The 72,089-nt window shown below is 36.2% G+C and overlaps 3 protein-coding genes, 1 long non-coding RNA gene and 1 other non-coding gene across 5 annotated transcripts; 2 read left to right on the forward strand and 3 right to left on the reverse strand.

Moving 5' to 3' along the window:
* Nucleotides 1–1,269: 1,269 nt before the first annotated feature.
* Nucleotides 1,270–28,595, reverse strand: LOC103936317 (LRR receptor-like serine/threonine-protein kinase IOS1). The gene is made up of 13 exons (XM_048587170.1): nt 28,407–28,595; nt 26,356–26,893; nt 25,671–26,146; nt 6,040–6,178; nt 5,888–5,959; nt 5,655–5,726; nt 3,967–4,047; nt 3,258–3,430; nt 2,931–3,154; nt 2,706–2,832; nt 2,487–2,549; nt 2,079–2,268; nt 1,270–1,879 (listed from the first exon to the last, which is right to left on the reverse strand). Exons 1-13 carry the CDS (start codon nt 28,540–28,542, stop codon nt 1,492–1,494), a joined length of 2,679 nt encoding a protein of 892 aa, XP_048443127.1. The 5' UTR covers nt 28,543–28,595; the 3' UTR covers nt 1,270–1,491.
* LOC125478716 lies at nt 4,388–5,013 on the forward strand. The gene is made up of 2 exons (XR_007259474.1): nt 4,388–4,644; nt 4,740–5,013. It is a non-coding gene; the product is annotated as an uncharacterized LOC125478716 (long non-coding RNA).
* Nucleotides 7,290–9,026, reverse strand: LOC125478715 (probable LRR receptor-like serine/threonine-protein kinase At1g51810). Its single transcript, XM_048587171.1, has 2 exons — nt 8,742–9,026; nt 7,290–7,875 (listed from the first exon to the last, which is right to left on the reverse strand). Exons 1-2 carry the CDS (start codon nt 8,875–8,877, stop codon nt 7,328–7,330), a joined length of 684 nt encoding a protein of 227 aa, XP_048443128.1. The 5' UTR covers nt 8,878–9,026; the 3' UTR covers nt 7,290–7,327.
* LOC108866333 (probable LRR receptor-like serine/threonine-protein kinase At2g28960) lies at nt 21,051–25,369 on the reverse strand. Its single transcript, XM_048587220.1, has 9 exons — nt 25,281–25,369; nt 25,048–25,119; nt 23,564–23,644; nt 23,051–23,223; nt 22,724–22,947; nt 22,499–22,625; nt 22,276–22,342; nt 21,872–22,084; nt 21,051–21,700 (listed from the first exon to the last, which is right to left on the reverse strand). The coding sequence occupies exons 1-9, from the start codon at nt 25,367–25,369 to the stop codon at nt 21,313–21,315; spliced, it is 1,434 nt and encodes a 477-aa protein (XP_048443177.1). The 3' UTR covers nt 21,051–21,312.
* Nucleotides 28,596–58,174: 29,579 nt separating the features above from the next.
* On the forward strand, nt 58,175–58,276 carry LOC125478755. The gene has a single exon (XR_007259520.1). It is a non-coding gene; the product is annotated as a small nucleolar RNA R71 (small nucleolar RNA).
* The last annotated feature ends 13,813 nt before the right edge of the window (nt 58,277–72,089 follow it).

Here is a 72,089-nt window from a genome sequence, read left to right on the forward strand (position 1 = left end):
CTGAAACAAAGGGGGAGACTTAGGTTGACAGGTAAAAACATTTGTACTTGAAGACTTGGACCGTGGGTTTAGGGGAGTACTGAAACAAAGGGCAAGAGTTAGGTTGACAAAGTTGCATGTGCTACAAACTTACTGACTGGCACTTGAGCTCTAGGAAATCTTTAAATCACATTCAGACTGTCAAGTCACGAAAGTAAAAAAATTTAACTGTTTATGTGGAAAGTTTTGAAGAAAGTATTAGCCTCTAAGTGTTTGGATTTCTCTTGCAAACTAACATACGAAGCTTCAATGCAAAATTAGTAACCTGTTGCATTTTTTCATATGCTGGAGAAGTTTAATAGTTTCATGAACTTCTATGTACTCCATGTTCGAATTTCAAATCATTGGACGAAGATCTTAACAACCGTTAGGCTGTGGATCTGATATTTATAAGTATTTATAGTAGCTACTTGGTAATGATTACCTAACTCGTGTGAACTTATTGATATTGTGTTAAGATAAGGCTTCATGTCCCCCTTGTATGAGTTTGAGACCCTCTTGTTCCACATTGGTCAATAGTATTTTTTTACTAGCCTTTATATAGACTTATTCCTTCTTCTTAGTAATTAGAACTTGGACTATTTGAAAATGGATTGAAGGCTTGGGCTTTATGGTTGTGTGGATTAGGCTTGGGGCCTTGGAATTTAAAATTAATCATTAATTTATTAATTAAAAAAAACGTTTTGATTAAAAGACACAGCTATTAGAAAGAGTTGTGTATGTATTTGAAAGGGTGTAAAACAACCTATATATTTGCAATAACAGTATCCAAGTGAGATCATCTTTTCTTCCTCTTTTGGGTTGTAGAATTAGATAGTTGAATCCTGGTCGAGCAGACGTTGTAGAACCACAAGCATAAGAGTGGGACGAAAATACTGTTTGAAGGACATAGCTTTTACGCTAGCCTTTACCTTCTGTGATCAAGTTAGTATCATTGATATTCTTATATTAGTTTATGTATTTATTGTATAATTTCATTCTGCACATCAAGTATTTTTGGTTAATAAAATATTAGAATTTCAAGTTCTGTTTATTTCTGTTATTTTTTTGTTTATTTCTGAATTGTTCTCCAACACCCCTAAGTTATTGTACCTACAATTTTTGTATCAATGTATTCACAACGTTATCTTTTCATAATAGCAATGCTCAAGTGGATTTGACATTATTGTTTAATTAGAAAAATGAACATCTAAATAAACTCTCTTGATACCAATCATTAACTACTTGAAGTTGATTTAAACTTAATCCTTAATCGCTAGGACCTTCAATGGCAAACAACATAATAGTTGTTTAGATCACATCTTCATTTTCGCCTTTCTCACGAAAAGACGCACGTCATGTGATTATAAAATAGTTGCAGTCCATAAAAAAAACTACGGTATTTATTACAAAGAGGAAAATAATGCATCCCAAACTCTCTCTTTATATATTTGGTTGAGATATTTAGTACTACTACCTAAGTGAGGGTTGTAGCATAGCAATGGAATTTTTTATTTCAGTTTCATGCCTCGGGTTTGCTCGAGCGAGTTCTGTTGCCAAGCACTCCTTTAGATCCACCACTACCTGACTCATGCTTAGCCTTTCGATGGCAGATGGAGATACGCATGCATTTGCTATTTCCACAGCTTTCCAGACTGAGTTAATATTGAATTTTCCTTCTAACCTCGGATCAACAAGACTGTAAATGTCTCCTTTTCGAAGCAGGAAACTGAACCATTCACTGATGTAACTCCGCTCATGCGTTCTAGAAAAAACAGGTCGACTTGTGATAATCTCCAACAGTACAATCCCAAAGCTATAAACATCACTTTCTTTATTCAATCTGTTTGATGCGTAATACCTGCAAGCCAAACCATGTACCTCAAATCGTATCATCCAATATAAAATGTTTTCCAAAATGATTTATAGTTTCTTTCTTCATTCTTCTTGTTGATTATATAATTTAAGTTTGTTTGCATATATAGTAAGGACATAAAGACGATGCCTCAAAAAAAATTAAAAAAACTCTTAGCCTCAAAAAAAATTAAAAAAACTCTTACTCAGGGTCAAGGTACCCGGGAGTGCCAGCGACAGTTGTTGTTATATGCGTTCCATCCTCTGTAGGGAAACTTCTGGATATGCCAAAATCAGAGAGTTTGGCTTCGAATTTTTCATTCAGCAAGATGTTTGTTGATTTCACATCCCTGTGGATTATAGGCGGACTGCAGCCATAGTGCAGATACTCCAGTCCTGTTTTCAAAATCCAGACACAACTTCTCAAAAAGTAGATACCATTTCGTTATCAATAATGATTGGTATTTAAGCTCCTAAAACTCAAGAGTCTCAAAGATTTGCTAACATACTCTCTAATAAAGTTCAGCCTTACGTACCACTGTATGTGGGACGTACCTATATTAGGTGTATCATTTTTGTGTGCCTAAATAATATGATTGGTTAGTTATACAGACCTTGTGCAGCTTCTATTGCTATTTGAAGTCTATCTCCCCAACTCAAGATATTTGATCTGCTACCTGCGTCCATAAAAAAATATAACTATCTTATTTTATAAAGTCGGTGATCCAGGAAAATAGAATTATCAAATTAAGGACTACCAAAAAATTTAAAAGTACTAGTTAATTAAGAAATGAATGGCAAATTTAGTACGGAGTAATTTCATTTGCATCAACCTGAAAGATGTTCTCGCAGGTTTCCATTGGCCATGTACTCGTAGATCAGGCCTATGTTGGTTTCATCATTGCAATATCCAACAAGACTTGTCAAATTTCTATGATGAACTCTCATAAGAAGATCAACCTGTAATTTAGTAGTTCAGAAGCGCTACATGTAATTTAATAAGATTAATATTGATCCTAAAAACTGTGGGATTAGTTTATTTAATATGACAAACATGCCTCTGTGAGAAATTGCTGAAACCCTTGCACTGATGACGGTGAAAGCATCTTGACAGCTACCTGAGTGTCGTCTATGTGGCCGTGATAAACTGTTCCGAAGCCGCCTTTTCCAAGAACCCTCTTGAATTCCTCTGTAATCTGTACTATCTCAGAGTACGTAAACTGTCTCCCTTTTCGCTCAAATGACCCATGCTGAATGGCTACATTTGCATCTGTGCTATTTCCTGCAATCATAACATTTTTCATAAGCATCTTATACAATCAAAACCTTCTGTTTGTGATTATTTATTGCAGAAGAAGATGACATTAACAAATATGGAATCTTACCAAGTCGCCTTTTCCTTTTAGAAGCAGCCCGACACCAGATAGCTGCTGCACTTAGTAAGAGGACTGACAGTGCAACAACCGAAACAATCATCATCGGAACAAAAAAATTGTACTTCCTGTTCTTCTTCTTGTCGCAATAAATATTTCCGGATAGGTTTGGATTTTCGCACAAACTGACATACGAAAATAATATTGTATTGTTTAATCAATTATGGTAAAAGATAATAATATAATTCCCAAATAAAAATTGTAACACATTTTCTTATATCTTTAAGTTTCTGCAGAATGGCACATCATTTTAAATTTCTAGGGAGGAAGAAGTTAAAAAAAGAAAAAAAGACTGGTGGATTATATTTTGGGATGTGCTATCCACACATCTATTTTTACTTTTCACACACTCTTTGTTAATTTATGTTCATTGATATTCTTCAATTCATCTGATCCAATGGCCGAAAACTAAAAAAATGTGGGATAAGTAAAAAGAGGTATGTAAATATCACATCCCTATATTTTAATCTATTGAGCTCTTTTTTTTTTTTTTTTTTTGCTCTCTCTCTCCCCAATTAAGCTATCAAAGTACTTTTGTTCAAAAAAAAACAAAAAAAAAAACTTACAGCTGTCTGGGTATTTATTTTTTCTATTTTAATATATAGTATTCTCTATTTTCTTCAACAAATATCCTCGTTCCGCAGAAAAAAGGGTGGCGCACCTTATTGATATGAAACCATCCTTCCATCTGTCAATGAGTACCGCCGGAATTGAGCCTGTGAGGTTGTTATTCTCCAAATTTCTGCAAAGGTAGATTAAGCAGTACATATATAGTTACCATGCTTTCTAAATGAGGACATATATATAAAAAGATATAGGATTAACGGAAAAATTAACTGGGATTTAAATGTAACATTTTCAATAGGTTGAACTCAGTTTTGCCACATGTACATTTAATAGAAAAATTAACTAGGACTTAATAAATATGACATTTTCAATAAATTGGGTACTTGTTTGGAAAATTAAAAAGAATTTTGGGTACTTAATAGAAAATAAAAGGTCATCATTAGGTACTTTTAACAAATTTGTAATAGCATCCACATTACTTTACTTTACTTTATTTCACAAATGGAATTTTAGTGTTTTTTTTTTGAAAGTAGCATCCACATTACTTTACTTAGTTTAAAGTAGGGGGACGGCACTGTGCAATTTTGGGTGCATTTCACTTTATTTACGAGCTTGCCACCCCCTGTTCATTCTTTGTTCGGTGAGGGTTTCGGGGATGGGAGGCCATGCCACTCGGGGATCGAGATAGAGAGACAGAGGGAGAGGGAGACAGAGCGACAGAAACGCCAATCGAAGACGCCCAGAAAGCCCAAAGATAGCGTTCTCGAACAGAGTTTCTCTCTCTCCTCTCTCTCTCTCTGCCTTCGTTTTCTGTTGGCATGTTTTAGTTTGAATACTCATTAGACATGCTTTCCATTTTTTCTGCAGAATCGCCGGCGGAGTTCTTTGTGGAGAACAAGAACATTGCTGGGTTCGATAATGTATGCTTTTTCTTTTACATTATTGTTTTACCTTTATTTTTTGGACGAAAGTTGGAATCTTATGGTTTTTAATTTAAAGACTAGGAATTTGAATGGTGTAGTGGAGGTTGAAGTTGTTTCCCACAATTTTGTTATGAATTCTCAATGTTTGATGAATTCGGGAAATCACTTTTGTCATCTCTTACTGTTCGTATGAGTTGGAATTTGGATTTTCACACACACATGTAAACTGAAAAAAGAAAATAGATTTTCGTAATTCGAAGTTAGCCGACCCCATATGGTGGGAGAAAAGCTTAAGAAGACCTCATGTTCATTTCAGATTTTTGTATCAATTTTTGTATTATAATGGTATTGCAAATCAAGTATATCTTAGATTCTTAGGTCCATACTCACCTTCCCACAACTATTATATTGTCTCTTAACTGGATGAATTTTTATAATTTCTTGGATCTACGGTTACAATACTTTTTATAATTTCCTATATGTATCATTTTTGTTCATTCATGATTATGTTGAATTTTTTTAAGGTTAAATGTGTCTTATTCATGTAGTTAAGGCTGGTGCATTTAAGTCCCGCAGCAATGCGCGGACCTTTTTTCTAGTAGCATCCATTTGGCAAAAACTGGGTCATATTTGCATCATATCACCAATTTTAACGGATTTTTTAACAGACTTTGATCGCATGTGTAAAGTGAAAAACAAGTTGAGTTTTAGGAAGTTAAGTGACACAATTTAAGTTACATGGTGCAAGACTCATATTGAGTTTCAAATGCGTAAATAAGCCTATAAGACAATAACAAAATACAAACACACACACACACACACACACACACACATACACATTTATAACAAAATAACTTACAAGACATTTAACGTCGGCATTTGTGACAAAAATTCTGGAATTGATCCTCTTAAGTTGTTGTTTGATAAATCCCTGCAATGAGCAGCTCAACTCATTTAACACAACTGGTTATGATGACTGAAATTCTTCCAGTATGATTTGTGTCATTTCTTTTTGGGTATAATTGATCATTTGCCGTATTATTACTGAGACATGTTTTCACACAAAATTACAGATTATTTAGATACACTTACAATGTCTGTATCATTGTTAGATTTGACAGAGAAGGAGAAATCTCCCCTTGTAATCCACTGGAAGACAAGTTCCTGATTGCAAAGTCCATAACGTCAATAAAATTATTACTGAAAATTAATCTGCAATTTGGTGTGAAGATATTTATACTTACAAGGATATAATTCTTGGGGGATCATTTGCATGATAGCTACAGTTTAGACCATCCCATGAGTAAACTTGAGGGTTACAAGGATCTCCTTGCCAGTTCTTTTCAATATTATAGGTTGACTTGATGTTTGTGATAGCCTCAACTAATATTTTCACAAGCAAATAGAGGATCTTAATAAAACTCACATATTAGGTGAGGCAATAAACCAATAGCAAGGAATTTAAGCTTGTTTAAGGAATCAATATGACTCACCATCTTCTTGGTTGGTATCTGATATTAAGAATTCTTTCACTTTATAAATCTCGTAGGCATTGAGGATGGGTGGAAGGGTAGAGTTTCCAGTCTTAATAATTGAGAAGTTATTTTTTACTCCTGATCCACCCAAGGATTCAGCGGTACAGAATATTGTCGTTGTGGACAAATAATCAGGAGCAAGTGTCCCATGGCACAGCTCTCCGTTTGTAGTAATGTTGAACTGTCTAGACTGGTTGGGTTGGAGCTTTTCAACTTCTGCAAAGTGCAAGTAAACATGATGTACTTCAGTGTCGTCAGAAGACCCCCAGAAAATATTAATTTTGTCCAAACCATTTGAACTCTTGGGCGTTGCAGCTGTGCCCATCACGACAGATGGTGGTTGATACTCGAATTCTGAATGGATGGTGGATGAGGTATTTAATTTTGTCCAAGAGCCCTCGTCGTCAATGTATCTCCAGACTCGATCATGGATATCATATGGATACCTGTACAAATAAAGGTATTGTGTTAATACATGCATACACTGTTGATGAATGTTATATTTCCTACCTCGAAGACTAGACAGAATATAAATTGCTGCTTATAAATGATTCTACAACTATGTAACAGTCATTTCGTGAAAAAAAAAAAAAAGATCCTGCCAGACTATGGGCTGGTTTGGTATTGCTGTGCTTTGAAAAAAAGCTGCTTCTGCTGTGCTGTGAAAATAAGCAGCTGTAAAATAAAGCAGCAGAGTGTTTGGTAAACTTTTTTGTAAAAGTGCTTTTGAAAATAAAAAAGCAGTATTAGAGTGTTTGGTAAACTTTTATGTAAAACAAATGTGAAAAAAAACCGCTTTTTCAAAGCTAGGTTTTGCAGCTTCTTGTTTTTGGCTTTTTTTCATCCAAAACTGTGAAAAAAAGCTGAAGCTGAGTGTTTACCAAACACAAAAACAGCTCCCAGCTTTTTTTGATAGCAGCTTTTTTCAGAATCACCTCAGTACCAAACCAGGTCTATATGTGGTTAAATTGGGGACAATAGTAAACATGCAAATCACTCACCTGTACTCCCCAGGGTCAGCTGTTAGACCAGTGTCAAGCCGATCGATAAGTGATAAGGACCCTTTTACTGTTTTGTACGCGGCATCGGTTAAAGGCCTGAGATCTATAGATGATATAAATGGAACCCCGGAGCCTGTCTTCACCAGACAAACATGTACGTAGTTTCGCAGAGGGACATGTATGAGCTCGGCATATTTTGCTTCCGACGAATTGCGCAACCAGTTCACTGTATCCCACAAGTTAGGTCCAATGTGTATCTCAAACTCGGGTAATTCATTTTGTCGATCATAATTCCCATATAAGAAACCTGCTCTGATCAAATACTTGGTTTTACTTGTAACGTTTATTTTGTAGCAGTTTCGGATTCCTTCAGGGAAGCTTCTAAGAGAGTTGTATGAATGGGAGTACTTGTCTTTGTATTCAGGCGACACATGCTTCCGTTCACCAGTGGCTACGAAGTTTTCATCTGAAATATAGTTAATGCCTGTCCCACTTGCATTATACCTGGAATCTTTCCCTAGGCCACAATCTATGCTAATGAAGCCTGGCACAGATATATTACAAATATAAGAAAATAGTTCTTAATTGTTTATTAACTTTTTAGATTTTTATCACAAATGGTCATGAAATTGATCAACATAGTTCATGAAATTGAAAATCGATCAATGTAGTCCTTGAAAATAGATTTCACATATCAATGTGGTCATTCTATTATAATTTCATAAAAAATTATGTCATGTGCTTATGCAGCGCATGATTGGATCCCATAAATCAATTAAATATTGACATGTGAATTGAAAATATTTAAATAATAAAAAACAATTTTTATTTGTACAATTAAAAACTAAAAAAATTATGAACACTACTGTTCATCTTCTACTTCCCCACCATTAATATGTTTTTTCGACTTTTTTTGGGATTTTTGTGGGGTTAATCAAGGGGTAGGTCCCATGGGTCTTTGTCATACGCTTTTCATAGCCAATGAGAGCGCATGGGACCTGGATTTTGTTTCACAGCCACCTCTTCTTCCAGATTTGAGGCCCATAAACAAACTAAAACCAAGAACTCAAAAAGATTCAATCTTGGGAAAAATGGTCGACGGAGCCAACAGAGCTGCATTCTTGGAGATTCAAGGCCGCATGATTGCGCTCACTGCGAAATTGAAGCATGTACAGACGCACATGCAGAACAAGGAGAAAAGAAGAGTGCTTTTCTAATCATGAAGCTGCGAGCTTCATCGGATAATTCAAATACTTACAAATCTATTGGGAGAACGTTTGCATTAGAGCATATCGATGGTGGAGAAGCGGGACGGGGTCAGAGATCATTTTGATGGAATGGGTCAATTTCAGTGATCATTTGTGATAAAAACCCTTAACTTTATTATAATACTGTATTTAGAATTCATACCTGATTGATCTTGGGCATGAACTAGGAGCAAAAGATTGAGAGCAAAACCACCAAGCTGCGCTGCAAAGAGGAAGAGTTGCTTCATTGTCCGTGACATCTTTGGGATACAAGACACCGAATATTGGTTCCGTAGCATCTCATTTTATATAAGAGCAAGGCTGCACAACACGCGGATTGGTTCCAAAGTATGTCATCATTCTCCTTTCGATACGCTAAATATGTTATTAGTTATCTGAACGTGACAAGTGTGGTTGATTAGAAAATGTGATAGGCTCTGTATCCAATTAAGATCTGGTTTGATACTCAGGTGATTCTGAAAAAACCGGTATCAAAAAAGCTGGGAGCTATTTTTGTGTTTGATAAACATTCAGCTTCAGCTTTTTTTCACAGTTTTGGGTGAAAAAAAGCCAAAAACAAGAAGCTGCAAAACCCAACTTTGAAAAATCGGTTTTTTTTTTCACATCTGTTTTACATAAAAGTTTACCAAACACTATAATACTGTTTTTTTTTTCAAAAGCACTTTTACCAAAAAGTTTACCAAACACTCTGCTGTTTTATTTCACAGCCGCTTATTCTCACAGCACAGCAGAATCAGTTTTTTTTCAAAGCACAGCAATACCAAACCAGCCCTAAAACTATTCTGGAAAGTTGACTTCATAAGAATAGTTCAGGGAAGTCGTCTAGCATATGATGTTCCAAAGTATATCATCACTTTCCTTACTCTATGCTCATACACATTATTATTTGTCACGTGTCTTTTCACTTAATCTAGATTAATTTTTTTTTTTAAATTAAAAAAAAACATTTAATGTGAAAACTAATCAGAATTAGATGAAAAAACATGTAACAAATAATGAGGTATATGATGAGCAATGAGCATACACTATATAGTTTAGGCTTTTTAGTCAAAATGATCATTGAGTTTTGCATAACACATAACTTTGGTCTCTGAGATTGAAAATCAATAGAAGTGGTCCATGAGATTGTTCACCATCTAGTATGTTGGTGATTCCGTTAAAAAACTCCGTTAAGTTGAGGGTATAACTCATAACTTTGGTATTTGTGATTGTCCACCATCCATCATTGTGGTCATTCTGTTAAAAAGCTCAGGGACCACTTAACAGAGTTTTTTAATGGAATGACCAAAATAATGAATGATAGACAATCTCAGGGACCACTTCTATTGATTTTAAATGTTATGAAAATCTCATGGACCATTTTGACTAAAAAGCCTATAATTTATGATGGTGAGAAAAAATGCTCCCAATTTTTTTAGAACCAATAACGGAAATTGCCTTTTAGAGTCTAACTCTATGACTGGAAGATAAATAAATTAAGGAGGAAGAGTCAATGGACGTTAGCGCGCTGATTCGGTATCAATCGAGGTGTCCATCTTCACTTCGTGATTCTAGGGATGTCCAAGGTTGGAAAATTCCTGTAAATGAGGCGAGTCATGGTATTGTAAATGCTATGGGGTGCGTACATATCACTTTGCGGACCGACGTAGGGGAAAGGAGGGTCAGTTGATCCTCCGAACTCTGATGAATCTTCATGAATGATTTGGGTGTTGTTCTTCTGAAGGTTGGAGTTGTCCTTCATATATGCTTTCCAACTGCTTGATAAATGCATTAGAGAGGTGCTGCCCCTTTAGAATTTAGTGTTAATATTATTTACCTTTGGCTTGTTTGTTAGTTGTGATTACAATTGTAGAAAAAAAGAAGAAGAACCAAGTAAAAGACTATCCAAACACGTGTTGTTGAGTTTGGGAGGGTTGATTCTTCTACCCCAGTTTACGGGTTGGGATAGAGAATACTTTGATGCAAGTTGCGACTGTCGTTGTATGGTTGACACTCTAGAATTACAATACTACTAAACCCCACGAATTAATTAGTTTCAAGACATTATTCGTGGATTAGATAAAGATTTGTGGATGGTTCTATATATTTTCTAAGCTATAACACAAGTTAAATATATGACTACTGACGTGGTATATAAAGTCTAGTGCTAATATTATTTATCTCTGACTTGTTTGTTAGTTGTGATTACAATTGTACGAAGAAAAAAAAAAAGGAACCAAGTAAAAGACTATCCAAAAATGCAAAGGAAATGAAATGATAATCTCAGAGAATAAACAAAACATCATCATTCTTGGACAAACATATTAATGGGATGTATTGATATCAATCAATTTGTTGGTGTGTTTAAGATAATTGTGTTCATTTGTTAAGTATTCATATGGGAGTAGCTTGAAACATGTTAGTTACCCATGCAAAGGAGGCACCTACCAAGACTCGAAGAAATGACGATATACATGCTATTTCTGTTAAAAAAATTTATGCACTGCACAAGCGCTATTTTTACTGACCCCCTAATAATATTTCATAGATTCGCCATTGCCAAGGGCAAAGCTACAATGGGCTTAGGGGGGGCGGATGTCCCCACTGAGATTTGTTTTTAATTTAAAAAATTGTATGCATTCCAATTCCCCATGAGTAACACTAATTAAATTGTATGCATTCCAATGCCCCCACTGATCAAACTGATCTGGTTGCAGCAGCAGAGTTAGGTGATTTTTTTTTCTTTTTAAATCTAGGCCAAAACGACGTCGTTTTGGTCTTGGTAAAAAAAATTAAAAAAAAAAAGTAAACGAAACGGTGTCGTTTTGTATATGTTTTATGTATAGTGGGGGACCGCTTGTCCCCCACTATGAGTAACACTAATTAAATTGTATGCATTCCAATGCCCCCACTGATCAAATTGATCTGGTTCTGCTGCGCAGCAGCAGAGCTAGGTGATATTTTTTCTTTTCTTTTTAAATCTAGGCCAAAATGACGTCGTTTTGGTCGTGGTAAAAAATAAAAAAAATAAAAAAATAAACGAAACGGCGTCGTTTTGTATATGTTTTATGTATAGTGGGGGACCGCTTGTGTCCCCCCCCCCAACAAAAAAAAAAATTCCATCTCTGTTTCCTTTTTATTTTGCCTTTGCCAATTAGAGAGCAGCGTGGTGCTACTCTGCCCCCAAATTCCCAGCACCTTGAAACGGAACGGAATAGGAGCAAAGGTGTTGTTCCCAGCCAGTGTAGTGCAGCCACGCCAGCAACCAACCACCCTAGCCAGCCATTCTTTGGCCGACATATATATATTTAGGTAAATTTTTTAATTCCTAAATCTATAATCCCTAAACCTAATTAATTATTTAAGACGATTTTTTGTTTAATTAGTATAGAATCATATGGTAATGCACTAATATGGTTATTGGTTATTGGGAATTTAAGCTGTATTTCAATTTGCAGCTTAAATCCTTTAACGCTGTATACTGTTTTCTGTTTTCGTAATTGGAAAAGTGAAAGAGTGGTTATTTTTCAATCTCACTGGAATCTAGATTCGTCTAAGTGAAATTCAAACACCCAAAAATTGCGAATGTGTGATTACGGAACATCAAAATTAAGTAAATCAAGCATACAACATATGGTAATTTTGGTCATTGTGGATGGTTATATATGTGTCATCCTCTCTAGTATCACAGTCGAGAAAGTTTTCGTGAATTATATGCATTATACTTGTGTTGAATCTTTCAGCACCACTATAGGCGTAATCACTAACGGTGTGATGTCATTTATGGTAGGGATTTGAGTAACGGGTGGTGGAAATTGGTGAGCTGTTGGTTTTTTAGTCTCTTTTGAAGTTTTCAGCTTTATAAGATAATGGCTAGAAGATATAGTAGTGATTCGAGTGATGATGATGCGAGAGGTGAATATCGTCATCGTAGAAGTAGAACTAAGCGACATGATGAGCGTCATAAAGATGTAAATAGGGAAAAGTCCACTAAGAGGGATCCTAGAGGCAGAGAAAGTTCTGATGAAGAAGGGGATTGATAGAGAGAGACAGGGGTAGCCAGAGGAATGAAACAAAGCCTGAGAATGGGCGTAGAGAATGGGAAAAAGGTAATTACCGGGATGAAATGGATAAACCACATAGGCATGAGAATGAACATTAGAACGGAAAAATGATAAAAGGGAAGAGCTCAGAACATTAGAACGGAAAAATGATAAAAGAGATGATGAACTTTTTATATTTTTTTATTATTAATATATTTGCTATCGGTTTTATCCAACATATAACGCTCTTACTTATTATTAATATATTCTCTGTCGGTTATAGCCGACACAAGTTCTGTCAGTTTTATATATTTTCTGTCGGTTTTATCCGACACAAAATGCTTTTATTTATTCATTATTAATATATTCTCTATCGGTTATAGCCGACACAATTTCTGTCGGTTTTAGAGTGTTTTCTGTCGGAAAATTCATTTCCTGATGCAGGCAATTCTGTCGCTTATTATATCCGCCACTGCATCCATTTTCTGTCGGATTTTGCTTAATATCCGATAGTAATACACGTTTCTTGTTGGTTATCATAGCGACACTAATAAATGGTTTTGTAGTAGTGGGTGGAGGCTGTGATAACCAAGATCTTCTTCAAATACCTAGCCGAATACAACTACTTTAAGAGAAATATTATGTTATGTGTAACTAAGATTTGCAAGGACCTTAGTATTTGTTCAAGCTAAGAACTAGGGTTTCCGTCCATAAGGGAACCTAATCCCACTTTCTTAGCTACCAAGTGAGGTATCATAATCACAAGTAATTAAGGACTCTATCAATATAAGACACTTAATATAAGATTGATACCTTAAGAGTTCAAATCACAATCTACATTATTCTCCAATATTACATTCCTATTACATGTAGTAGACCACTTAAAGGTTGATTTATATTGGATACGTTTACATGTCAAAATGGTCCCTGCGTTATAGTCATAGGGTCAATTTAGTCCCTGTATTTTCAATTTGGACAATTTGGTCCTCGTGTTTATCTTTGTTAGCCAATTAAGGACTTTCCATCTAATCTCTATTAAAAAATTCCGACCTCCTCCCTAACGTTCTCTACTCTCCCAATTTTCTTGCACCCCCACTCTTTTCTATGTCACAACCCTAAGAATTTTTTAGATTAGAAGTTTTATCTCTTATGTGTGTCATTTCTCATTGATTTGCATTTTCTGTATATTTAAATTTAAATAAAGAGAAAGGGAATGTATGGCTCTCTTAATTGAGGTATGTTTCTCATTACATGGTCAGAGGCAAGGTAGTCGGGGTTAATTTTCTTGTGACTACAAAGATGGAACTCGCGCGGTGACAAGTAGGGTCATGGTGGATCTAGAGACATGTTCATCGAGTTGCCTGCATGTGTGGCTAGGGTTGGGGTCGGGTCAAGGACAAGGTGGATGTCATGGTAAGTTTGTTTATTTATTTTTCATTTTGAAATTATATATTTTTCTATTTTAATTGAGAATATTTTTATATAATAGGTTGAGATGTTACATAGTTTTCAAAGCGCAATAGATATGGAAACTAATGTGAGTACTTGCATGTTTTGATTTTTGCATTTTCATATAGTTATGGCAATTGGAGAAGCTACTAATGTGATGCATAATTTAACCTTGTTAATTTTTTTTCTCGAAGAATATCATTGTGGCAAGAAAGAGGAAGCGAATCCATTGTGACTTTTCAAGTGAGGCATCAATAGACAATCCACAAATTAAGGTTGTTACTGTTATAACTTCAAACAGTAGGGTTGCTGCTGTTATAACATCAGGTAGTACCCAAGGGGGTGCTAATGGTATGCCTTTTTATAAATCTCAAAAGGTGTTCTATTTTATAGCATGAAAATGTTCCCCTTTTCTTTTAGGCTGTTATCGGTGTTTTCAATTGGTTCTTTTTTCCTTGGTCCTCGTCCTGCATGCTTTCTTGTTAACAAATTTGGTTAAGCTTTCATGGATTATTGTAATACTATGGTGTTATTGCAGCTCTTACCCATTTTCTAATTTTTCACTGTTGTGTCAAAGTGTCTTCTTGAATGTATCTTCGTCACGATGTAGCGTGAACTGGTGCATGATTTGATTATTTTGGTAATATTTCTTTGAGTTTGTTGGCTATGAGTATTATATCTAACCAAAGACATGGATGCTTTGGATATCTAAGTTGTAGCCTTAATGTCAATGGAAGTTGTAGCCTTAACAACTTAAGACATGGATGATTAATTTAGTTGAGTGACTGTCACTTTAGATATTTCTTGTTTTTCTGTCACTTACTAAGTTATATATTTTGGTCCTACAGATTTGAGAATTAGCCCAGCACTTAAAAAGGAATTGCTTTGTTTTTTGTTGGTATGGTGCTCTTTTGTGATCAAATTGGATGATCTATGGGCAGTGGACATGGAGGATGAGCTTGGGAGTTTGCTTTTTTTTTTTTTTTTTTTTTTTTTTTTTTTTTTTTTTGGGGGGGGGTGATGCTGCTTTATAGTCATGATTTGTTTCCTCTGTCAACTTTAGGTGCATCAGTTGTAAAGAGGAACAAAACATTTTTTGTTTGTGTCAAAACCTTCAATTGTACTGTAATTGACAATTTCTACTAATTAATTTAAGTATTTGGAGTCTAATGTGTTTGTGGTGATTGTTGTTATCTTTATTTTGTGTTCCTTACAATATTAATTTAGATGTTATGAAGTTCGGTTTGCTTAAGATGAATTGGTAAAAATAAAAATAAATGTAAACTCCAGCTGCAATATTAGTAGTAATTGTTGATGGTAGTCTTTTTTTATGACGTACAACGTGTGCCGTAATTGCTTTCACAGTATTACGACATTCAACAGGCGTCGTATCAAATATAAATTATGACACACATGTATGCCGTAATTGTTTTTGCAGTATTAAGACACTTTATTAATGTTGTATTTAATACCAATTAAGGCGTGCAAGGCACTCCTTAAAGAGCATTTACGACACGTTTTGCTTAAATTATTCACGGCTACTAGAGAACGTCATATGTGACAAAACATCTTTGGGGCTTTTATTGCTTGGGGGCTCACGTCGTAAATAACTGTTTACGGTGCTTTTTGTGCGCCGCAAAAGACCAATTTTGTTGTTGTGAATATTGTTAAATTTTTAACAAAGATTGCGCGGAATGTTCTTAATTGGTTAACAGAGATAAACACGAGGACTAAATTGGCCGAACTAGAAACATGGAGACTAAATTGGCCAAAGGACTAACACAGGGACCATTTTGACATTTAAGCCTATTAGATAAATCCAACATTTATATAAAAAACATTGCATTAAAACTAAAAGAGAAAAAAGATAATTTCGATGGTCACAAATTCGCTGAGCAGGCATCTGGGTTTAGAACATGCTAGTCTCTTTTGGACTTAGACATAGGGTCAGGCTCGTGACACAAAAGTGGGCTAGCTCGGGCAATAAAATGGAGAATATCTAAAGTAATGGTCTTTCAACTAAAATCCGTGATCATGGGTCATTTAACTCATCAAAATGTGCAATTATGGTCCTTTCGTCAACTCCGTTAGAACTTTCGTCAAAATGAGTCATGGTGGAAGGACCATTGTTATATGGGTTAAAATTAAGGGACCAGAGCTCCAATTAGGTTAAAGTTGAGAGACTATTTCTCCAATTGGATAAAAGTTGAGGGACCATTGCTACTTTCTCATTTGGGTTTCTATGTTTGCCCCTTTAATTCAGCTTCACGTGTGTGGCATGTGACTTATTTTGATGAAGGTTCTGATAAAGTGAATGAAAAGGACCATAGTTGCACGTTTTGATGAGTTAAGGGACAAATAATCACGAATTTTAGTTAAGGGATCATTACTCCAATCAGATTGAAGTTGAAGGACCATTACTACAATTTCCTCTTTTATCAAGATAGGTCTACTTGTACTATCTAACTGAGGCACTTTCCAATTCCATAGAGATTGATTTCATCTTAGACATCATCTCAACGGAACTTCCTATTCAGTTTCATTGCCACTCTACTTTGCTCGAGCTAGTTCTGTTGCCAAACACTCCTTTATTCCCACCACTATTTCACTCATGGTAGGCCTTTTGGTGGCATCTGCAGATACACATGCCATTGCTATTTCCAAAGCTTTCCAGCCAAAGCTAACATTGAAGTTCTTGTCCACTCTCGAATCAAAGATCCCGTTAATGTCCCCTTTTCAAGCAAGAAAGCAACCCAAGCACTAATGTGATCATGTGTTTTTGATAAAAACATGTTTACTAGTGATAATCTCCAACAACACAACCCCAAAGCTATAGATATTGCTTTTCTCATTTAACCTGTTTGATAAGTAGTACTGCAATATAGACCATGCAACTCAAGTCATTATCTTATGAATGTTTATGTGTAGCCATATATAATGATAGGTGAAAAAAACTAGGATTAAGTACTAAAGTCCCCCAATCTTTTAGTATAATTCCAAATTGGTTTCAACCTTTTAAAACTTTCCAAACAAGTACCCAACTTATTGAAAATGTCACATCCGTTAAGTTCCAGTTAAAAATCTGTTAAATTAACTAGACTTACTTTGTCTCCAAAATCAATAGAAGGTCATGGAAGCATAGTCTCCACCCAACTAATGGTTACCACAACCCTCATCATGCCATCACCTGTAAACCTATCGCAAAACCATCAACTTCACCCTACTACTCAAGCCACCAACTTCGAGACGAAGGTTATGGAGGTTGCATCATGGCATGGGCTGCCATGATGCAACACCACCATCTTCACCGCCCACAAAGAAAAACTAGAAGCTTTACGAGCCGGGAATCGGCGAAAGAGGAAACCATATGAATATAAACAAACTCCTTGAAACCCTATCTGAATTCTTAACCCTCTTCTTTATTAAGATATTGCCCTCCTAATGTAATTTTGATTTGGGTCCATTTCTGATTCAATTCAATACCGGTTTGATCATTGGGTTCCATATTATATAATCTATGTTTGAAATTTAGATTTTGGGGCAACTAATATTAATATTGTCCATGATATACCAAAGTGGTGGTTGAATAGAATCTATTTTTGAAAAATTAACTGGGCTTGACGGATGTGGCATTTTTATTGAGTTAGGTATTTGCTTAGAATGTTTAAAAAGATTGAGATCAATTTGGAATGACACTAAATGTTTTTTTTTTTTGGAAAGGAGGTTTAGGTACTTAATCCAAAAAGCTATATATAGATATATCCTTCTCTCTATATCTGGATCCTCTATCAGATTTTCTATCTAGCAGACAATACAAGGCTTTTAATCTTAACCGTTCACAATGATCTAATGTCTAGGAACTGTTTAAAGAAATTTTAAATATTTGCCAAACACTTAGAAGCGACTCCCAAACAAGCACTGAGAGCAAGAATTACTTACTAGGGGTCAAGGTGCCCTGGAGTTCTAGCAACACGCGTCGATATATGAGAACCGTCCTCCGTAAGAAAATTTCTGGACATTTAGAAATCAGATATTTTGGCTTGGAAACTTTCATTGAGTAATATGTTTGATGATTTCACATCCCCGTGGATTATAGGTGGCTTAAAACCATAGTGCTGATACTCCAATCCTGCATTTATAAATTAAGACATCACTTGCCAAAGATAATTGAGAAGATCATAGAGACGATATGCTAGCTAATTAAAAAAAGATTATGAAGTTGTAGACCTTGTGCAGCTTCTATTGCTACAAAAGTTCACAAGAAACGAAGTTAAGACGCTACGCATCTGAAAAGAAGAAAGCGGTACATATTCTCATTTATTCCGAAGTGCATGGTCTTTGTATTTAAGGGGAACAATTCCCTTTTGATGTCTAGTTAGGGGCATTTGTGGGACCATGATTTTCGAAGATCGAAGTAAGACGGATCGTAATACGCCTACCTCAGAAGTTCGGTTATGGAATCAACAGCCTCCATAGCGTTGCTGACTAAAAGGATGAACGATGCTACTATCGTCCTGCTTCAGAATCAGTGGGTGAGATCCATTGACTTTTTTCAGATAGACCATTCTTGTTCCACAAGATTTGGAAACCTAAGAGGATGCAATATCTACTTCCTAGATATCATCATAGGTTCTCCTGGTTTAATACATATTCTACTATCCTAAAAGGTCATCTCCTTGACTGTTACAAATACACCCTTCTAGGCTTCCTCTTTGGTAACACAATCACTACTCACTTATTATCTTACCTGCTTGAGTCTTAATATTTCTTACTAACTTGACCATCGGAGAGCCTTGAATTGGCACACCCTCGGTCCAGGGCTTACTCATGGTTGTGTGTTCCTTTACAGGTTATCAGATCTCGAAGTATATACAAAAAAACTTGTCAATTGGATCGTACAAACTAGTTTCGTAGAATGCGTTAATCATCGAAGGAATTTAATATGCCAACCCTATCACTCAATTTGCTCGATGGCTATAACACTTATGGGATGAAACAAAATCATAAATCCCAAAACCTAATTAAACCTTTGTGCGATGGATCCTTTTATGATTCATCGGGGAAGATTTCACACACTACGCACCATTTTTTTCCCTTGGCGCCAAATGTGTGCCCGACAAAAACTCTCTTGCCCAACCGACTCACTTTGCCACGGAAAGTCTCTGACAAAACCTAAATGATGACCAGTTTTTGCGGACCAAAATTTTGTCGGGTAAAATTCATTTACTTGACGAATTTTGGTTTGTAGGGCAAATAGTAATTTTTGGTAGTTTTTGCTAACCTAACGAGGTTTTAATGAGGCACCTACATCGGAATGGTCATACCCTTGTTTGCATTCAGGGGAAGAGTTAGGTTGACAAGTTGAAACATTTGTACGTGAAGAATTGAAAGACCGTGGGTTTAGGGGAGCACTGAAACAAAGGGGGAGAGTTAGGTTGACAAGTAAAAACATTTGTACTTGAAGACTTGGACCGTGGGTTTAGGGGAGTACTGAAACAAAGGGCAAGAGTTAGGTTGACAAAGTTGCATGTGCCACAAACTTACTGACTGGCACTTGAGCTCTAGGAAATCTTTAAATCACATTCAGACTGTCAAGTCACGAAAGTAAAAAAATTTAACTGTTTATGTGGAAAGTTTTGAAGAAAGTATTAGGCTCTAAGTGTTTGGATTTCTCTTGCAAACTAACATAAGAAGCTTCAATGAAAAATTAGTAACCTGTTGTATATTTTCATATGCTGGAGAAGTTTAATAGTTTCATGAACTTCTATGTACTCCATGTTCGAATTTCAAATCATTGGACGAAGATCTTAACAACCGTTGGGCTGTGGATCTGATATTTATAAGTATTTATAGTAGCTACTTAGTAATGATTACCTAACTCGTGTGAACTTATTGATATTGTGTTAAGATAAGGCTTCATGTCCCCCTTGTAGGAGTTTGAAACCCTTTTGTCTCACATTGGTCAACAATAATTTTTCACTAGCCATTATGTAGGCTTATTCCTTCTTCTTAGTAATTAGAACTTGGACCATTTGGAAATGGATTGAAGGCTTGGGTCTTATGGTTGTGTGGATTAGGCTTGAATATAATATAGCCTAAATACAATTAATATTATTTAATCAAGACAAGGGCCTTGGGCCTTATGGTTGCGTGGATTAAGCTTGAATATAATATAGCCTAAATACAATTAATATTAATTAGTCAAGACAAGGGCCTTAGGTTTTATGGTTGTGTGAATTAGACTTGAATATAATATAGCATAAATACAATTAATATTAATTAATCAAGACAAGGGCCTTTGGGCCTTGGAATTTAAAATTAATCAGATTCATTAATTTTAATTTTTGGATTAAGTTTTTAATTAATTTATTAATTAAAAAAACGTTTTGATTAAATAGACATAGCTATTAGAAAGAGTTGTGTACTTTCAAATACACTGAACAAGTATTTGAAAGGGTGTAAAACAACCTATATATTTGCAATCACAGTATTCAAGTGAGATAATCTTTTCTTCCTCTTTTTCTTCTGTACGAAATTTCCAGAGAGTAAGCACACAAAGCAAATTAGCTAGAATTCTAGAATCCAGTGCGGGTTGTAGAATTAGATAGTTGAATCCTGGTCGAGCAGACGTTGTAGAACCACAAGCACAAGAGTGGGACGAAAATACTGTTTGAAGGACATAGCTTTTACGCCAGCCTTTACCTTCTGTGATCAAGTTAGTATCATTGATATTCTTATATTAGTTTATGTATTTATTGTATAATTTCATTATGCACATCAAGTATTTTTGGTTAATAAAATATTAGAATTTCAAGTTCTGTTTATTTATGTTATTTTTTGTTTATTTCTGAATTGTTCTCCAACACCCCTAAGTTATTGTACCTACAATTTTTGTATCAATGTATTCACAACGTTATCTTTTCATAATAGCAATGCTCAAGTGGATTTGACATTATTGTTTAATTAGAAAAATGAACATCTAAATAAACTCTCTTGATACCAATCATTAACTACTTGAAGTTGATTTAAACTTAATCCTTAATCGCTAGGACCTTCAATGGCAAACAACATAATAGTTGTTTAGATCACATCTTCATTTTCGCCTTTCTCACGAAAAGACGCACGTCATGTGATTATGAAATAGTTGCAGTCCATAAAAAAGACTACGGTATTTATTACAAAGAGGAAAATAATGCATCCCAAACTCTCTCTTTATATATTTGGTTGAGATATTTAGTACTACTACCTAAGTGAGGGGTGTAGCATAGCAATGGAATTTTTTGTTTCAGTTTCATGCCTCGGGTTTGCTCGAGCGACTTCTGTTGCCAAGCACTCCTTTAGATCCGCCACTACCTGACTCATGCTTAGCCTTTCGATGGCAGTTGGAGATACGCATGCATTTGCTATTTCCACAGCTTTCCAGACTGAGTTAATATTGAATTTTCCTTCTAACCTCGGATCAACAAGACTGTAAATGTCTCCTTTTTGAAGCATGAAACTGAACCATTCACTGATGTAACTCCGCTCATGCGTTCTAGAAAAAACAGGTCGACTTGTGATAATCTCCAACAGTACAATCCCAAAGCTATAAACATCACTTTCTTTATTCAATCTGTTTGATGCGTAATACCTGCAAGCCAAACCATATACCTCAAATCGTATCATCCAATATAAAATGTTTTCCAAAATGATTTATAGTTTCTTTCTTCATTCTTCTTGTTGATTATATAATTTAAGTTTGTTTGCATATACAGTAAGGACATAAAGACGATGCCTCAAAAAAAATTAAAAAAACTCTTACTCAGGGTCAAGGTACCCGGGAGTGCCAACGGCATCAGTTGTTATATGCGTTCCATCCTCTGTAGGGAAACTTCTGGATATGCCAAAATCAGAGAGTTTGGCTTCGAATTTTTCATTCAGCAAGATGTTTGTTGATTTCACATCCCTGTGGATTATAGGCGGACTGCAGCCATAGTGCAGATACTCCAGTCTTGTTTTCAAAATCCAGACAAAACTTCTCAAAAAGTAGATCCCATTTCGTTATCAATAATGATTGGTATTTAAGCTACTAAAACTCAAGAGTCTCAAAGATTTGCTAACATACTCTCTAATAAAGTTCAGCCTTACGTACCGCTGTATGTGGGACGCACCTATATTAGGTGTATCATTTTTGTGTGCCTAAATAATACGATTGGTTAGTTATACAGACCTTGTGCGGCTTCTATTGCTATTTGAACTCTATCTCCCCAACTCAAGATATTTGATCTGCTACCTGCGTCCATAAAAAAATATAACTATCTTATTTTATAAAGTCGGTGATCCAGGAAAATAGAATTATCAAATTAAGGACTACCAAAAATTTTTATAGTACTAGTTAATTAAGAAATGAATGGCAAATTTAGTACTGAGTAATTTCATTTGCATCAACCTGAAAGATGTTCTCGCAGGTTTCCATTGGCCATGTACTCGTAGATCAGGCCTATGTTGGTTTCATCATTGCAATATCCAACAAGACTTGTCAAATTTCTATGATGAACTCTCATAAGAAGATCAACCTGTAATTTAGTAGTTCAGAAGCGCTACATGTAATTTAATAAGATTAATATTGATCCTAAAAACTGTGGGATTTGTTTATTTAATATGACAAACATGCCTCTGTGAGAAATTCCTGAAACCCTTGCACTGATGACGGTGAAAGCATCTTGACAGCTACCTGAGTGTCGTCTATGTGGCCGTGATAAACTGTTCCAAAGCCGCCTTTTCCAAGAACCCTCTTGCATTCCTCTGTAATCTGTACTATCTCAGAGTACGTAAACCGTCTCCCTTTTCGCTCAAATGACCCATGCTGAATGGCTACATTTGCATCTGTGCTATTTCCTGCAATCATAACATTTTTCATAAGCATCTTATACAATCAAAACCTTCTGTTTGTGATTATTTATTGCAGAAGAAGATGACATTAACAAATATGGAATCTTACCAAGTCGCCTTTTCCTTTTAGAAGCAGCCCGACACCAGATAGCTGCTGCACTTAGTAAGAGGACTGACAGTGCAACAACCGAAACAATCATCATCAGAACAAAAAAATTGTACTTCTTGTTCTTCTTCTTGTCGCAAGAAACATTTCCGGATAGGTTTGGATTTTCGCACAAACTGACATACGAAAATAATATTGTATTGTTTAATCAATTATGGTAAAAGATCATATAATTCCCAAATAAAACTTGTAACACATTTTCTTATATCTTTAAGTTTCTGCAGAATGGCACATCATTTTAAATTTCTAGGAAGGAAGAAGTTAAAAAAAGAAAAAAAGACTGGTGGATTATATTTTGGGATGTGCTATCCACGCACCTATTTTTACTTTTCACATATCTTTTATTAATTTATGTTCGTTGATATTCGTTGATATTTATTTTTTCTATTTTAATATATAGTATTCTCTATTTTCTTCAACAAATATCCTCGTTCCGCAGAAAAAAGGGTGGCGCACCTTATTGATATGAAACCATCCTTCCATCTGTCAATGAGTACCGCCGGAATTGAGCCTGTGAGGTTGTTATTCTCCAAATTTCTGCAAAGGTAGATTAAGCAGTACATATATAGTTACCATGCTTTCTAAATGAGAACATATATATAAAAAGATATAGGATTAACGGAAAAATTAACTGAGATTTAAATGTAATATTTTCAAGAGGTTGAACTCAGTTTTGCCACATGTACATTTAATAAAAAAATTAATTGGGACTTAATAAATATGACATTTTCAATAGGTTAGGTACTTATTTGGAAAATTAAAAATAATTGATACGAATCTGAAATAACACTAAAAGGTTAATGAGTTTTATGTACTTAAAAGAAAATAAAAGGTCATCATTAGGTACTTTCAACAAATTTGTATTTAAAATAGAAAATAAAAATTGCTCAATGTCGATGGTGTCTCTCCGACGTCCTTTCACAAAAGGTCATCACTATTTTAAAACACATCCGGGAATTTTAGTTTTTTATTTTTAAAAGTAGCATCCACATTACTTTACTTAGTTTAAAGTAGGGGGACGGCACTGTTCAATTTTGGGTGCATTTCACTTTATTTACGAGCTTACCGGGGCTGATTTCAGCCCAAATTTCGTTTTATTTACAAAATTGCCACCTCCTGTTCATTCTTCGTTCGGTGAGACCAAATTGGGTTTGACTGATTAATGGGATTACACTCGATTAGACCGAATTGAATTGATGTTTTTTTATTTGAAGTTGAGGAGTCAGATTGGTGGGAAGAAATTCAGAGGCACGTCGTCTTCTAACTGGGTTGTTGTCTTCTTTCTTCACTTATGAGTTTTTCGGGTCGAAGGAGTCATCTGCTTCTTCTGGGATTTTCGGGGCCATATTTGCGCCTTCTTCCGGCGTCATTTATTGGTAAGTTCTAAAACCTTTGTAGACCTCATGTTCATTTCAGATGTTTGTATCAATTTTTGTATTATAATGGAATTGCAAATCAAGTATATCTTAGATTCTTAGGTCCGTACTCACCTTCCCACAACTATTATATTGTCTCTTGATTGGATGAATTTTTATAATTTCTTGGATCTACGGTTACAATGCTTTTTATAATTTCCTATATGCATCCTTTTTGTTCATTCATGATTATGTTGAATTTTTTTAAGGTTAAATGTGTCTTATTCATGTAGTTAAGGCTCGTGCATTTAAGTCCCGCAGCAATGCACGGACATTTTTTCTAGTAGCATCCATTTGTGCAAAAACTGGGTCATATTTGCATCATATCACCAATTTTAACGGATTTTTTAACAGACTTTGACCGCATGTGTAAAGTGAAAAACAAGTTGAGTTTTAGGAAGTTAAGTGACACAATTTAAGTTACATGGTGCACGACTCATATTGAGTTTCAAATGCGTAAATAAGCCTATAAGACAATAACAAAACACACACACGCACATACACATTTATAACAAAATAACTTACAAGACATTTAACGTCGGCATTTGTGACAAAAATTCTGGAATTGATCCTCTTAAGTTGTTGTTTGATAAATCCCTGCAATGAGCAGCTCAACTCATTTAACACAAACGGTTATGATGACTGAAATTCTTCCAGTATGATTCGTGTCATTTCTTTTTCGGTATAGTTGATCATTTGCCGTAGTATTACCGAGATATGTTTTCACACAAAATTACAGATTATTTAGATACACTTACAATGTCTGTATCATTGTTAGATTTGACAGAGAAGGAGAAATCTCCCCTTGTAATCCATTGGAAGACAAGTTCCTGATTGCAAAGTCCATAACGTCAATAAAATTATTACTGAAAATTAACCTGCAATTTGGTGTGAAGATATTTATACTTACAAGGATATAATTCTTGGGGGATCATTTCCATGATAGCTGCAGTTTAGACCATCCCATGAGTAAACTTGAGGGCTACAAGGATCTCCTTGCCAGTTCTTTTCAATATTATAGGTTGACTTGATCTTTGTGATTGCCACAACTAATATTTTCACAAGCAAACAGAGGATCTTAATAAAACTCACATATTAGGTGAGGCAATAAACTTTATAAGCTTGTGTAAGGAATCAATATGACTCACCATCGTCTTGGCTGGTATCTGATATTAAGAATTCTTTCACTTTATAAATCTCGTAGGCATTGAGGATGGGTGGAAGGGTAGAGTTTCCAGTCTTTATAATTGACAAATTATTTTGTACTCTTGATCCACTCAAGGATTCAGCGGTACAGAATATTGTCGTTGTGGACAAATAATCAGGAGCAAGTGTCCCATTACATAGCTCTCCGTTTGTCGTAATGTTGAACTGTCTAGACTGGTTGGGTTGGAGCTTTCCAACTTCTGCAAAGTGCAAGTAAACATGATATACTTCTGTGTCAGGCTCCCAGAAAATATTCAACGACCTATTTGAAGTATTTGGTGTTGCAGCTGTGCCCATCACGATGGATGGCGGTTGATACTCGAATTCTGAATTGATGGTGGATGAGGTATTTAAATTTGTCCAAGCGCCTTGGTTCTCCAAGTAACTCCAGAATCGATCATGAATATCATATGGATACCTATACAAATAAAGGTATTGCATCAATACATGCATACAATGTTGATGAATGTAATATTTCCTACCTCGAAAACTAGACAGAATATAAATTGCTAATTATAAATGATTCTACAACTATTTAACACTAAATCATTTCGTGAAAAAAAAAGGATCCTGCCATACCGTATATGTGGTTAAATTGAGAACAATAGAAACATGTAAATCACTTACCTATATCCCCAAAGGCCAGATTTTAGACCAGTGTCACACCGCCGGAGAAGTGGTAAGGACCCTTTTTCTGTTTTGTACGAGGCATCGGTTAAAGGCCTGAGATCTATAGATGATATAAATGGAACCCCGGAGCCTGTCTCCACCAGACAAACATGTACATAGTTTCGCAGAGGGACATGTATGAGCTCAAGCTCGATATTATTCTCTGTTTCAAACTTCACTGTATCCCACAAGTTAGGTCCAAGATGTATCTCAAATTCGGGTATTTCATTTTGTTCATCATAATTCCCATAAAAGAAACCTGCTCTGATCAAATACTTGGTTTTACTTGTAACATTTATTTTGTAGCAGTTTCGGATTCCTTCAGGGAAGCTTCTAAGAGAGTTGTATGCCAGGGAATACTTGTTTCTGTATTCAGGCAACACAAGCTTCCGTTCACCAGTGGCTACGAAGTTTTCATCTGAAATATAGGTAATGCCTGACGGATCGTCATTATACCTGGAATCTTCCCCTAGGCCACAATCTATGCTAATGAAGCCTGGCACAGATATATTACAAATATAAGAAAAGAGTTCTTAATTGTTTATTAACTTTAGGGTTTTTATAACAAATGATCCTTGAAATTGATTTCTGAAATTAAAAATTGATCAATGTATTTCTTAAAAATAAGTATCACAGATGGTCATTCTGTCACAATATTTTCTCTGTTAAGTTTTCAAGCATGAATTAGTGGCTTGTGAATTTGGGGAAGAAGAAGGGACGACTTAATTCCTTTTTTTTTTTTTTTTTACTATTAATAGTTAATCATGTTTCTCTTATGGGACACATGTCAATCTTTAGAGGGGGTGCTGAGCGTGTCCTAGAGTTTTGGTTATCTCCAACTAAACTAATTAAAGGGTTATAGGTCAAAACATAGTTTATTTTGACACAAAACCCATCTCCATTAGAAGGATGGGCAAAAAAAATTGGGACCCACCAAGCTAAAATATAGCCAAATGGCCAAAGGGTTGGACAAACAGAGTTAACCAGTCAGCCTTGAAAGTTGGGTCTAATTATGTTGCTAGCTGACGTCATGTATCATTTTTTATTCTTAAGACGAAATTTAAAAGAAAAAATTAAAAATTCTATTTTTTCCTATAAATACCTAAGTCATTTCTACATTATTTCTCACATCCTTTTCATTATTCCATACTATCTTATCTCATTTTAATGTTTAAGTTGTTAACATGCAAGTAAAATTAAAATATTTAATAACATAAAACTCAAAACAACATTTAGCGACAAGTGCTCTTCAAAATATGTTCGGAAACTTTATTTTAATATAAGAGTTTAATTCGATTAACCAAGAAAATTGAAGAACAAACTTAAAATAATAAATTATTGAGGAAGCTAAAAAAATAGCACCATTTGACTGGATATTGTATATAGATATAGCATGTTACTGTTTATTAAAAAAATAATTTTTTGTAGGGATATAATCTGAACAGGGTCTAAAAGTAGCCCTTTTGAATAGAGATGGTCTTAGAGTGATGAGCAAAAATGTTCCCATTAAATATTGCCATGTGAATTGAAAATATTTAAATAATAAAAAATAATTTTTATGTGTATAATTAAAAACTATAAATAAATAAAAAAAACAGTACTTCATCTTCTTCTTCCCCACCAATAATTTGTTTTTTCAACAATTTTTCGGATTTTTGTGGGGATAATTAAGGGGTAGATCTCATGGGCCTTTGTCCTACGCTTTTCATAGCCAATGGCAGCACATGGGACCTGGATTTTGTTCCACGGCCACCTCTTCTTTCAGATTTGAGGCCAATAAACAAACTAAAACCAAGAACTCAAAAAGATTCAATCATGGGAAAAATGGTCGACGAAGACAACAGAGTTGCTTTCTTAGATATTCAAGGCCGCATGATTGAGCTCACTGTGAAATTGATGGTGGAGAAGAGGGACGGGGTCAGGGACTATTTTGATGGGTGGGTCAATTTCAAAGATCATTTACGATAAAACCCTTAGTTTTATTATAATAATGTATTTAGAATTCATACCTGATTGATCTTGGGCATGAACTAGGAGCAAAAGATTGAAAGCAAAACCACCAAGCTGCGCTGCAAAGAGGAAGAGTTGCTTCATTGTCCGTGACATCTTTGGAACACAAGACACCGAATATTGGTTCCGTAGCATCTCATTTTATATAAGAGCAAGGCTGCACAACACACGGATTGGTTCCGAAGTATATCATCGTTCTCCCGTCGATACGCTAAATGTTATTAGTGATCTGAATGTGAAATGTATACAGTCGCCTTAGAAATGATGTCTGGTTGATTAGAAAATGTGATAGGCTCTGTATCCAGTCAAAACTGTTCTGGAAAGTTGACTTCATAAGAATACTTCTGGAAAGTCGTCTCGCATATGATGTTCGAAAGTATATCAACCATTTCTTGCTATATGCTCATCATACATATTATCGTTTGTCACATGTTTTTTCATTTAATTCTGATTACTTTTCGTTTTTAAATTAAAAAAGAAATATTTACTATAAAAGCTAACCAGAATTAGATGAAAAAACACATTACAAATGATGAGGTCTATGATAAGCAATGCGCATACACTATATAGTTTATGGTGGTAAGGATAAATGATTTGGATCTGCTCTGGACCTTAGTGTTTGGAACCTTCTCATCCATTAATGTGAGCTACACAAATTGAATCCAACGGTCTTCTTTAATTCATTTTCTTGACTCATCACATGCAACCAACGAAATTGATTTGATTTGCACATCAATCAGTGATCCAGATTTGTGGATGAGAAGGCTCCAGATATTAAGATCCGAAGCGGATCCAAATCCAAGGATAAATGCTCCAAACTTTTTTAGAACCAATCACAGGAATTGCCTTTTACTCTATAACTGGAAGATAAATAAATAAAGGCTTTTTTTTTTTTTTTTTTTCCTTCAAAAAGTAGATATTATTAAATATGAATCGAAATATTTACATCAAATATTAGAAAGTTAAACAACTATTCAGGTTCAAAACCATCCCACAAATGACTACCCACACGCTTATTTATGCTAAGACATTTGAAAATCGAGGACCCGTGATTCCTGGTTTGAATGAGGACGCCATAATGGGAGTAGGAAGAGTCAATGGACGTTAGGGCTCTAATTGCGTGTCAATCGAGGTCTCAGTCTTCATTTCGTGAATGTAGGGATGTCCAACGTTGGGAAATGGAATTGGATCCTATCCCGACCCCAAGGAGAGGATCTCGATCTTGGAAAAAGAGTTCCTTTAAAGTTATAATAACTATAGTCGTTGGATGAAAATCCAACGATTCAAGATCCTTGGTCAGGAGGATCCTCTCCTTGGGCTCAGGAGAGGATCCAATTTCTTGGGAAATACCTGTAAATGAGGCGAGATGTGGGGGTGCAAATGCAATGGGATACGTGCATCACTCTTAATGAGGAGAAATTTGTCAGTATAAACAATACATAAAGTGATATATCATGTGTAACTATGCAAATGATGGTATACGTATTTTAAAAAATTAATAACTTTAAAATAAAATTTCTCATTGCTTATGTAAATATTTGGAGCTCATTTAAAGCATGTTTCTTCGGTGGATTAGAATGAAGTTGGGGTGGTTTGTAGGCCCATGACGTTGGGCCAGGAAGTAAATTTGGGGTTGATGAAGAATATTATGGTTTCGAAGCAGCAAGAAAAAAGCATTGGGAGATAGTTGGACGGGATGTGTGCAATGGGATTCGGTCTATGATTCAGTCAGGACATGCTTTTTAAGATGGCTTTTTAACTAAAATAGTTTCTGAGATTTGCATAACTCCTCACTTTGGTCCCTAAGATTTCAAATCAATAGAAGTGGTCCATGAGATTGTCCATCATCCATCATTTTGGTCATTCCGTTAAAAATTCCGTTAAGTGTCCCACAACTCTTGGTCGGAAGTTTGAGCAATTTTTAAAGTTTCGTAACTCAATTATTTCTTAACCAAATTTGACTCATAATATTTCAAAATGAAGGTAGAAAAGTGTAGAATAAGAGTATACCTATTTGGAGGCTAATGGTTGCCAGAGATTGTCGGAAAATAGCCTCAAATTTGATTGGTCCGAAAGAAAACTGGAAAACTGGCCGGAAACTGGGCAAACTTTAAACGTTCATAACTTCTTCAATACTCAACGAAATCAAGTGATTCAAAAACAAAAATCATACTTCTAGACGAGATAAAGAGAATGATACATTTTTCAGTGGCTAACTTGCCATTTGTTGGCCGAAAAACGGCTCGAAAGTGGTTGTCTTGATCTCGAGTTAGCCGCTTTTGAGCCGTTTTTAGAAAAAACCAAGGCGAGTTAACGGCTGAAAGAGATACCATTCTCTTTGTCTTGTCGAGAAATAAGATTTTTGTTTTGAATCACTTGATTTTGTTGAATATTGAAGAAGTTATGAACGTTTAAAGTTTGCCCAGTTTCCGACGAGTTTTCCAGTTTTCCCTCGAACCAGTCAACTTTGAGCCTATTTTCTGACCATCTCCGACAACCATTGGGCTTCCAAATAGGTATAATCTTATTCTATAATTTCCTATCTTCATTTTGATGTATTATAGGTCGAATTTGGTTAAGAAACGATTGAGTTACGAAGCTTTGAAAATTGCCCAAACTTCCGGCCAAGAGCTCCGGGACACTTAATGGAGTTTTTAACATAAGGACCAAAATAATAGATGGTGGACAATCTCAAGGACCACTTTTATTGATTTGAAATCTCAGTGACCAAAGTGAGGAGTTATGCAGATCTCATGGATCATTTTGGCTAAAAAGCCTTTTAAGATTAACCACACGCATGTAACGTTAATTCCCAAAGTAAAGGACCCAACTGAAACGAAACATCTTCGTCCTATTAACCCTTGCAACGTTCTGTACAAGATCATTGGTAAGGTTCTTACAAATCGTTTGAAGAGTATTCTTCTGCATAATATCCCCGAATCAAGTGCTTTCATTCCTGTAAGACTTATCTCGGATAATAGCCTTGTGGCGTGGAAATTGCCCTTTATATGCATAAGAAAACATCCGGGTCGAATGGTATATTGGCATTGAAGCTGGACATTTGCAAGGCTTACCATCGTTTGGAGTGGAATTATTTGGAAGCAATTATGCGGAAGATGGGGTTCTCAGAGGTTTGGATCGGCTTAATAATGGTTTGTATTAATACAGGTATTCATTGAAAGTCAATGGTGATCCAGTAGGTTTTGTACATCCAAAGCGGGGTATTCGACAAGGAGATCCATTGTCCCCATACTTATTTGTCATTTGTGCTGAGGATTTGTCTGGAATATTACATAGAAGTGAAGCTATGGATCAACTACATGGGATCAAGATTTGCAATGAGGCTCAGTATCCATCATCTTTTGTTTGCTGACGATAGTTTTTTGTTTGCTTGGGGAAGTTTGGATGAGTGTGTGCATACTAGGCAATTGCCACCAACCTACGAAGTGGCTTCTGGACAAGTGGTGAACTTTGAAAAGAGTTGTGTGGCCTTCAGTGCCAATCTTACAGAGGTCGATCAACAGGTGTTGGCGGATTGCTTGGGAGTATAACCAGTGACTCATCATGATAAGTACCTGGGACCTCCAGTTTTCGTCAGAAAATCAAAGAAACAAACATTTGCGTAGGTGATGGATAGAATTTGGAAAAAGCTCTCACGGTGGCGTGGGGATTTATTTAGCACCGCTGGGAGAGAACTTTTAGTTAAGACTGTGGCTCAATTCTTATGATGTATTCGATGCAATGTTTCCTATAACCCAAAACTTTTTGTGCCGAACTAAATATGATGCTTGCTAAATTCTGGTAGAGCGGGGAGCTTGGCAAGAAAAAGATACATTGGATTGATTGGCGAACGTTGTGTAAGCCGAAGTGGGATGGTGGGCTGGGTTTTAGGGACCTCTATTTTGTGAGAAGCCCACTGTTTTGTGGGACCTCTATTTTGTGGGAACCGTGGCTAAATTCTGGTGGAGGCTTGTGAGAAGCCCAGTTTCCTTGGCTTTCCATACTTAAGGCTCATCATTTTCCGAATTGCAAGTTTTTGAAAGCAACCTGTAACACAAATTCCTCCCGTTGTTGGCAAAGCATTTTGGGCTCAATGAATGTATTCACGAAAGGTTTGAGGTGGCAAGTGGGCTCGGGGAATACTGTTAGAGTTTGGGAGGATGACCGGATCCCCCGTGAATTTTTCTTCAAGGTGATTACTCCACCTTCTCCGCCGTGGACCAAAGAGACAATAGTGGATAGGTTGATATTGAATGGTGTAGATGTATGGAATATGTCTCTGCTTAGACAACTATTTTCTGAGGAGGAGGTGAATTTAATACAACGAATTTCACTTAGCTCGCAACCCTGAGCGGATCACTTAATTTGGCATTATGAAAAGAATGAACAATTCTCTGTTAGAAGTGCTTATCAGTTGGCTTATAAGGAAGTGGAAGGGAGTCGTTCAGGGGCAAGTGGCTTGAGTTCAAGGAATACTGAGCGTGTTCTGTGGAAGAAGGTGTGGGAAGCGTATGTCCTAGGGAAAGTAAAAATTTTAAGGTGGCAGGGTTTTTTAAATTCCCCTCCAACTCGTTCGAAGTTAGCTAAACGGAAAATAGTGGCGGACGATATGTGCTTATTTTGTGCTTCAAGACTTGAGACTATTGAACATGTTTTGAGAGACTGCCCTATGGCGACTGCAGTGTAGTTTTCACACCTGGGGTTGAGGGTCAGCAAGGGTAATAATGTAAGTTTGCTTGATTGGTTAGCTGGTTTAGCTCATACTGCTACGAAGGCTACGTTTGAGTTAGTTTTGATGCAGTTATGGAGTATTTGGCGTGCTAGACATGACCTACTATGGAATGGAAATCAAACGTCGCCAAGTGAACTCTCTTTGAGAGCTGTGGAATGGCTGGAAGCTTTCCAGAAATGGCATCTACCTCCCAAGATTTCAAAAACTGTGCAGAAGCAACGATGGTACAAACCTGAGGAGGGATGGATCAAGTGCAACTTTGATAAGGCGTGGAACAAAAGAACGCAAAATGGGGTTATTAGGGTAATTTTACGTAATTGCAATGATGGTTTTATAGCAGCATATTTAGGGAGTTTCGAATCAGTGACTTCACCCCTGCATGTTGAAATGATTGCAGCTCGTAGGGCTATTTGTTTTGTAATTCAAATTTGCTCATCCGATGTTTAAGTGGTGTTTGAAGGATACTCATTAATCACATTGGCTGCTATGAGGAGTACAGGAGGATGGCATTTCAATATTAAGCCTTATTTTCAATGACATCCGTTTGTTTTTGCTGCAACTTTCCCATGTTAAGCTCAATCACGTTCGAAATGAGGCCAATTCCGTTGCCCATCGACTTGCTCGCTCTGGGATTGGTAGGATTGATGAATTTCAATGGAGGGGGACTGCTCCTGAGCTATTAACGGATATTAGACAACTACTTATGATTTTGCTTGTTTTCTTTCTTGTTGTGAGGATAGGTAAATTTAGTTGTTCGTGCAATATGCTCTTTTTTCCTTCGATTCAGTCAAAAGCCTCAACAAAATTTTTACCAAAGCCCATTTAAGCATACTATCTTTCACTTTGTACGTTTTATCTTATATCAATAAATATCGGAGTTCTATAAATAAATAAATAAACCTATGTAACTCATTTCTCATCCCACTTTATTTCAGTTATGTCATGTCTGTTAAATATCGGTTAAGCTTACTTTGGTGACATGAGTTTGCCCACTTATTCCTGATGTGACACAAGTATAAGGCACATACAACCAATTAGATGGTGACGCATAGATTGAAAAAATAAAACCTAATTTTTAACATCGTGTAACATATTAAAAACTAGAGTCCACAAAAGTATAAGGCCCACATAGCCAATTAAATGTTTTTTAACATAGAAATGCTAAGACGACTATTAAGGTGCATTTGTTTGCACGCTTTAACCTTCACTAAACAAGATTAGATTAAAGATTATTCCAGTGCCATGTTTGTTACTCACACAGGACTACTAAGACCTTCGTCTTTTAGCTTCTGTTCCTGCCTTTCGCTTCCTTTCTATCTCCCTATCTCTCTGCATCGACAGCCCAGACTAGGATCGATGTTGGCGCCACCCACTCCGCTTCGCCAAGGTGACGGAAATTAGAAAAGGGAAAGTTTATTTGATTACTGCGATTGGCTGAGGGTTAGGGTCGATGGCAACGGCCCTAAGGCTGGGTTCGAAGACCTTCAAAGGTTGGGTTTGAAGACTGAGTTCGAAGATAGCATCTCGAAGTCTGGGGTCGACCAGAGTTGCACGAAGGTGACGAAGATGGATTTGTGGCGCCGTTAGTTGAGATAAAGATCCCAATGTTAGAGCTATACGGCGATTCCAAGCTAGTAATCATCGAGTACGAAGTAAGAAATGATGATCTCGTCCCGTACTACAGGTTGGCTACACAACTGCTTCAAAGGTTCGATGTCGTCACACTGGAGCACATTCCAAGGAAGGAGAACCAAATGGAAGATGCTCTCGTCAACTTGGCTTTAAACAAAGGGCTAAGAGATTGAGAGGCTATAAACGTTCTGGTTTGATAATGGTGGGTGGTCCCGCTCATCACTGAGTCACCATTAGAATATGCAAATATCATTTCCGTACTTCCTGTTAATATAGAAGAATGAAGGTAACCATTGATTAACTACCTTGAGCATGGAAAATTGCTGGACGATCCTAGGCACCGCTCAGAAGTTCGACGACAAGCAACTCCACCTCCTTCAGGAAAACATAATTTACAAAAAATTATTGTAACTACAGAAATAATGGAAGAAATACCAAAATTAAACAAAAAATTTGAAAAACAAAAGCACAATATTTGGCCGGAGAGAAGCTCCGGCGAGGTGGGTAAGACTCAAAAGACGCAGAAACTTGCGGATTGACTAGAATTAGCGACGAAACTGAAGAGTTGAGGTGGATCAAGGGCGATCTAAGCACCAAAAACCTACCTTTACGCGGATGAAGCAAACCTCGAGGAGGAGCAGAGCTCAAAGAGGTGGCTGAGAAATGTGTTGTTGTGCTAGGATAGCACCAAATCAATTTTTGGAACCAACTCAAACTAACCCAGAGGAAATTTATCAAATGAAAATGCAAGAACAAAATATAAAAGACACAAAGATTTTAACGAGGTTCCTCCACAGTCAGTGTAACTGGAGTACGTCCTCGGAGCAGTAGGAGCTCACCCAATAATCCACTATCAACCAAATGGGAGTTTACAAAGTGTTGGCAATCTCACAACCCTTAACCCCAATACACCCAAAAGCTCTCACACACCAAAGAAACAAATAGAGAAGAAAATATAGTGATTAATTTCTTCTCTATACAAAGCTCAAAGCTATTACAATTACTTTGATGGATGATTACTAACCAAAGAGAAGAGCACCTTCTTCTCTTCGAAATGGGGTTGCTGCTCCAGATTTCTTCTTCTTCTCTGCCCTCTGTTTTCAGCTCTCACTCTCTCCCTTAAACAATGAGGATAATTGATATCCTTTAATTAAAACCCCAAAGCCATCCGTGGCTTTTCCCATGGGTCAAGACAAAAAACAATTCCCTGTTTTCCTCCCCAAACCAAGGAAGACACAATGATGTTGTCCACCTTTTTTTTTCTTTTCAACAAACATCATCATTCCACTTGGCCACTAATACAACAATCTCCACCTTGGCCAAGTTCCGAAAACGCCATGATAAGCCAACCAACACAATTGACACAAAAAATCACTCCCAAACACTAGCAAGAGAACAACTCATGCCGAGCCAATTCTCCAAAACTCCTACTGCTCAACGCCTTCTTTATATAGGCAAAATGTGAGCCAAGTTCAAGCAATGAACAAACTTGGCTACACCAACAACCTTAGTCAACATATTAGCGGGGTTGTCTTTAGTTGGAATCTTCTGGAGAATGATTTCTCCTTCACCAACAACTTCACGAACAAAGTGATAACACACATCTATGTGCTTGGTCCTCGCATGATGAACCTGATACTTAGCCAAATAAATGGCACTCTGACTATCACAATGCACCTCCACCTGCTTCTGATCAACTCCCAAATCTCTAACCAGCCCATGTATCCAAATGGCCTCCTTTATAGCTTCAGCAACTGCCATATATTCAGCCTCTGTAGTAGACAAAGCAACAGACGACTGCAAAATGGACCTCCAACAAACTGGCCCTTTAGCCATAGTAAACACATAGCCTGTAGTAGACTTCCTTCCATCTAGATCACCTGCATAATCTGAATCAACATAACCAACAGCAAAATGACCAATACTAGAGTCATCCCTCTCAAAGCATAAACCAACATCTCGAGTACCATGGAGATACCTCAATATCCACTTAGCTGCATTCCAATGCTCTTTACCAGGATTATGCATATATCGACTCACCATGCCAACTGCATGAGCAATATCCGGTCTAGAGCATACCATTGCATACATCAAACTACCAACCAAATTTGCATATGGTATATTTTTCATTTGTAGCTTCTCCTTATCAGCTTTAGGACATTGTAGAGAACTCAATTTAAAATGAGGAGCCAAAGGGGTACTAACCGGTTTAGTTGAATCATGAACTCCAAACTTCCGAATCAACTTCTCAAGGTATTGTCTTTGATTCAAACAAACCAAACCCTTCTCTCTGTCTCTAGTGATCTCCATGCCAAGGATCTTCTTTGCTTCACCAAGATCCTTCATCTCGAACTCATTTTTCATTTGCTTCTTCAATTTCTCAATCTCTTCAACATTCTTTGAGGCAATCAACATATCATCAACATATATCAACAAATAAATGAAAGACCCATCTTGCAACTTCTTGAAGTACACACAATGATCATATTGACTTCTAGAATAATTTTGGCCTCTCATAAATTTATCAAACCTCAAATACCATTGTCTTGGAGATTGCTTCAAGCCATAAAGTGATTTCTTCAACTTGCAAAACAAATTCTCTTTCCCTTTCACTTTATACCCATCCGGTTGACACATATAGATCTCTTCATTCAAATCACCATGTAGGAAAGCCGTCTTCACATCGAGTTGCACAAGCTCAAGATCATATTGTGCAACAAGAGCTAACATAATACGAATTGAGGAGTGCTTCACAACTGGAGAAAATATTTCGTTGTAGTCAATGCCCTCCTTTTGTGCATACCCTTTAGCAACTAATCTTGCTTTGAATCTCACATTGCTTTTCTCATCAGCATCTTCCTTCTTGGCATACACCCATTTGCAACCAATAGCTTTCTTACCCTTAGGCAATTTAGCTAACTCCCAAGTCTTGTTTTTCATGAGAGAATTCATCTCGTCGCCCATGGCATTGCACCACTTCTCCTTTTCCTCACTCTCAATGGCTTCCTCAAAATTGGATGGAATCTCATCAGTGATAATAGGAAGAGCAAAAGCAACATAGTCACTATACCGAGCTGGCTTGGTAATTTGTCTTTTTCCTCTGTTCTTGGCAATAGACTCTTGAGGTGAAACTTGCTCTTCAACTTGAATAGAATCTTCAAGTTCAACTTCTTCAACATCCTCATGGTCTCCCACTTCTTCACTTGTAGCGGCTTCGACATCAGCGGAAATAGGATTTGAAGTACTAGAGGCAACTTTCTCAAGCTCCACCTGTTGGACATCTTTCACATTCTTTTCAGAGTCTCTGAACATATTTTCTTCATCAAATGTCACATCTCTGCTGATTACAAGTTTCTTCATCTCCGGGCACCATAACCTGTAACCTTTGACACCACTACTAAAACCAAGAAAGATAGCCTTTTTGGCTCTAGGATCAAGTTTATTTTCAGTTACATGAAAATAAGCAGGTGAACCAAAAATACGAATATAATTATAATCATTAGAAGGTTTTCCAGTCCATACCTCCATTGGCGTCTTACCCTGAACAGCAGCTGAGGGTAATCGGTTGATGATGTGACATGCATAAGTAACTGCCTCTGCCCAAAACGACTTGCTCAAACCCGACTGAGACAACATGCATCTAACCTTCTCAAGCAAGGTTCGATTCAATCTTTCTGCAACTCCATTTTGTTGTGGAGTTCCACGGACACTAAAATGTCTCACAATCCCTTCCTCTTTGCAAACTTTAAAGAAAGGGTCGGATGTGTATTCACCACTATTATCCGATCTCAAAATCTTAATCTTTCTCCCAGTCTGGTTCTCAACCATTTTCTTCCAACCCAAGAAAATGCTCAACACCTCACTCTTGTGCTTCATAGTGTAGACCCAAGACCTTCTTGAATAATCATCAACAAAGGTCACGAACCAATATCTACCACTCAAAGAGGGAGTCTTTGTAGGACCCCAAACATCCGAATGCACATAATCAAGAATGCCCTTCGTCTGATGTACAGCAGTACCAAACTTCACTCTAGTTTGCTTCCCTAAGACACAATGCTCACAGAAATCAAGCTTACAAGTCGTGGCACCTTTTAGAAGACCTTGTTTCACAAGCCCTTGTAGAGCTTTCTCACCGGCATGGCCTAATCTCATATGCCACAATCTAGTAGTATCAGAATCGGATGTGCCCATATTTTCTGAGACTACAGATGCTTCACCTGTCACAGTGCTTCCTTGCAATAAATACAAATGGCCACATCGAGGAGCTTTCATCACAACAAGTGCACCATAAGTCACCTTCAATGTCTGCCCATCTGAATGAAACCTGAAGCCCTTGGCTTCCAAAGTTCCCAAAGAAATAAGATTTTTCTTCAAATTCGGTACATACCGAACACCTGTCAACTCTTTAACCATGCCATCATGCAACTTCAAACGAACTGTACCAATCCCTTTTGTTGTGCAAGGATTGTCATCTCCCATGAACACAACACCGCCATCAAACTCTTTCAAGCTTGAAAACCAATCCTTGTGAGGAGTCATATGATGAGTACAACCCGTATCCAAAACCCACTTAGTAGCACAATCAAAGGATGAGGAAGTGGTTAAAGCAAAATCAGAAAAATCTGTTTCAACCTCAGCAACATTAGCTTCAGAACTTTCTTTGCCTTTGGTCTTCAATCGAGGACAATCTTTCTTCCAATGGCCCTTATTACGACAAAAGGCACATTCATCCCTTTCCAAAGGTTTTCTACCTTTAGAGTTTCCTCTAGGTCGAGACTGTGATTTTTTCCTGCTAGAAGAGGATCTCCTCTCCGATGATCTACCTCTAACAAATAAAGCTTCAGAGGTACTATCATGATTTTTATCTCTATGCCTCATTTCATAATTCATCAAGGCATTTGACACATCTTCAAATTTCACAGTTTCTTTACCATGCATAATAGTGGTAACAAAATGCTCATAAGAGTCCGGCAAGGAATTCAACAATATTAAGGCCTTATCTTCATCCTTAATATCCTCATCTAAATTTAACAAGTCGGCAATCAACTTATTAAAAGCATCAAGGTGTCTAATCATTTTTGTACCTTCTTTGTATTGGAAGCGGTAGAGCTTTTTCTTCAAGTGTAGCCGGTTCTCTGCACTCTTCGTCATATACTTGTCTTCCAATTTTTGCCACAACACACTTGCCAATGTCTCCCGCATCACAAAATACTTCTGAGTTTTTGCAAGGCACAACCGAATTGAAGAGCAAGCCCACAAATTTAATTTCTCCCATTCTGGCTTCAACATAGCTTCCGGCTTCTCTCCCAAAGCGGCAAGTAGATCTTGTTGAGCCAACACATCTTTGACCTCACATTGCCACATCCCAAAGTTGTTTGTGCCATCAAACTTTTCAACTTCGAACTTTGCATTTTGCACCGTAGTTCTTGCAAATCCGGAGCTACTTCCAAAAGGATTCTCATCTTGCCCGTCTGACATTTTTGGCAATTAGACAGTACCCAAGAGCAACCAATGCTCTGATACCAATTGTTGTGCTAGGATAGCACCAAATCAATTTTTGGAACCAACTCAAACTAACCCAGAGGAAATTTATCAAATGAAAATGCAAGAACAAAATATAAAAGATACAAAGATTTTAACGAGGTTCCTCCACAGTCAGTGTAACTGGAGTACGTCCTCGGAGCAGTAGGAGCTCACCCAATAATCCACTATCAACCAAATGGGAGTTTACAAAGTGTTGGCAATCTCACAACCCTTAACCCCAATACACCCAAAAACTCTCACACACCAAAGAAACAAATAGAGAAGAAAATATAGTGATTAATTTCTTCTCTATACAAAGCTCAAAGCTATTACAATTACTTTGATGGATGATTACTAACCAAAGAGAAGAGCACCTTCTTCTCTTCGAAATGGGGTTGCTGCTCCAGATTTCTTCTTCTTCTATGCCCTCTATTTTTCAGTTCTCACTCTCTCCCTTAAACAATGAGGATAATTGCTATCCTTTAATTAAAACCCCAAAGCCATCCGTGGCTTTTCCCATGGGTCAAGACAAAAAACAATTCCCTGTTTTCCTCCCCAAACCAAGGAAGACACAATGATGTTGTCCACCTTTTTTTTTTCTTTTCAACAAACATCATCATGTCCACTTGGCCACTAATACAACATGTGTGAGAGAGAGTGAAGAGAGAGAGAGTACCTTGTCGGAGGCCATTTGGGGGGCTCGGTGAGTCACGTGGTTCAGTGGCTCACTGTGGTCTGGCTGTCGCTATGGTTGTGCCTCTGCTTGTTGATGCTTCGGCCCCAAACCCACAGAGGCCAAGTGATGTAAGATGGAGGGGGTTTTATTTTGGAAAATTTTCATTACTGTCTGTTAAAATCTACAGAAATTTTTTTATTATTGTCAGTTATAATCAATAGAAAAAAAATAGCTGCAAAAATCCCTCTAAATTCCTTACCAAAATTTTAAATTCCCTCCCAAAATTTTAAATTCCTCCCCCTCCCCCAAATTTCGTTACGATTTAAAAAAATAAAATACTAATTGTTTAGTTTAATAAATAAATAATATGTATTTAAATAGAATGTATTTTAAAATTTAAATAAATAATTGTTTGGCTTAATAGATGAAAACCCATGTAAAATATGCGATAAAGAACACAAAAAGATAATTGTACAATGAAAATGTCATCACACAAACTAAATATTGTCTAATCAATACTTGAAAACCATAAATAAAAATTTAGCACAAATTACTTTTCCCACTTCAAAATTTAGGCAAATTTAACTAAGATATGTATTCTCCGAAACTAGTTTTCAGATCTAACTGTCAAACTTGTTTGTAGATACTACAAGATCGCATATGTAAAAAAATCACCAAAATTTTTTTTTCTTCAGAGATTAGGTGTTATAAACGAAAAATCACAACTATACTCCTCGACCCTATAAGAATGCAATGAATGAATTTGATCTTCAATTTAAAACATTTACACTAGTAGATACCACAAAATCTTATTTTATACTTAATGGTAGTATAATATTAACTCTAAGTGTTTATTTAATCTACCGTTTTGACGCGATATGCATTCTACGAAACTTTTTTCAACGACCCAACCGTCAAACTTATTTGTACACACTCCGAGATTACATACGTAAAAAAACTTAAAAAACAAACATTCAGAGATTACGTAACAGAACAAAAGTTTTCGACAGTTATAAACAAAAAATCACAATTTAACGGTTATTTTAGCTCCGATTTTAATGATTTTTTATAGCTACACTCCTTGACCCTATAAGAATGTAATGAATGAATTCAATCTTCAATTTAAAATATTCACACTAGTGGATAAATCTTATTTTATACTTAATGGAAGTATAACATTAACTCTTAAGTGTTTATTTAATCTACCATTTTGACGCGATACACATTCTACGAAAAATTTTTCAATGATCTAACCGTCAAACTTGTTTGTACACACTCCGAGATCGCATACATAAAAAATCGTAAAAACAAACATTCAGAGATTACGTAACGAAACAAAAGTTTTCGATGGTTATAAATGAAAAATCACAATTTAACGATTATTTTAGCTCTAATTTTGATGATTTTTTACAGCTATACTCCTCGACCCTATAAGAATACATTGAACGAATTCCATCTTCAATTTAAAATATTTACACTAGTGGATACTACAAAATCTTATTTTATACTTGATGGGGAAGTATAACATTAACTCTAAGTACTGTTTATTTAATATACCATTTTGATGCGATATGCATTCTACGAAACGTTTTTCAACGATCCAACCGTCAAACTTGTTTGTACACACTCCGAGATCGCATATGTAAAAAAACAAACATTCAGAGATTAGGTAACGGAACAAAAGTTTTCAATGGTTATAAATGAAAAATCATAATTTAATGGTTATGTTTGCTCCGATTTTGATGATTTTTTACAGCTACACTCCTTAACCCTATAAGAATGTAATGAATAAATTCGATCTTCAATTTAAAATACTTACACTAGTGGATAAATCTTATTTTATACTTAATGGAAGTATAACATTAACTCTTAAGTGTTTGTTAAATCTATCAATTTGATAGGATATGCATTCTACGAAACTAGTTTTAACGATCCAACCGTCAAATATGTTTGTATATACTCTCAGATAGCATGTATAAAAAATCGCCAAAAAAAAAACATTCAGAGATTAGTCTGGTGGCCGTCTAAAATTTTGCTTTGTTCGTGTTGATTATATCTGACAGGGCCATGAGTGAATTTTTTTTTTTTAAAACATGTGTTTATTTATAATCAATATAACATTTTAAAATAATAAAATCAGACATAATAGAGTACACCAGATGTTCATATGTGTTTATTTGCCAGACAATGTTCTTTGTGACGCATTGAAAAAAATTGTTTAAATTTCTTTGTAACTTGTTCCTTGCTTGTGAGGGAGCATAATCCTTATTACAAAAATGATTGAGTTTCAGATTGTAGTCTGTTGTTATTATTTCTCTTAGAAAATTTATGGCTCGTGGAAATTAGGTTTATTAGACTTTAGGGTCATGAGTGAAAAAAAACTATATTTAAAATATGTGTTTATTTATTTATTTATTTTTAATCAATATAACATTTTAAAATAATAAAATTTTCATTTATGTCGGTTATAACCGCCAGAATACTAAAATAATAACCGCTAAAAAGTAAAATAATAAAAAAGTCAATTTCTGTCGGTTTATAACCGCCACCATACTTAAAAACCGCCAAAATATGTCAAAAATATTTAAAAAAAAAAGATTAAAAAATATTGTCGATTATAACCGACAGGATTTTTTTGATATCTGGCATTAAATATTCGCTAGAAATTTATGTCGGATATAACCAACAGTGTCACATCCCAGACTCCAACCTCTCGGATATTGTCCGCTTTGGCATTCTGGGCCTGGACTATGTCGCAGCCACCCAGCTACCGCACGGTTTTGTTCTTGTGGACCGTAGTCCACAAAAGGCCTCTCTGAAGTTAAAGCTCTGGGCATGGATATATAAGGCCCAAAGACCATGCCCTCACGGGCGATGTGGGATACAACATAAAGCTAATATTGTAGTAGTGAAACCCTCACCTTCGAATCTCTCAGGAAGCGAGAAGGAGAGCTGGAATTGTGGCCTTAGTTTATGCATGCTAGCCAATTTATAAGCACATAACTACTTGGAGGAAAGAAAATCCCACCTTAACTAGGATTCCCATTCAATTTGTCGAAGAAGCAAATCAGGAAGTGCAATCTTTCAACCAAAATCAGGAAGGAATTCAATCAAGATGAATCAGGAAAGAAAACAAAAAAAATTGAACAAAAAATGAAAAAAAAAAAAAAAAGGGAAAAAGGGAAAAATAATGAAAAAATAGGAAACATGCAAAAAAGATGCAACTGGAATTCTTGTAAAAGGCATCCAAGCTCCAATTTCGATGGAACATACCTTTTTGGAAGGGGAACAACACCACGAGTCCAAATTACTATTTTGATATGACATAAGATGGATTTCGTCGATTCGAGTTCATTTAGACCTCCAAAACTGCATTTTAAAGTTTTCGGGAAAATTTTCAGACTTTTTGTTTTTGATTTGAATTACTTCCATTACACTCCCCAGGCTCCCCTACATCCTTGGAGAAGTTTGGGGTCATTACATGTTAAATTCATCATATCCTCGAAGAAGAAAGCTGAAGCAATTAAGGCTTGTGGTGCTAAAAGGGCAAGGTAAAAATGAGCATTTTTTACGAAAAGAAGTAGGGGGCTCCAAATTACATGTCTAAAGGAGGAATGTGGGTCTCCAACTAACTCCCAAGCTGTCTCTCAAGGGACCCTTTTATGACGGTGGTACCTAAAGTAGGTGTGAAGCCATTCATAAAGCTCAACCCCGATGATGGTCTCAATCCACAAGAACCATGATGCATGCCTCAAAGACCTACAAATTCAGTAAGCATTAAGTACTCTTCATCAAGCCCGTGGAGAATCAACAAGCACAACCACTTGTGCCAACTCATCCACCACTAAGGTCGAAGAGTGATCTCGTTTCATTCAAGTCCAAGCCTCGACGACCCTTGAACCAACGTCTATGTTTTAGGACTTCAAAACAGACCTTATACACGTGACAAGAATGTATACGCCGTGCCTTGAAGTGGGGGCATTTGTAGACATGCAAATTTCGGTGAAAATAAATGATCACCAAACACATTAAATTTTGGCATGCAAGGGCTTACGTGGCATATAACTCATCAAGACTGGACAAGTCATCAAGGATACATGTCAACAATTGGTAGAAATTAATATTTGATTTTAATTTAGATTAAACAAAGGGTAAATTACATTTTCATACCTTAGGTTTGGGGTTTATTTCAATTCCTTACAACATCTTCAAAACATTTCCCTTTCATACTTCCGTTACATTTTCCATCCATTGATCCGTTAAATGCTGACGTAGCTGCCACATATATGCCACGTGGCTGCCAAATGTCTTCCACGTGGCAAAAAAACATGAATTAAAAAAAGAAGAAGAAAATGTAGAAACACACCCCACCCCTACCCCTGCAACCCCTCTTTTCCTTCCCAAGCATCCCAACATCCTTCAACCTGCAACAAGAAGAAGAATAAGAAGGAAAAAAAAAATCCTAGAAATCATCTTCGTGCGGGGGGTTGGGGGGGAAGGGGGCGCGCGGGCAGCAGGGGAAGGAGGGGGAAATGAGCTGGGTCGAGGTGGAGGAAGGTTGCTGGGTGGCGAGGGTGGGGGAGGGGGGATGGAAGGGAGCTGGGTCGAGGTGGGAGGGGGACGGGAGGGATAGTTTCAATTTTTTTTTTCTCCTTTCTTCCTCCCTGTTGTTGTTGTTGTTGTTGTTGTAGATGTGGGTCAGTTGGGAAGGGGGAGGGATAGTTTCAATTTTTTTTTTGTCTTCCTCCCTCTTCTTCTTCTTCTTGCAGACTGTGGGTCGCTGTGTATTTCCATTTTTTTTTTTTTAGGTGAGAAAATTTAGGTTTTGGGTGGGATGGGATGGGTTTTTGGATGGGAGGGGAGGTGAAGAAAGTGGAGGAGAGGGAGGTGGTTGGGATGCTTGGGAGGGAGAAGAGGGGTTGCGGGGTGGGGTGGGTTTCTGCGTTTTCAAGTTTTTTTTTTTTTTTTTTTTTAATTCGTGTTTAAAAAAAAAAACATTGTTTTTTTTTTTTTTTTTGCCATGTGAAAGACATTTGGCAGCCACGTGACATATATGTGGCAGCTACGTCAGCATTTAACGGATCAATGGATGGAAAATGTAACGGAGGTATTATTTTGAAATAAAATAATACTTAAGGTATGAAAGTGAAATGTTTTGATGGTGTTGTAAGGAATTCAAATAGACCCCAAACCTAAGGTATGAAAATGTAATTTACCCTTAAACAAATTAATTAATTTAACTTAAAGCAAATAGAAATGCCAAATTAGGTAAGATTGATTATTTGATTTTATTTAAATTAAATAACTAATTTGTTCATTGATTGGTGGAAATAAATCACGAACCAAGCCACAAACACAAGGCCCTAAGGCAAAGGAAAGGGATCCAGAAATCATTCAACCACCTAGAAGCTGCCAAAGCTCAAGCACCCAAAGCCCCAAAATACTTAGAAGAATTCAGAAAGTTCTCTGTGTTCTTCACCAAACCTTCGAAGAATCATCAAGCACTACTACACGTGCCGATCCTTCAAATCACCAAGAGCCAAAACCTTGTGGCAACTGTTCATCCAAGATCAAGTCATCACGACCCTTGAATCAACAACCTACACATCTACACATCTTTCGGAGATTGAATCAGAGGAAACTTGTAAACAAAGATTGTAACCCTGCTAATTCATTATACAAATTGATTTTGTACATGTGTTCTCTTGTTATTTTCTACATGAAATTTCATGTTTACAGACCTATTCCACCTTTAATTCCTCGAACATTGTGCTCCAACAGTAGTACATAGAGCAAAACTATCAAAAGTTCTCAAACCTCATAGTAGTTCACGTTCTAGCTAAGAGGAACAACAACTTGCTGATGCAAAACCATAACCCTCGAGCTATCGATTCCAATGTTGTTCCATTACCAAAAGTCAATGCGAAAGTTCCGAAAAAAGAAAAGGAACCGAGTCAATGAGAAGAGCCAGTCGTCCCAAGGTCCGATGAACAACAAGGGGAAAGGCAAGAAAGGTTGGAATGAAGGGTCCCAACTTTGCATGAAGTCAGAACAATAATGACAAGGCCAGTTGTCTTGAACCAAAGAACAAATATTTGCTAATTTGTAAATAAAAATATTTTTTTTCATCTAAAGAACTTGAAATTATAAAATTGGGGTGATGTGGATTATATGTTGGAGAAATTTTGTAGCTGACAAGTTAAGAATTTGTAGTATCATTAAAGATGATCATGGGTTAGTTAAAATTGAAATATTATATACTCAGGGTCAAGCAGCCAGGGGTTCCAGCAAGAAGGCGGGATCCATGCGGCTACCTTTTCCAAGAACCCTCCCAAAGTTGTTGGTGATCTTTCTTTAGTATCTCAAAGTAAATTATCCACCTCCAAAAATGTGAGCTACGATCCTCAGGTTCTAGCTACCAGATTTTCACCATCGAAGAAGGAGAATCATTACAAGCACTCAAGTGTTTACTCAAACTCATAGCATTCCGTAATATTATGTTTGCTATTTCAGAAGCCATCTCAATTTCCAAACATTCCTTCAAATCATTATACACGGCAATTATATCAGGCCTTTTGAATGTTGACACGCATGCCATGGCAATCTCTACGGATTTTTTAGCAGAAGAGTTCGTGTAGGTTCCTTGTACTCTTGAGTCACTATGCTTTCAAATTTAGGAACCACCCATTGGCATATGTGAATTGATAATTGTTCTAAGTTTCTTATTATTGCTGCTCTACCTGTTATTAGGCTTTTGTTTCACTACATAAAACTATTTCTTTTTTTAGTCTGTTTGTATAAGACAAGTTCTATACAATTTACGGTAAAATTCAATTAATCATGTTGAAATAATCTCATAATAATAGTTTTAAGTTATGACCTTAAATTTTTGTTGGAATCTTCCTTTTTTATTAAAGCTTGTAACAAAGTTCTGGCCCTATGATATAATCATCAATACTTTTCATAAAAATTTTGAATTCCCATCACTCTTGTTTGATAAATTTTCCATGCCAATAAAAAAAAGAGAAACCTTAAATTTTCTTTAATTAATTACTTGCAATATTTGGTCTAATTTCTTTTATACGTCTGAAAGTCCCCTCTTGAGAGAGGTTCTGGCTCCGTCACTATTTGAACTATGTTTATGCTTTTGTTTGCTTGGTGTCGAGGACATTTACATTGTGATTTAGTATTTGAAAAAGATATGTTGTTTGTGACTTTGTATAACCATTTTAGAAGTCGTATTCGAACACAAGCATGCAAAAAACAAGAAAACGGAAACAAGTAAACTTTAAGTACCATTTTGATTTGGTATTCAAATGATTCAGTATTTGGAACCGTAAACTGGCATAAACTGAACCAGATTTGGCATGAATCGAACTAGAACTGGTGCGAACTAAACCATGCAATTTTAGTAATAAATTTACACGGAACAGTACCGAACCGAACCGCACTGGCCCACCCTAAACTTGTGTCTGTGACACCAAAAATCCATTTTGGTTTAAATTCTTCATCATCTCTACAACAAAAAGGATAAGGCTAATGCTAGGGAGACCAAAATTTTAAATGAAATTCTTCATCATTTGGTTTGCAAATTTGGTCTCCCTAATATTATCCAAAGAATAATCACAATTGCCACATCATTTATTAACAACTCTCACCACGTGAGCATATATTTATGAATCAAGTTTTTGCCTAACGATTTGCCCCACACACACATCCATTATTTCCCCGCACATCTCTATTTATTTATGTCTCTTGATTTATCTAACCTTCATGCAAGGGTGATGCTAGATGAGAGATTTTTCATAGTGCTCGAAATACGAGTGTGGAATACACATATTATATACAATTGGAGGGAAAAAAATTTCAAGTGTTTTTGTCCCGTGTTCCGGACACATTAAAAAATCTCTCATGCGTCTCTACAACATTTTCCATTATGCAATTTAAAGTCCAAAAAATAAACAAGAGTGTGCGGACATAGATAGGAGTGCCTTGAAGGATGAATCAATGTCAATGAGTAGTGACTCATGTGCAGTCATGTGATTACTGCATCAACTATCAATGTACCAAATAGTGCTAGCTAGCCTTCTCCATAGTTGCCATCTTGCACTGAGCAAAGAACACATTGTTTCCTCCACTTGATTTGCAAAGTTAACTTGTTGATTGCCTTTTGAGTTGCAATCCTTTTGCAAGTGTCCAAATATGTTACATTTTGTTCGCTTGGGTTGTCCTTTGAACCACCAGGCTCCAAAATGCAGCTTGTCACAAAATTTGCAAGGGGTTTTTTATGCTTCACTTCCTCCATTTCCTGCACTTTGATTTTGCATAACACTGAGCTTTCCATCCCACTTCTTGTTCTTTCTTTTCCACACCTTTCTTGCCTCTAAAGTTTTGATTTCCAGAAAATTGTCCACTGGAAAAACATTTTCAGTTGAGTTCTCAGTATGCCTGTCCAATCTTTGATCATAGGCCTTGAGAGAGGCTACTACCTCTTGAATCCCTAGAGTATCAGGATCCTTGGTTTCTTCAATAACATTCACCATATTATCATACTTTCTAGTGAGGCTAATGAGAATTTTTTGTACTATTCTAGCATCGAGTAAGTTCTTCTCCATAAGTTTTCAACTGATTTACTAGCTCAAACAGCCTATTGAAATAATCATTCAAGGGTTCTCCTTCTTTTAGAGTAGTGTACTCAAAATCCCTTCTAAGAGTTTGAAGTTTAACCTTCCTTACCTTCATATCTCCTCTAAACTCATCTTGAAGTTTGTCCCATGCTCCCTTTGAGGTTTCTTCATGAGCTATTCTGGGAAAGATTTGATTCGAGACTGAGTTTTGGAAGATTCCCAAAGCCTTTGCATCTTTGGTCATGTTTTCCTTCTGTATAATATCCTTGCCTAGAGGTAGTTTCTCAACATCTGCAACTTCCACAGTGGTGACTTCATACCCTTCTATGACAAATATCAAAGACCATTAGATTTGCAGATGGTCTTCATCTTAGCACTCCAAAACTCATAATTTTCTTTAGTAAAGACTGGAGCTTTAACTTCTCCATTTTTTATCGACATTTTGGAACAAAAAAGGGAGACTCTGAGACGATTTGGGTGTTTTCGAACTCAGATTTCTGGGTTTTCGAAGGTTTCTGGGGTTTCAAGATTGAAATCTCCCCTTGAATCACATCAACGCCCAAATAGAGATTGAAACTAGGCTCTGAAGCCATGTCAAAGTTTTGGGAGTAAGTGATGCAAGGTTTAAGAACAAATCAAAAAGAATTTTTCTGGGAAATCAGTCTGCAATACGTTGCAGCAGGACTGATGCATACATTCAACATTCATCACAAACATTCTTCTGCATTCTTATCAGGTAGACATCACTTTTCTCATTTAACCTGTTTGACAGGTAGAACCTGCAAGCCAAATCATACAAATCAGATAACTATATCTTCTTTTGGGGTTCTAATTGCTTTATTTAATCAAGTGCTCAAGCGCATGCTAACTAGCTTGTAGTTAATAATACATCACTAACAACTTTGTTTGGTTTAGCACCACAATATTTCTCCTAGTATTCACCGATTACTTTTTAATTATTTCATTGCTCCAAGGTCATCCTTACAAAATTTCACTCAAGTAAAAAAGCATTTAGTATCTATGGCCAAATAAATAGATGGACATGGTGTAGTCGATAAACAATGAAATATTAATGACAGTAATCATCTAAGTAAACAATTTAGATTTGGATGAATTTTTGCAAGCATAATGTTTGAATGATGACCTAGAAAATGAACGTTTAGGAAGTATAAGATTAAATAGTATTGTGGGACCCAAAAAAGTGATTGGGGCGTTATTAACTTACTAATTAGTTAGGGCTTGAGTAAATAATGCATGCTTAGCTGACAAGTTCATTAGAAGTTGAGGTGCTACTGGAGACGATCATTGGTAAGTTAAAACTGAAAAAAAAATACTCAAGATCAAGGTAGCCAAGGGTGCCAGCTAAGAATGGGCAAATACCCGCGTGTATGGGTAACCGTTGTTACCTGCCCGTTTAAAATTCAGGGTAACTGTTATGGGTATAACTCTTTACCTGTGAAAATTAAATGAGTGATTATGGGTAATACCTATGGTTACAAATGGGTACTCATTTAACCGTTTATTTTAATATTTGTAAAATTAACAAAAATAAAATCAATAAATAAATAAATAAATAAACCCTAAAAACTATTTGACCTATGATAGAATTTTTACCACCTGCGCAACAAGGGTTAAAAACACCTAAAATACTTGCAAGAGAAACAAGATTATCATAGTATAGTTGGCTCAAGTAAGGTCGTTCTCCACATGGATTAATTTAAATAAATTTATGCAAACCAAAACTCAACTAATAATTAAGAAAAAAATATTGGAAAAAGGTGATTAAATGACCTAAATTAAGAAAAACGAATTTAATTAAAAAGGTTAACTAAAATTTGCAATTTTAAAGAAGGAAAAGGATACAATTTCTAGAATTCAAAGTGAGAAAGCACTAGGGTTCCACCGTCACCTTAACAATTCTACGTAGTTTTACTAATTACTTATGAGTTACACGTGCAACTTTGAAGGTTAGGTTTTCCTAAAGTATATCCTACTTGTGGCACTAGAACTTATATCAAATATGCAATTCGTCTGTGACATTCAGATCAAATATAAACATGCATGACTCATTACGCTTTGTGAAAACCCTTTGAAAAACCATGCAACCCCTAAGACGTGGCCCTAGGTGAGATGCAACTATCAATCAGCAATACTCAATCCCTCGGTGGAATTCCGACTGAATTGCATCCGATTACTTATCTAAACAACCTAATGGTCGCGAATCATTAAGACACAAAGACAGTTTCAACACAGTGATTAATAATTCAAAGTATGCATGCATAATATCATAAGCAATCAAATAAAGACTACATATTCATGCTAAGGCTCATGGCCTCACCTTAGCAAAAATGATTAGTTATGCATATTCATCATAAAAATCACCAAGTCTTTATTGAAATCGAAAAAGAATGAAACCACCTTGAAAGTATAAGTCTTGAAATCTCTAAGCTTTGCCCAAAATCTTCTCTCTAAAAATTGAATGAAAAAGAATCCCCTAGGGCATGCCAAAAGGCTAATTTATACTATTCTAATTAAATCCTCCTAGTGAAAGGTCTTAAAATAAGACTAGGAAACCCAAATACATTGAAATAAATTAGGAAACATAATCCTACATTGACTTGGTAAATTCGTCCAAAATTCTGCACAACCACGTTTTGGATCCATATCAGCTCCAAAACTGGCCAAAAATAGCTGGATTCAAAGCCTTTTCTGTTCTAAACACTTCTCCAGAGATCATCTTGGCTTCAAAAACTGCATTTAAGCCTAAAAACGTCAATTTCCAGCAACGCGCACTGCTTCTTTACTTAATCCCCAGAAAATAACCACTTCGTAAAAAGTGCTGAAATTTTGACACGGACAAGCTATGGAACACAGAAACATCTTCGCATTTGAATCACTCCAAAATTCGTTCATTTGATCACGTTTCGCTCTGGAAGAAATTGAATGTCCTATGTTGAAAATATAAAGCAAAGTATCAAAATTCTACCAAAATAATTACCAAATTATACTAAGAATATGATAAAATATATAATAGGAAATCAACTCATCAAAATACCCCCAAAATTAGCTTTTTGCTCGTCCTGAAGCATAACAAAACTAGAAAATAAAAGATAAATCCATAGAAAACGTTAAAAATTCCAACCAATCCCACTATAAATTCTAAGCCATTTAGAATCAATTAGAAAAGAATTCATGAACTTCCTTTGGTGTAAAATGAACCAACATGGTTAAAGCAATTCAACTAAAACCCTTACAACTCATCATTTTTATTCAATACTCCACACATAACTTCTTCTTTTTTTTTTTCTTCTTTCTTTTTCTATATTTTTTTTCTTGATCTTTTTTTTATAATAATAATAGTAATAGTAGTGGTCGTGCAATGCCGGTTCACTTAAGTTTTCGATCCAACCTATGTAACGAGCTTTAGGTCAATGACTCCCAAACCACAAGGGCTTTAGGGCACTAGGTCTAGAACACCCCCAAGGACTTACTAACCCGAGCTAGAAATGCTATGAAACCAACTAACCACCTGCCCCATGCCAAAACTCTACCGTTTTATGCGAGAATCACTGCTGATCAGGCAGGACTGGCCCGGTTACTAAGCAAAGTCTCAGGTGGAACAATTATTACTTATTTAAAACAAGAACTAAACTTTTCTAGGAACAAAAATTAAGAATTAATATAGATTAAAAGTAAGTGTATCAATCTCACTCCCCAGAAACCATGTTGATGTGAATGTACAAATTTTCAAAGTATAACTCATGAATTAGTGTCTAAGCAACGATAAATGGAAAAAACTCTACGATGGGATAAATCTTCACCATGTCCATTTGTTCCAATGTTTAAATTAATCTATGGATATTAACTTAAAAAGAATGAAAATTTTATTGACTCAAAAATTAAAAATCTAAAATTTTACTCTCCTAGCACCAAACTTATTGCACACTTTATCCTCAAGGTGTGGAAAGTAAAGAAAAAACAAAAGACAAGAAAAAGAAAATTAAAAAGTTAAACAAAACCTAACGAATAATAATAATAATAATAATAATAAGATACAAAAGAAAAACAACAAAAACAAAAGAAAAAGTAACAAAATAAATAAATAATTAGAGAGAAGAAAGGGAAACAAAGTGCACCTGGCTTGAAGATGGACCGGAAGCATGGAAATCACGAGGTGTTGAGGAACCAGGCATTGGGCCGCGAAGAAAGGCCCACGCAAGTAGACACAGATCATCTCATTGCTGATCACACGCACACCACACACGAGCACCAAAAACCATAGCACCGGTTATTAAAACATATAGCTGGATTCCCATTTCTCAACCCGAAGACCCACTCCAACCTTGGGCTAAAACCTAAATTTCCCTTCCGCCCACCACCCCCCCTTCCGGCGGTGCAAAACCCAACCCAACCCAACCCCAAGTCCTAAAACTCAACCTAGGGCCAAATACCGGCCTATATTTAGGCCATAAATTGGAGTGGGCCCCACCGTGTGCTAGTGAAACAGGTGTTGTGAAGCCCAAATGCCACATCCAGGTGCCCTACACACCAAACGTGCTAGACGGAAGCCGAGGCGGACCCCACCCACGTGGGTGTGTCCCTCGACTGTTAGTTGTTGTCTGTAGCCGTTGGGCTACCTTTTTCCATTGAACGGCTGGGTTTAATTGAACCGTTGGTTAATCCAACGATCCACGTTCAATTTTTTTATTTTTTTTAGTTTTATATTTATATATTCATTGAATTCAACAGTTTAAATCGAATATAATCAAATCTAACGGTACAAATAAAAAAATAAAAAAAGATCTAATGGTCCAAATTTAAATCCAACGGCTAAAATAATTTTAAAAAAATTATTTAACTCAAAATTCACCCAAAACTCACTTTTCTCCTACAATTCTTCCAATTTATCTTTCTACCATTTCTTCTCGTTTCCAAATTTTCAAGATGGCAAAAGAGCATGTTAGAGGTCGTAATTAGACCCTTGACGAAGATATTGCTTCATGTTTGGCACGGATTTCTATTAGCCAAGATGGTGCCGTTGGCACGAATCAAAATAGAAAGGTTTTGTGGGGTAAAATCGTTGATAAGTTCCATGAAAACTCCAACGCCGGTCGAAGGGAAGCTAGTGGTGTTTATGATTGGTGGAAGGTTATCAACAAAGCGTGCACTTTGTGGTAGGGAAGCTTGGAGAGAGCCATGGTTGACATGCCTAGTGGAAGGAGCGCCTCATAAATTGTGAGTTTATTTGTTGATATTTTATTTGTCATGTACATAATAGTATTTTGCAACTAATTGTTTTTATGTATTTGTTGCATAGGGTGACAAAGCAATGGCAATTTATAAGACAAGAACTACATCAAAAAATCAAGCTTTTAAGTTGCACCATGCTTGGAACATCCTCAAGGATTGTCCGAGGTAGGGAATCGATGCGGACCAACAATGGGGAAGATTATTTCATAGTGAAGCCCTACTCCCAAATGCTGGCATAATAAATGACATGGGGAAGCTTATCTTTCTACTGTCCAAGAACTGTCCCAACTGCATAATCTGATGCATCATACATTAATTCAAATGGTAAGTTCCAGTCCAGAGCTGCAATGATCGGTGCTAAAGTGAGGAGTTTTTTCAACTTGTTGAAGGCCTCCAAGCATGCATTATCAAAAACAAATTATGCGTCCTTAGCCAATAAGTTACACAAAGGTCGGCTAATCTTGGAGAAATCCTTGGTAAACCGTTTGTAAAACCTAGCGTGCCCATGAAACGAACAAATGCTCTTTACAGTGGTATGAGGGGCAACTTAGCAATAACATCAATCTTAGCTTCACCAACTTCAATACCTTTGCTAGATACTAAGTGCCCTAAAACAATGCCTTGTTTAATTATAAAATGACACTTCTCCCAATTCAATACCAAATTAGTTTCTTTGCAACGTTCAAGAACCAAAGATAAATTCTGCTAACAATGATCAAACGAATCCCCAAAAATAGAAAAATCATCCAAGAATACCTCAACAACTCGTTCAACCAAACTTGAGAATATGCTAATCATGCAGCGTTGGAATGTAGCTTGTGCATTGCATAATCCGAAAGACATTCTTCTGTAATCAAACGTACTAAAAAGGCAAGTGAAGGTGGTCTTTTCCTAATCCTCTGGTGCTACTGGAGTTTGATTGTAGTCAGAATACCCATCTAAAAAATAATAAAAAGCCTTACCAACCAATCTCTCCAGCATTTGGTCAGTAAATGGTAATGGAAAGTGGTCATTTCAAGTACCTGCATGTAATTAACGCATATTCGCCACACCATAGTTAAACGTGTAGGCACAAGCTCGTTGTTGCCATTTTTCACAGCTGTAATTCCAGTGCATTTAGGTACCACTTGAGTTGAACTAACCCATTTATTATTTGAAATTGGATAAATCATTCCAACATCTAAAAGCTTCATAACCTCATTGCGAACAACTTTCTTCATAATCAGATTCAATAAGCGTTGAGTGTCAATAGTGGGTTTGACACCCTCATCCATCAAAATTCTGTGCTTACAAAGTATTGGGCTGATTTCTTTAATATCTGCAATTGTCCGCCCAATGGCATCTTGAAAATTTCTCAAAATACATAACAATTTATCTTCCTTAATTGGAGATATATCTGCAAAAACAATAACTGGCAGGGATGAATCAACACCCAAATAAGCATATTTTAAGTGTTCAGGTAATGGCTTCAATTCCAGCTTAGGTGGCTGGATTTTTGAAGGCTGTAATGGTGTTTTTGGTTCCCCCAAACTCTCAAAAACATGCCTCCACTTTGGCTGGTGTAAACTTACACTTTCCAAAGTTGGAACATACTCAAAGGCCTCTTTATCTTCAGTTTTTGTGTCTTCAAAATCATGTAAAACGTTTAACAATGGATTAGCTATCAAATGGGGCACAATATCCGCATGCATGATGCTTTCTAACACATTAACTCGCATACAATCTTGCACATCATTGGGCCTCTTAATTGCTTCAAATAAATTAAAAACAACATATTGTTCTTGTACTCTAAGTGTCAATGTGCCAGTTTCCACATTTATTAATGTTCTAGCAGTTGCCATGAATAGGTGCCCCAAAATAATTGGTGTTTGCCTATCTTCATCCATATCCAATACAATAAAATCTGCAGGAAGGTAAACATTATCCACTTTGATAATAAGATCTTCAATAATGCCCCTAGGGTAAACAATAGAACGGTCCGCTAATTGCAAAATAATTGAGGTAGGCTTGATTTCTCCTTGTCCTAGCTGCTGAAAAACAGAAAAAGGCATTAAGATAATACTAGCACCAAAATCAATTAAAGCACGTTTAAAATCTGAATTTCCAATTGTGCATGAAATTGTAAAACTCCCTAGATCTTTTTTCTTTGGTGGCAATTTCTGTAATAAAACTGCACTGCATTGTTCTATAAGAAACACTTTTTCGAAATCCACAAGCTTCTTTTTCTTTGTGCACACATCTTTCAAAAATTTGGCATATGAGGGAATGTTCTTAATTGCTTCAATTAACGGTAAATTAATTTGAACTTTAGCCAATGTCTTCATGAAATCTGTTAATTGTTGATCTTTTACTTTAGGCTTCAACCTCTTGGGATATGGCATCGGGGGCACATAAACATGCTTTGACTTTTTTACAGTTTCTGCATTAGGTACTACAATATATTTGGATCTATCCAGTGGCTGGATAGATTTTGCAGAAAATTCAAAATTTGTTTATGGCTGCACAGGTGCTGCTCGCGAAGTTCTAGCACTACTTTTTGCATCACGGTTGTCATAACTTTTACCACAACGCAATGTTCTGATAACATTACAATCTGTATTTCCGCGTGGATTTGGGACAGTTTGGCTGGGAAATTTTCCTGGTTCTCTGCTCGAAAACTGGAGTGAAATCTGCCCTATTTGCTATTGTAGAACTTTCATGGTTACTTGTATGTTTTGAATATTTTGGTTGGTTTTTTGAATGTCTTGTTTTGTTGCATCAAAACTTGCCTTAGTGTGATCTGCCAATTTTTCAATTGCGACTTCCCAATAAGCTTTAGCTTGTCCAGTTGTTGAAACTGTGGTTTGGCCTATTGATCTCTATCCTACTTGAAATTTGGGTGATTTGGGGTTGTAAAAATTTGAATATCGATCATTCATAGGCCTCTAATAATTATTGAATGCATTAATCGTTTCTGTAACATGCTTTGAATATGCATCTCTATGTGGGTATCCCATAAAATCATGCATTGTAATGCCACAAATGGTACAAGATGCTGCAGTAGGCTGCTGGACAACAACCTGATGCACATGGGCAGCCATTCTTTGTAAAATCATGTCAAATTTTGCATCAAAATTTCTAACTTTTTCTCCATCTTTTCTATTTGTGCAGATACATGTGGAGATCCACTGGACATCTCAAAAACACCCATGGTTTGAGGTAGATCAACTACCCATTGTTGAGATTCTATTGCCATGTTCTCAAACAATTGATACGCTTGCAGAGCATTTTTGTTTGAATATTTTCCTCCACAAGAAGCATTAACAAGCATCTTAGTTGTCACCATTAATGCCTAAATGCGGACATTTCCTAAGCAAATCCTTGTAGCGTTCCCATGCTTCATGAATTACTTCATTAGGTTTCTGAGCAAATATTAAAATTTGAGTGCTCATATTAAGTGTCTTTGATGCTGGGTAGTATTTGCTTAAAAATGTGGCACGAAGTTGGTTCCACGAAGTAATGCTTCCCGATAGAAGTGTGAGTAACCACCTTCGTGCGCCATCCTTCAAAGTGTAAGGGAAAAGTCTGAGTTTGACAGATTTGGCTGAAAATCCTTTCACCAAGATATTCTTGCATCCCATCAAAAATTCAGTTAGATGCATGTTAGGATCATCTGTTGATAAACCGTGAAAAGAAGGTAAAATCTCCAACATGTGATGCCATATCTCAAATGTAGACACATCATCAACATCAGGATAGCTAATGCAACTGGGGACCTTAGTGGCATGCACTACCATGGATTCCCTCAACAGTTGCCTCGCTGTTGGTAGAACAAAAGCCATAGCCTCTTGGATGTCCAAAATCCCAGTAAACAGATTATGTAAAATTGTTCCCTGTAGTGAGGGTTCCCACTGCAGACTCTACTCTCTATGTCTTTGTCTAGCTGTTTGTTCAGGTTTTGGATCAAAATCTGCAAGTTGCTATTTTTGTGATCTGGTGCAAACCATGTAGTGCATAATCTACAGAAAATAAGAATAAAAAAAAAATGAAATTTAATTTTTTTTAATTATATATGGGAATAATTAATTGAGAATCTGATAGACAAAAATATATTTAAAATCAATCCCCAGCAATGGTGCCAATTTCTTGATAGGATTTTTACCACCACCGCAACAAGGGTTAAAAACACCTAAAATACTTACAAGAGAAACATGATTATCATAGTATAGTTGGCTCAAGCAATGTCGTTCTCCATAGGGATTAATATAAATAAATTTATGCAAACCAAAACTCAACTAATTAACAAAATATTGGAAAAAGGTGATTTAATGACATAAATTAAGAAAAAACGAATTTAATTAAGGCTTTTTAGCCAAAATGGTCCCTGAGATTTGCATAACACATAACTTTGGTCTCTGAGATTGAAAATCAATAGAAATGGTCCTTGAGATTGTCCACCATCCATTATTTTGGTCATTCCGTTAAAAACTCCGTTAAGTGGTCCTGAAGCTCATACCGGAAACTGAGATTTTTGGCCGGAAGTTTGGGCAATTTTCAAAACTTTGTAACTCAATCGTTTCTTAACCAAATTCGACTCATAATATATCCAAATGAAGATAAGAAAGTGTAGAACAAGATTATACAGATTTGGAAGCCCAATGGTTACCGGAGATGGTAGGAAAATAGCCTGAAAAGTGACTGGTCCACATGAAAACTGAGAAACTCGTTGGAAACTGGTAAATTTTAAACATTCATAACTTCTTCAATACTTAACCAAATCGAGTGATTTAAAATCTAAAATCATACTTCTCAACAAGACAAAGAGAATGGTACCTTTCTCGATGACTAACGCACCGTGGTTTGGCCAAAAAACAGCTCGAAAATGGCTAACTCGACGAGACCAAGACAACCATTTTCGAGCTGTTTTCCTGCTAAACCTCGGCGAGTTAGCCATTCGAGAAAGCTACCATGTTTTCTGTCTGATCAATAAGTATGATTTTTGGTTTTGAATCACTTGATTTCATTGAGTATTGAAGAAGTTATGAACCTTTAAATGTTACCCAGTTTCCAGTGAGTTTTCTAGTTTTTCCGCGGACCAATCAACTTTCAGGTTATTTTTCGGTCAAACCACAGCTATTTAGCCTTTAAAAAGTATCATTCTCTTTGTCTCGTCGAGAAGAATGATATTTTTTTTGAATCACTTGATTTCGTCAAGTATTGAAGAAGTTATGAATGTTTAAAGTTTACCCAGTTTTCAGCGAGTTTCTCAGTTTTCCAGCGAGCCAGTCACCTTTCAGGCTATTTTCCTACTATTTTGGGCAACCATTGGGCTTTCAAATAGGTATAATCTTGTTCAAGACTTTCCTATCTTCATTTTGATATATTATGGATCAAATTTGATTAAGAAACGATTGAGTTATGAAGTTTTGAAAATTGCCCAAACTTCCGGCCAAAAATCTCATTTTACGGTATAAGCTTTGGGACCACTTAATGGAGTTTTTAACGGAATGACCAAAATAATGGATGATGGACAATCTCAAGGACCATTTCTATTGATTTTCAATCTCAGAGACCAAAATTTTGTGTTATGCAAATCTCAGGGACCGTTTGGGCTAAAAAGCCTTTAATTAAAAAGGTTAACTAAAATCTGCAGTTTTAAACAAGGAAAAGGAAACAATTTCTAGAATTCAAAGTGAGAAAGCACTAGGCTTCCGCCGTCACCTTAACAATCCTACGTAGTTTACCAATTACTTATGAGTTACACTTGCAACTTTGAAGGTTAGGTTTTCCTAAAGTATATACTACTTGTGGCATTCAAGCTAGAATATATATCAAACATGCAATTTGTCTGTGACATCAGATCAAATATGAACATGCATGACTCATTACGCTTTGTGAAAACCCCTTAAAAAACCATGCAACCCTAGGACGTGGTATTCGCCCTAGGTAAGATTACAACTATCAATCACAAGAAGCAATACTAAATCCCTCGGTGGCATTCCAACCGAATTGCATCCGATTACTTATCTAAACATCCTAATGGTCGCAATCATTAACACACAAAGACAGTTTCAACATTGTGATTAATAATTCAAAGTATGGATGCATAATATCATAAGCAATCAAATAAAGACTACATATTCATGCTAAAACTCATGGCCTCACCCTAGAAAAAAGGATTAGTTATGCATATTCATAATAAAAATCACCAAGTCTCTATTGAAATTGAAAAAGAATGAAAACATCTTGAAAGTATAAGTCTTGAAATCTCTAAGCTTTGCCCAAAATCTTCTCTCTAAAAATTGCATGAAAAAGAATCCCTTAGGGCCAGCCAAAAGGCTTATTTATACTACTCTAATTAAATCCTCCTAGTAAAAGGTCTTATAATAAGACTAGGAAACCCAAATAAATTGAAATAAATTAGGAAACATAATCTTATATTGACTTGGTAAATTCTCCCAAAATTCTGCACAGCCACGTTTTGGGCCCATATCAGCTCCAAAACTGGCCCAAAATAACTGGATTTAAAGATTGGACTATTATGAACACTTCTCTAGAAGGCCATGAACCCATCTGCGATCATCTTGGGCATTAAAAACTGCATTTAAGCCTAAAAACGTCATTTTCTAGCAATGCACATTGCTTCTTTATTTAATCATTAGAAAATAACCGCTTTGTAAAAAGTGCTGAAATTTTGACACAGACAAGCTAAGGAACACACGATCTTGCAATTTGAATCACTCCAAAATTCGTTCGTTTGATCCCGTTTTGCATTGGAAGAAGTTGAGTGTCCTATGTTAAAAATATAAAGCAAAATATTAAAATTCTACCAAGATAATTACCAAATTATACTAAGAATATGACAAATTATATAATATGAAATTGACTCATCAACCTCTCTTAGACTCCCCGCAGCTCATCTCTCTCTCTCTCTCTCTCTCTCTCTCTCATCCCCGCTTCTCTCTCATCAGTTTCTTTATTTTATTCATGCAAGTTTTCTCATTTTGTTCGTTTTTCCAACAAGTGTTATTGGTTGATTAATTAGTAGATTATGTCCCCTTGTTTAACTAATTAGTGACCAATAAGGGACCCATAGCAAATGTTTCTCCTCTCTACTACACGCCACTCTTGGCTGCCTCTCTTTGAGCGCTTGTACCTCGTTGAGGCATCAGTACCCTCAATTTTAAGGGTAATCTTAGAAACCCACATGACAGATGACTCTCTCATTTCATCTATGTATGAATCAAGCATTCTTTAATTCATGATCCTCAGGGTCCCTCTAGCGATCCAGCCCTTATTAAGGATGCAACGCACGTCCCAATTCAAGGTTTTTGGTCGTCCCAAATTAACGTCATATTAACAGAGCGTAGATTGATACGAAAGATAATGGCTACCTTAAGATTTTAGAAACTTTACTTGGTAATTATATAGAGTTTGATTTATTTTACTCTTGGTCTAGATGTTATAATTGAAGACTTCCTTGGGTGTAGTGGAAAAGTATATTGAAAATGCATGATAAATGTACCAATAACGGCGTTTAATTGTCAGAAAAAGAAAATTAAGACAAATTTCTTTTTTAATTTTTATTTAAAAACGAGTAAATAGTTACGGTTAAATGGGTACAGTTAATTTTTTGTAAATGATTTTGGGTATGAGTATACCTGTTTATAAAATTATCCAATGGGTAAATGGTTATACGGATAAAGGCATAAACGGTTATGGTGATAAATAATTACCCGCAGTTACCTACTTACCATAACTGTTGCCCATCCCTAGTGCCAGCAAAAAGGTTGGAAGCATGAGTCCCATCATTAGTAGGGAAATTCCTGAACAGGCCGTAATCAGATATTTTGGCTTGGAACTTTTCATTCAGCAAGCTTGTTGATTTCACGTTTCTGTGCATTATAGGTGGCTTGCAGCCATAGTGCAGATACTCCAATTCTACAATTCAAAAGTTCAAGGAGAACAAAAGAAACAGAGATTGTAGCTTAAAAAGGATCGTGACAATCATTTTGTTACAGATCTTGTGCCGCGTTTATTACTTTGAAGTCTATCTTCCCAAGTTAAGATATACTGCCATCCGCATCCATAAAAACAACACGAGCCTAAACCTTTTTGTTCTTTATCTTAATATATACATAAACACTCAGAGCCTCTGACCAGGTTATTGACTTCCTAAAAATTAAAAATACTAATTAAGAAATTACTGGTGCATATTACTATTGATTCATTTCAATTGCAGCCAAAGCTGAAAGATGTTCTTGTAAATTTCCGTTGGCCATGTACTCGGACACAAACGATAAGTGGGTCTCATCATTGCAATATCCAACGAGGTTCGTCAAGTTTTTATGATGAACTCTCTAAGTAGATTAACCTGTAATTTATGAGGCCAGTGGAAGGGCATCATCGTAGTTTATTATTTATGATTGAGTTAAAAAAGTGCTGCATGTATTAGTTTATTATGACAAGTTAAACTGCCTCAGCATTAAATTGTTGAAGCCCTTGAACTGATGATGGCGAGAGCATCTTGAAAGCTACTTGAGTTTTGTATATGTAGACATGAGAAAACCGTTCCAAATCCACCTTTTCCAAGAACCCTGCTGAAGTTGTAAGTGATGTTATCTGAAAATAAGTAAATTTTCGTTTGATGACTCCAATGAAGCAAATGGACTGGTGGTGATGTGGAAAGCATTCCTTGAAGAAAACAATTTGAAAACAACTAATATGCTTCGAAATAATAAAAGTTGTGTATTTTAGTTACTTAGGTAGAGCCTCTTAGGAAGTTGCAGTCCATTTATGTCCATTTAGGATGAGCTTTGTAGTCCATTTATGATTATTTATCCTGAAAATATGAGTATACCCCTTGGAATTCACTCAAACCCACCATGGTAAATTTTTCTAACAAAAATCCAATGACAAGGCTCCAATTAAGCAATATCCATAATCCAAATTTGTATTTTTAGATGTCTAAAATTACCTTAAGGGAGTGAGCTTAGCCTTATAATGGACTAGTAATAATATGATTCAAATTCGCCTTTGACCAGAATCGAACCTAAGACCTCTCACTTACAGGTGAAAATAAGAATACCACTAGACCGTAGTGCTAAGTAGCTATAATGTCATGATTTCAATGAATATTAACAACAAAAATTACATGATATTAGAGTTTTTATTATATAGTTGTTTTCACATTTGTGTAAAAATTTTCTTTTTCAAATGATTGTAACAGGTAAATTAGTGTACCTTACAAATATAAAAATGTTAATTTATTGAAAATTATCAATATTTTACATAGAAATATAGGTAAATTATTTTGCACAACATATATATAATAACAATATGAGTTTCTAGTAAATTATTCAATAATACATGCAAAATAATTTACCTACACATAATTAAATAAATATTGTTTGATTCAAAAGTTAATTAAATTATAGGTGAGTTATTTGCATACGCATATATAATAAGGTTTTTATCACAAATGATCCCTGAAATTGACCAAACTCATCAAGATAGTCTTTGAAATTAAAAATCGATCAGTGTAGTCCCTGAAATTAGGTATCACAAATCAATGTGATCATTTTGTCACAATTCCGTCAAAAAATCAGTTATGTGCTAATGTGGCACATGACTGGGTCCCACAAGTCTAATTAATATTGCCATGTGGATTAGAAATACTTAAAATAATTAAAAACAATTCTAATTTTTGGATAATTAAAAAAAAGAAAAAAAGAAGATGAGGAACAACCGTTAAAGTCATGTAACATACCCGATATCTTAACGGGTCATGTCATGTAACAACCGTTAAAGTAAATGGGTAATAAGACCAGACCCAAAATTGACCCATTAATTTTATCAGGTAATATGACTTGACCTGTTACCTATTAAGGAAAATATATTTTAAATCAATAAATAATGAAAATGAAAAACAAAATTTTACCCCCCAAAAATTGAAAACATAATACTAAATTTGTATATGTATCACATTGTCACATAAATATTACTTCAAAACATAAAAACAACATTTGTCTTTTTAAGTATTACATACCCAAAATAAGAGTCTAATGAAAAAACATTAGTACATTATACAAAATGTTCAAGCATATGCAAAATGAAAGGAATTACGTTTCAATGTTGAGGAAATCTTGCACATTTTTTACAGTAAAACCCTTCAATTTTCATCAATTACAAAGGGAAATGATATTGGTTTATTTTGAACTCCCTTAAAAATACTATTCATGAGGGTTTGTATGGTTTTAAAAATTCAAACGATGATGTACCCATCCTCAAAGCGTACAAGATGTGATCATGAGTGTTTCCATATTTTTTTCACATTTTTTGCACTTGTAAATTAATTATCATATTTTTTTAATGTGTTTGGTATTTTTAAATTACTTGATATTTTTATTTTTACTATGTTTTATAATTTTTTCAATCTCACTCCTTGCCTATAGTATACATATAAAAATAAATAAAACTTGAAAATTTTGAATTTATATAGAATAATAATACAATAATACATATTTTAAAATACAATACGTATATACACTATGGCTATTGTATTTTATAGTAAGTTTTTTTTAAGTAGTTTAAAAAATTAAAATCATCAAAATAACTTTTTTCTTAACGTGTCGAAACAGGTTACCCGCGTGTTACTCTCGTGTAAACCTGTTAAGGACCCGTTATTAACGGGTTCTTATCATGTGACCCGATAACAACCCAATTAGCTATTGTGTCGAACAAAAACCCGTTATTTTCGTATCTTTTACGTGTCTATTAACAGGTCGTGTAAGAAATTATCAAGCCTAACAATACAAGTTGTGACAACCCGTTCCAAATTTTACGTTTTTATTTTATTTTAAAAGCGTGAATTTACGAAATTGACCTAGAGGCAAGGACTTTGACTTCCGTTGACCATCGTCTAGAGAGACGTATGATTTATTCTTTTAACATATTCTCGTAATACTTGTGGATGTGAACGCATAGGCGAAAGCCGTTTGCGAGTCCGGATTATAACGATACAGTTACGGACGTTCGAAATTGGTTATTCAAGGTTTAGTGTTAATTAAATTAAATCCCCAATCAGAAATTGGTTATTTAAGGTGAAGCCCAATCAGAAATGGGGAAAGAGAAAAAAAAAAAAAAAAAAAAAAAAAAAAACAAGCTTTCCCGTGGGTTTTTCTAACCCGCGACCACCCATCTTCCAAGGCCGATTCCGGCCAACTCCGGTGGAGTTTTTCGATGCCACCACCACCATCTTGAAGCTCGCATTCCCCTCTACAAAACCCACCCAAGAACCACCTTGATTAACCATGGCATGAGGCGGTTTGAGGCCACGAAAGTTGACGAAAATCAATGGTGCTCCGACCACCCTTTTCGATTTTCCGTCAAATCGGCAAAGCAATGGCCGATGCCACCACTTGGGCTTTGTAGCCCATCATCCCAGGAGCAAAACCCAACCAACCTTGACCCCGTTGGACCACTGTAGACGACGAATCGACGTCTGGAAGTTTTAGGCACCCGCCGGCTTTGTGGGCAAAATTGACCATCTTCCGTCCACTTTTGGACTTCGTGACAGGTATGAAAGTTGCTCCACTCACTGAGATCTTCATTTCTGTGAAGTTTGAGAATTTTTGGAAATAGTTGAATTTTCCGGCGAGTCGGGGCGGCCGACCGCCACCCGCGGCGGCGCGTGCGGCGGCGCGTGGTCAGTGAGCCACCAATGCTATTTTTAGGCTATGTCGAATGTTTTGAATTCAGTTTTGTCATTTGAATGACGTAGGTTGATAGTTGGAACCTAAATTCGTTACGATACGTTACTTGATAAAATGTGAATCGATGATCCGACCGTTGGATCGTCACCAAAATTGGATATATTATAATACGTAATATTTAAAGATTACAGGAATTTACGGATCGGGAATCCGACTTACGGATCTTCCTGAATTGGATTTGTAAGTTAGTAAAATAAATGTTCACGACCACTTGTTTTAGGCAAATGGCGGAGATCTGACCGTTGGATCGTAATGAAATTTTAGTATGTTATTCTAGAAACATATTGTGGATCGTTGGGAGTTGCGGATTGGAAATCTGATATGCGGATCTTCCGGGTCAAGTTATACAGGGTTGTAAACCCTACCGTCGATCTTTGATCGACGGTTGACTTGTGGTCAATGGGTATCAAACTATTTTAGAATGTCGTTGAGGTTGTGTTTTATGTGAATTACATATTCTACGGATAAGAGTTCTGAGATGTGATTTGATAATTGGTCACAGGGACCAATCATTCAGGACGCCTCGATGCGTGCGCTAGAGAATCATAGCGTGGGCTCCAGGTGAGTGGATCTTTTCCTTTTTATCTTACATATTGTTGAGAGTTCTATCGACACTTTTAAATTGATTAGGCATATTACTTTCATAAATAATTATTGTGAATGCTTGAAGTACTATATGAACTACGAATGGCTTGATCCCTGTCTAGGGTACGTAGGCAGTCTAACGAGACGTTAGATGCAGCCATAAAATATTTGAGACAAAAGCCTTGCTTGGGAAATTGAGTAAGGCGAAGGAAATTGGTAAAGGCAAGTTTTAGTTTTATGAATTAGTTAGCTAAATTAGTGTTAATTGGGTCGTCATGGATAATTATCCCTGAAAATAAGTAGTTTGGGAGTAAGGCGTTATTGATTGTACACTTCTCACTGTATTGTTTATAATTGAACATGCTACGACATGGTTGAGTATTAGATTGCATCATGGTATAGCAATATGTATATTACTTGCATATAATTATTGGGAATGCTTTCAAGTGCAAAGGTGAACTCAGGACACTCAGGTGAGTTTATGGTACTAGTTGAATCGATTGCGTTATAGCATGACTACAGTTATGTGTTAGGCAACTTCGATACTGTCGTACTAGTTGCCATGAGTTGCATATGTTATATTGAGATGCATTGAGAGCTCATAAACCTGCACCCCGGTGTTAGTGCTCCCGCCCGTGGCCAGGGCACAGTCCTTCACGTGATGTTCACCTCCCGCACCTTATGCTCACCTTGGATTCAAGGTAGGTGCACAGTCTTGTCGTACAGACCACTTTAGGTGGTTCCGACTCGTAGGTGACCCGCGATTATTCGCCCAGTCTTCACGTGATCGTAGCACTTATTTACACCCAGCCCTGTCGTACAGACCACTTTAGGTGGTTCCGACTCGTGTGCAGGTATACTTATTGAGTTATTGGCTAGCCAGGATTGATGAGATATGGATAAGTCGTACAGGTCACTATAGGTGACTCCGACTTATATGCTAGCCAGGATTGATGAGATATAGATAAGTCGTACAGGTCACTATAGGTGACTCCGACTTATATGCTAGCCATGATGAGATATGGATAAGTCGTACAGGTCACTATAGGTGACTCCGACTTATATGCTAGCCAGGATTGATGAGATATGGATAAGTCGTACAGGTCACTATAGGTGACTCCGACTTATATGCTAGCCATGATGAGATATGGATAAGTCGTACAGGTCACTATAGGTGACTCCGACTTATGTGCTAGCCAGGATTGATGAGATATGGATAAGTCGTACAGGTCATTATAGGTGACTCCGACTTATATGCTAGCCAGGATTGATAAGATATGGATAAGTCGTACAGGTCACTAGAGGTGACTCCGACTTATATGCTAGCCATGATTGATGAGATACGGATAAGTTGTACATGTCATTTTAGATGACTCTGACTGATATATCACTTTGTATTGATTTAGTTCATTTGGCCTACTTATTAATGTATGGTGGAGTTAATGGCAAACCGTGGTTTTGGTCATTTCTGAGTATGGTTTGGATATATGTATATATGTCGTATTGTCTTATGGAAAACGATACGGGTTTTACATTTAGGGGCATTACTTTTAGAAAGGTAATAACTTTGGATAGCTTGGTTTTATTGCTTACTCACACCTTCTGTTTGGTGCCCTCCAGGTTTTAACTGCTGAGTCTGTATCGACAAGAATCTATAGCTAATCTTAGTTTTGGTGGCTACTTTTAAGGGTATGATTCTTACCCACACTACTGTACCTTACTTATGCTCTGACATCGCGTGTGAAATGGGTTCGCTCCCACTCGTAGCGCACTCTGATAATTAGACACTTTTAGATTCAAATTTATTCACTTTTTATACACTATCACATTTTATGGCTTCGTCACCTTCCAGGTGTCGGCCAGCACAGCTCGATTCAGGGTCCAAGTGGACTTTCTGGGTCGGGGTGTGTCAGTTTGGTATCAGAGCATATGTTGGGCAGTATTGTGTTCATCACACGCGTGATGTGAGCACTCTTGGTTTTTGTGTTTGACGTTCGAATGATGCCACCTCGTCGAATATGGAAAAATATGTTAACTTTTCTTCAGTTTTGGACAATCTTGTGGCCTTGACGACATTTTATAAAATCATTTTGGCCATGTCCATAGAACTAAAACGAAGATTTCCCTTGAGGGGGGGAAGTGTAGATTTGAGGCAAGTTGATGACCTAAATTAATGTTTTGATAATCAGGTATCGCCAAAGATATTACCAAATAATTATATCATTGTCCTACCGCCGTTAGTATTGATTCTTTAAAGATTGGAAATCTTAGTTAGTCTTGATTTCTTAGTAACATTTCGCGGAAGATCATCGGAGGGATAATTATTGTTCGGTCCCTATTAGCACTAATATCTTCAAGCGTACTTGTGTTCATGTTGGATCTTTAGGAGGAAGATCGACTGTCGATGAAGTCTTTTTGAAAGTAGTTATTAAGCAAGGTTTTTTTTTTTTTTCTAGCATTGAGATTTTTCAATCAACGCTATTCCATATTTTTTTTTCTTTCGTAGTTGTACTTATTAAATGTGTGAGAATAGGCTTGCGAATGTAAGTTGTCATATCCTGGGAGTTGTAGAAATCCGAAAAGCAATCATCAAATCCTCCTAGGATCAATGAACTACTTCGCTTGAGCCGAATAAATTAGGATCGTGGAAGCTTAGGAATAAGCTTTGCAATAGGACGTTAAACTCATGATTGTTGTTTTTACCCTATCACTTATCTAGGTAAACGAAAACCCTTTGACTAACCACCTCTCGATCACTTTCATAAGTAGACATTAGAATCGAAATGCTGGATGATATCTCACTGTTAGATTGTTATAAGTGTCGAGGAAACTGTGAAGACCTTTTAGTTCGTGTCGTAGAGTTGGTTAGTAGTACTGCAAATTTTGATGACGTATACTTTTGGCGTCATATCCCAAAAATCTTACCGCGGATACCACCACATTGTTAAGTTGGTATGGCAACATGGCAGAGTATTGCTTTTATTTTTCACGATTAGAACCGTTTGAAACGAACCATCTTATTCATTGACCTAAAGTCAACAGTCATTACCTTATTTCGAAGGCTAAATGACACTTCTCGGTGGAGATTTTGATGATGCATAGTGATTGTCGATTGATGTGATAAGTCAATTCGGATTCAGACTTTCTTAGTAGGTTAACGCTTATGTTTCTCGGTGGTAGAACCGCTAAAGATGAACCATCATACTTATGACTTAGAATTAACAATTTCTAATTTTATTAGAATATTGATTGGGACTTTTATGTAGTAAAGTGTGTCCAAATCTTCATTGATCTTAGAACTTTTTATTACATTTACTTGTTGGAACAAGCTAAGTTTTGTCAGAGGCAATAGTAGAATTAAATTAGCATCTATGAATGCATTATCGTGTATCTACTCTCGCACACTTCCAGCATGTCCTATTCTATTTGGTTGGGAAATATGAGTATTGATATAGAGTTACCTTTAATCTATCAAGAAATGGTTCAAATGATTTTAATCATTTTGTATGAATGGAGTTAGGAAGTATCTTTTTATATGCGCAGTTCGAGATGTGTGGTATATGTAAAGAATGTGAAATTCATTAATCGTGATGCTAAACCAATGATACGCTTATATGATGTTCCAATTGGTGGTTGTTTACTTAAGTAGAAAACAATATTCTTCTTGCTCAAAAAATTGAAGTATTGGCAATAGTTATTTCCTGAAAATGGGTGTTGAAATTTCAACAATAAGACACTTGTGAAGACCACTAAGATAGAAGTGAGATGTAGTCAACCTCTTCGGGTGATGTGATCTAGAAGTTCTCTTTGTGACGTGACCAAATGTGGAAGTAGCGAAGAGATAAAATCGAGGCTCCCGTTGATGTGTTTTAAATGAATCCTCACTCTAGATGCACCCCACTTTTGATTAATGTTGTAGGGATATTGAGGATATAGAGTTCAAACTTCCTTGGGCAACTACAATTTTCTAATTGCGTCCAGAGGACGATGACTTTTTGAGAAAACTACTCCTAGACTTTTATACAAATTCAGCAAACAGAAACTTGACAAGATTATCATCTTGGTGTATTTATATTTCATCGTGTTACATGTTTCACTTCCAAGCCTTTGGAAGTCGTTATGAAGGTTTTGAGTACTAGAAGTTGTTCCTTATTGCATTTCTATCCCTAGATTAACGATTAGTTTGAAGTGAGTTACTCAGACCTTTGTGGACGAGTTGCATCTTGTTTGTTCCACCAGTAGCATGGTTGCAGTATATCATTATTTCCATTCTAGTCACTTGTAACCACAGTTACAATTTCGGGTTAACAATGGTATCATTGGAGTTAATGTATGGAGATTTTACCCACAGCCATATTTAATGGACGCATACTTTTGTTAAAATTATGGGTAACTACGGTTACATTCCTGTTTAGGAGTATGGTATCCTTCGAAATATAATACAAATATTGTATGTGCAGTTTGTGATTTACAGCAGATTATTGCGAACAAATATTTGATTGAGATTGTGATGTAGAAAATTTATGTTATTGACGATGTTGCCTCAGAAGTTAGTGAATGAGTACGATCGAGGCTGGCATGTGTATTTCCCATTGAGGGGCAAGATGGTAATATTGCACCCTCGGGAATTGTTACTTGCTTATCAAGACAACAGTGAATTGTCGGTTTTGCGGGGGGCAGACCGTAATATTAATAACTTATTCGTTGGGTTGTTAAGCAAGTAAACAAGTAGATTATTCTACGTTAATATTTGTATTTACTTATTTAATTCGTTAATGGTTGTTTGGGCTTGACCCAAAAATATTACATGCTTAATTTCGAAGTGCGTTACGCTTTGAACACGTTTACGAGAGGATAGTAGGAATTTGGAGGCATGAAAGAAGAGTCACTACACTCCGATCATG

Source organism: the organism of the source record quoted next, unplaced genomic scaffold, assembly GCF_019419815.1.
Source record: "Pyrus x bretschneideri cultivar Hongxiangsu unplaced genomic scaffold, Pyrus_bretschneideri_v1 Contig26, whole genome shotgun sequence".
In the NCBI taxonomy this organism is placed as follows: domain Eukaryota; kingdom Viridiplantae; phylum Streptophyta; class Magnoliopsida; order Rosales; family Rosaceae; genus Pyrus; species Pyrus x bretschneideri.

What these genes read in the sequence shown, in the direction of transcription:
- LOC125478715 (XM_048587171.1), bottom strand. Translation starts at nt 8,877, where the DNA reads ATGCTACGGAACCAATATTCGGTGTCTTGTATCCCAAAGATGTCACGG. An exon ending in TCATGCCCAAGATCAATCAG is followed by an intron (nt 7,876 to 8,741) that starts GTATGAATTCTA and finishes TATCTGTGCCAG; the next exon opens with GCTTCATTAGCATAGATTGT.
- LOC103936317 (XM_048587170.1), bottom strand. Translation starts at nt 28,542, where the DNA reads ATGCTACGGAACCAATATTCGGTGTCTTGTGTTCCAAAGATGTCACGG. An exon ending in TCATGCCCAAGATCAATCAG is followed by an intron (nt 26,894 to 28,406) that starts GTATGAATTCTA and finishes TATCTGTGCCAG; the next exon opens with GCTTCATTAGCATAGATTGT. An exon ending in CCTGCGAGAACATCTTTCAG is followed by an intron (nt 2,550 to 2,705) that starts GTTGATGCAAAT and finishes TTATGGACGCAG; the next exon opens with GTAGCAGATCAAATATCTTG.
- LOC108866333 (XM_048587220.1), bottom strand. Translation starts at nt 25,369, where the DNA reads ATGGACTTTGCAATCAGGAACTTGTCTTCCAATGGATTACAAGGGGAG. An exon ending in GATGGTTTCATATCAATAAG is followed by an intron (nt 23,224 to 23,563) that starts GTGCGCCACCCT and finishes TTCGTATGTCAG; the next exon opens with TTTGTGCGAAAATCCAAACC. An exon ending in CCCGGGTACCTTGACCCTGA is followed by an intron (nt 21,701 to 21,871) that starts GTAAGAGTTTTT and finishes TTTGGCTTGCAG; the next exon opens with GTATTACGCATCAAACAGAT.